This window comes from Malania oleifera, chromosome 12 (genome assembly GCF_029873635.1).
Source record: "Malania oleifera isolate guangnan ecotype guangnan chromosome 12, ASM2987363v1, whole genome shotgun sequence".
In the NCBI taxonomy this organism is placed as follows: Eukaryota; Viridiplantae; Streptophyta; class Magnoliopsida; order Santalales; family Ximeniaceae; genus Malania; species Malania oleifera.
This window is the reverse complement of record NC_080428.1, coordinates 15,573,449-15,645,537: the sequence shown is the minus strand read 5'-3', so window position 1 is coordinate 15,645,537 and position 72,089 is coordinate 15,573,449. Positions and strand designations below refer to the sequence as shown.

Below are 72,089 nucleotides of genomic sequence, written 5' to 3'. Positions count from 1 at the left end.
CTATTCTTCCTAAAGAATCTACTGAATTTTTTAGTTAGCATGGCCATATCATCCTCAGAATCAGGTTCGCCGCATTCGCTAGATGTATTAGTGGAAGTTTTTAATGCAGTCACCTTTTTCGCCCTATTATGGTCATTGAGTCTCTCATTTATAGCTAATTCATATGTAATCAGTGAACCTATCAATTCGTCTAATGTCATGGCCTTAAGGTCTCTACCCTTAGAAATGGTCGTAGCCTTAACTTCCCAAACAGGAGGCAAAACTCTAAGGACTTTCCTAATTATCTCATATGTAGGATAGGTCTTATCTAACGCATGCAGTGAGTTTATAATGTATGTGAATCTAGTGTACATACTCTGAATGGACTCATCTACATTCATCCTAAAAGCCTTATATTCACTAGTCAGCATATCTATCCTACTATCTTTTACATCCCTAGTGCCTTCATATGTGACTTCTAATTTATCCCAAATTTCTTTTGCAATAGTACATGCCATTACTCCATTAAACTCATTCACATCAAGACCACAATACAAATTACTCATAGCAGTGGCATTCAAACTAACAGCTTTCATATCATCATCATTATATTCTTCCTCAGTTTTAGGAACTCTAGTCGAACCCTCTATTTTCATAGGAACATAATTTCCCTTAGAGACAACCCTCCACACCTTCCAATCTATATTTTTAAGGTAGATGTGCATCCTCTGTTTCTAGAAAGTGTAATTAACACCACTAAAAACTGGAGGTCGTATGGAAGAGGGTTCCTCAAGGAAAGGGGTCACAGTGCTATGAACCATCCTAGATCTTTTGCAAAAAAACTATTAAGTCTATGCTACGTGGCTCTGATACCAATTGTTAGCTCTACCGTAATCCCAAGAGGGAGGGGGTGAATTGGTATTTCAAATTTTTTCCTCTAGATCAATCCACTAACAGCAATATTACGTAAGCCTAAGGTCAATCTAGTGCAGATAAAGTAAATCAATATAAATATACAATAGAAATTAAACTACACAATTAATTTAACTAAGCATGCACAATAAAGCAGTAAATAGAGATGACTACCCATAAATGTTATCGAGGTTCAGCAAACTGCCTACATCCCCGCCTTGGCTAACAAATACAACGATTACCACTATAAGCTCACATAATGGGTGGAGCGGCACCTAAACAACGAGGTCAATTAACACAGGGCTGACCTCAACCTTTACACACAGTCCTTACCGGACTGAATTACCATCCCCTGAGGCCATGCTTGGAATACAATAGATTTCTCAATAAAATTTGTGTACAACCATTATGCTTCTCAACTAAGCAAATGTTGACCTTATAGGTCATACCTGATTTTGATAATGACAAATACTTTTGATATTTAATGTTTGTCAAGTTTGTGTGCAGGTTAATATTGGTGAAATCATTTGATGACACATGAAGACTTGAAGAAAACAAAGACCTAGAATAGTTATTCATTGTAATTTATATTATGCTTAATTCGGGTATGTAATAGTAATATAGGAAATGGTCTGTAATAATCTACATATCATGCACGATAGGAACTGACAAGCTCAAAACCATAGAGTGACCTTAGGGCACGCCAGAATTTTTCAGTGTCCTCAAAGACCTTAGAAGACCTTAGGTCCCTACACAAATGCACAAAATAGTCCCCATATCACATATATTATCAGGGGAAATAATTGAATTAAAATTGGACTTAATAGGAAAAACTTGGCAGCCTGAACCTCAGCGTTCAAATCATGCTCGAGCGACCGAACTTCTGAGTTCAGAAAATCAAAATTTAGATCGGGCACCCGAATCATGGACCTTTTGGAAATCGCCTCGATTTAGCCAACTGAACCTTGACTTGGGCACCTGAACCTTCAATAATAAATTTTTTGACTGAGTCTATTCGAGCGACCGAACCGTGGTTCAGCCACCCGAAACTCTCGAGTTGGGAAATTTTTAACCGGGGTAATTTGGGGTTAAATGGGGTTAATTTTCCTAAACATTTTGAAACAAATTTAAGAATACCCTATATGTCCCCCAATGGTCGTAATTGAGCCCATGTCTATATATAGAGCCTCATTTTTTAGATTAACATAAGATTAGGGAGTTTGATTAAGAAAAATTTTCTCTGAATTTTTGAAATCCCTTTCTTCATACACATCCCATATACTCATCCTTTTATCATTCCCTTGCCAAATCTTTTTGAGTGAGTATATCTTGAGAGATCCTACAAAGCTATTATTCTCATTACTTTGATTGTTTGTTGATTTTGTTTGAGAGTTTAGCCAAATGTTTTTCCCTGGACTAACTAATATTCTTTTTGTGGGAAAACCTTATAGCTAGTGGGTCTTTGCACCACCATTGCAAGATTCACTTGGCTTGTGTTTTTGATTGTGCAAATATTTTTCACAAGCATTCTTTTCAAACATCTCTTGAGCTACATTTTGAGAAAATCATTTAAGAGATTTTTGTACATCCTTGTTGCAACTCTTTGAAACACTTGCTGTGATTGATTAAATTAATTGTTAGTTTCAAAGAGGGAGGTATTTTTTGACAGATATTTTCCTGCCACCGTCAGGGAGGTTAAGATAGTAGAAATTTTGAATTTGACTCGGGAAAATTGCACTGTTCAGCAATATGCTGTGAAGTTCATAGAGCTATCACGTTTTGCTCCTTACATTGTACCAGATGAGGCTAAGAAGGTAAGAATGTTTGAAAGGGGCTTGAACCAAGAAATTCTTAACATGTGGCAGTTCTAAAGGTGCAGGAATTCTCTGAACTTGTAGACAGGGCCATAGTAGCAGAGAAGAGTACATTGAAGGATGCTGAAATGGAGAGCCAATGGAAGAGACCCATGCCTCCGGATTTTCAAGCGGATTCCATCTGGGGCTCATGCAGAGGATACTGGTACAGTGGAGGACAGAGGTAGATGACAGGACACCATGGTTTTCAGGACAAGCAGACTTATCCTATCTATTCTAGGTGTGGCCGAAAACATATGGGAGAATACCGGTTGGGAGAGAACGTTTACTATCGATGTGGGAAATGTGGTCATTTGGCTCAAGCTTGTCAAGGACCTTCAACCCACGCACCAGTTCCCAGACCATTCCGAGGAGGTTATTAGGTGCCCCGAGTAGGCCAGTAGAGGAACACAGCTCCAATGAGGGTTTATGCGCTAACACTTGGAGACGCTGAGGCTACTGAAGACGTTGCGACAGGTATTCTTACTACTTTACCATATAAAGTTGTTGTTTTGTTTGACTCAGGTTCCACCCACTCTTTTGTGTCATCAGGATATGTTAAATTATCTGAGGTTGAGGCACAACTGTTAGATGTTGAGTTGTCAGTAGCCACGCCAACTGGATCGGTAGTGAGGTGTAGGAAGGTACCTAAAAGCTATCCAGTGGGCATTCAGGAGAAAGTATTACCAGCCGATCTTGTGGTATTATACATGCAAGGGTTCGATGTGATATTAGGTATGGACTGTCTGGCAGCTAATTACGCTAGCATTGATTTCCATAAAAAAGAAGTGATCTTTGGACCCTCAGGTGAGCAGGAATTCAGATTCGTGGGATCACGTGTGCGTGGCTCGTCACAGCTAGTGTCGACTATTCAAGTGCGGAGGCTTCTTTAGGGTGGTTACCAGGGGTATGTTACTTATATTAAGGAGATGCCAAAGGAAGAATTGAAACAAGTTTATATTCCAATAGTCAAAGAATTTTCAGATGTTTTTTTAGAAAAATTACCTAGTTTATCACCAAATCGAGAGATAAAATTTGTTGTGGATTTATTACCAGGGTTAGTATCGATATCTAAAGTTCCCTACAGAATGGCTCTAACCAAACTGAGAAAATTGAAAGACTAGTTGCAGGAGTTGTTGGATAAAGGATTTATCAGACCTAGCGTGTCGCCTTGGGGAGTACTAGTCTTGTTCATGAAGAAGAAAGATAGGACTATGAGGATGTGGATTGATTATAGAGAGATAAATAAAGTGACAGTCAAGAATAAATATTCTCTTCCCAAAATTGATGATTTATTTAATCATCTCTGGCGAACCCAAATCTACTCCAAGATTGATCTTCAGTTAGGATATCACCAAGTGGAAGTTAAAGCGGAGCATGTGTCAAAGACAACTTTTTGAACCAAGTATGGGCACTATGAGTTCTTGGTCATGCCATTTGGATTGACTAATGCACCGGCAGTATTTATGGACCTAACGAATCGAGTGCTCCATCAGTACTTGGATCAGTTTGTTGTGGTATTTATTGATGATATACTGGTTTACTCGAAGAATTTTGAGGAGCACGAGGATCATCTGAGGTTGGTGTTGCAGGTATTAAGGGAAAAGAAGCTTTACTCTAAATTCAAGAATTGTGAATTCTGACTTTGGCAGATCACTTTTCTTGGGCATGTGATTTCTGGGGATGGCATATCAGTAGATCCGAGTAAGATAGAAGCAATGGTGAATTGGGTGAGACCAGGGAATGTACGAGAGATCAGGAGTTTCCTAGGTTTGACAGGGTACTACCGGCCTTTTGTGGATAAAATTTTCAAATTATCGGGGCAATTAAAATGACTCATGAGGAAAAATATGAGATTTGAATGTTTCGACGAATGTGAGTAGAGATTTCAGGAGTTGAAGTAGTGGCTGGTCACTGCACCGGTATTATCTATTCCATCGGGAGAGGATGGATTTGTTATATATAGTGACGCGTCCCACAAGGGACTTGGGTGTGTGTTGATGCAGCACAGGAGGGTTATTGCTTATGCTTCTCAGCAGCTTAAGGAGTATGAAAATAACTATCCAGTACATGACTTAGAATTAGCTGCAGTGGTATATGCTTTAAAGATCGGGTGGCATTATCTTTATGGTGGGATGTAACGACCCGAAATTTCTAATATTTTTTTTTTATAATTACTATAATAGCTCTGATATCTTGACATACTATCAAAGTCAACCTAGACCCATAGGCACCAGGGATTTACCTGTTTATGCATACATATTACCTAAGCAACAGAACCAAAATACACTTTACATATATACAATACCAGATTTTCCTTGTTTCCACATATACACATATATATACCCCAAAAACCATCATGAGTCTAACCCGACTTCTTACCCTGTAACTAGGTGATACCTACGAACTCCTTTAACACAGAGCTTGCTCCACTTGTCTTTCGGGATTTCCTAAAATATTTTTAAAGTTAGGGTGAGACACCTCTCAGCAAGGGAAATAGACTAATATCAGTGTGTGACAATGTGTATATTATCATATTATAAACATTTAGTGCAAATAATGTAACTGTAATAAATACATATCTTAAGCTGTAACTGAAATCATATAGAAATCTCGAATTTTAAACAAGTTCATACTATATCATAATGAATTTTAATATCTATAAAACATCCATTAAATCTGTATTTTACTAGAGATTATACCCTGGATGTAAATCTATGTATCATAATTCCACCCCTCATGATCTGGGTTGTGCAGCCTGTAGGCTGGACTTAACGCTAGATGGACTACCAAGTTAAGTAAAACATAGCATAACTATGCACGATTGCCCATCCAACTCGGTCTGCCCATACTACTACACCATCACACTTCTAGTAGGTCAATAACACAGTGGGTATCCTACTACACCATCACACCTGAGGGAGAATCGACCACAGACCCACACTTCCTGAATCGTGTGGTTGCACCATCGGCTATACCCAATCTGGTCCACCCAGCCTTCTACACTGACACCCTCTGGGGGTTGGTACTCAGTGGGCATCCTACTACACTGATCTGAATAGCTAGCTATGGTATTGTGCTTTAATATATGTAACCATCCGAGTTCTGTTACTAGATAATACATTTCATATAATATATTTCTATTCGTAAATAAAATTTTCATATTTCTGTAATAAAATCTGGTTTTTACATATTACTGAATAAAAACTGTCATTTCATAATATCTGAATAAATCATCATAATATTATTGTTCACGGCATCTGCGCTGGCTATTATTTCATGGCCTCTGCGCGGCTAACATATCTCGGCATCTGTGCCGGCTATCATATCATAGTATACTAAAAAATATTTTAAATTCTGTACTAATTATCATTTTTCTGAAAATTACTGGAAAATCATACATATTCTTCGAAATAATAACATTTCTAACATACTGATATTAAATTTATACTCATGCCACACGAGTGAGTTCTACTTTATATTATACTATAACATGCTATAGAATCCTTTTTCTCTGTTTAATTCCAATATTCCCAAAAATACATTAATTTATAAATAAATTTCTGAAAATACTTGGCTTAATCTATTCCCTTACCTAATTCCTATTGATCCTACTGGAACTTTAAATCTACGCCCCACGGCGTTTGAGGCCTAAAATCCTGAAATTATATTTTTCCCAAATTAATCAACTCAAACTTTAAAATTATTATCATTTAATATTCCCTAGGCCCTAAATACTTCAATTTAACAATTAAAGCTAATATTTAACACTCTTACCTCAGTTTTGGAGTGGTTCTCCGGAACCCCAAAGTGAAAATCTGCTCTGCCTGCATTGTAAAGAATCTTCCTAAGAATCCTGTGGTGGTTCCTGATCGTCAAAACGGAGCTTAATAGGGCCGGAATCAAAGGTGGAAGGGTGGAGGACCATAGGGTTAAGAGAGTAGAGAGAGAGAGAGAGAGAGAGAGAGAGTTTTGTTTTTAATTGTCTCAAATGACTCTCGGTTCTTTATATCTTCAGCATTGCCAGCCAAAACCGTCAACAATTTTGTTTGGATCTTAGAAAATTGTCACTGGTTTTCTATTAACTGGCCCAAAATTATCGTTTGCCCGTTACCGTCCTATGATAATTTCCAAAAACCATCGCCGGTTTCCTATACTTTCCAGAAATCCGTCGCCAGTGTTCTCCTCCTCCAGCCAGAAATAAAATTGTCGCTCGCCGGTTTTCTCCTTTCCTAACCAAAAATCTATTTTTTTTCAATTTCTTTTATATATTATCTTTCTTGGGTCTCTACATTCTCCCCTCCTTTTAAAAATTTCTTCCTCAAAATTGCTTACTATACATGTACACCATCATTTGAGAAAAAATTCGCTACTTATCTTATTAATGACCCTCACTTATGGCGGAGGAATAGTATGGTTACAAATACGGTTTTGAGAGATTACAAAAACTAACCAAAATTCTCCCAAAACCCACTATATCTTATAAATCAAAACAATATTTATACATATAATATCCTGCACTACATAATATAAAATCAAGATATTATTTACCTTACCTGAGCCATCCCTTTTTCTTACTCTCATTAACACTGATCCCCACTAAAAAAATGTAAGCACTTATGTCGTATCTCCTCCTCTAGCTCCCACGAGGTCTCCTCCACTGCATGATTCCTCCACAATACTTTCACTAGCGGAATTTTCTTGGTTCGCAACTCTTGTTCCTTTCTATCCAGAATTTATACTAGTATTTCTTCATATACTAAAGTATCTTGAAGCTCCAACTCCTCATAAATGATTACGTGGGAGGGATCTAGGACGTATTTCCTCAATATGGAAATATGAAATATGTTATGAATCCTAGATAGAGCTAGTGGTAAAGCTAGCCTATAGGCGGCTAGACCCACTCTCTCAAGTATTTTAAATGGGCCAATGTACCTGGAGCTTAGCTTACCCTTTTTTCGAAACCTCATAGCTCCTTTCAGCGGTGCTACCCTAAAAAAATACCTGATCCCCCATATCAAATTCCAACTTTCAGCTTTCGGCGGCGAGTATCTACGTAACTTTTTTGCCGACTCTGAGTTGCATTAATTCTATCTCGGATAAATTAGACTTTATCATATGCCTGTTGCACCAACTTTGGCCTTAAAACTCACCTTTCACCTATTTCATCCTAGTATAGTGAAGAACAACACCTCCTACCATATAATGCCTTGTAAGGTGTCATCCCAATGCTGGCCTGGTAATTGTTGTTATATGTGAACTCAAGCAACGACATATACTGGGTCCAACTACCCCCGAAGTCTAGCGTGCATGCTCATAACATATCCTTAAGTATCTGGATCGTTCTCTCTGTCTATCCATCTTTTTAAGGATGAAATGTTGTGCTGATGATAATTGAGACCCCAAAGCTTCCTATAAACTCCTCCAAACTCTTAACGTAAATTGTGGGTCTCAATCTAAAACTATAGATACCAGAACACCATGGGGTCGAACTATATCCCGAATATATAATTTCGCCAGCCTGCTTATATAATAATTGAATTTAATTAGGATAAAATGAGTAGTCTTCGTCAGCCGGTCTACAATTACCCAAATGGAATTCTACCCATGCAACGCCAACGGTAACCCTGTAACAAAATCCATGGAGATATGATCCCACTTCCACTTAGGAATGTGGAGTGGCTGCAACTGTCTTGCCAGTCTCTGGTGTTCAGCTTTTACCTGCTGGTACGTCAAACATTGCTCCACAAATTCTACTATCTCTCTCTTCATACCGCACCACCAAAATGACTATCGGAGGTCCCGGTACATCTTAGTACTTCTAGTATGCACTATGTAAAGAGATTTGTGCTCCTCCTTTAGAATAGTCCTCTTAATTCCAGCATCTGTTGGTGTGCATAGCCTAATACGGACCCTCAGAGCTCCATCATCTAGAACATTAAACCCCTCCCCCTGACCGTCCTGTACTTTATTCATCAGTTCTTTTAATTTTGGGTCATTCCTTTGAGCAGTTTTAATCCTCTCCTGTAATGTAGGTTGTAGTACCAAGTTGGCAATAAATGTCTGGTGCTCACCCTATACTAACTCTATACTGAGTCTCTCCAAATCCATCTAAATCGGATGCTAAATTTCCACTGCTGACAATGCTGCTCCCACTGATTTTCGTCTTAAAGCATCAGCCACCACATTTGCTTTCCCTGGGTGGTAACTGATGGTGCAATCGTAATCCTTAATAATTTCTAACCATCTCCTTTGCCTCATATTTAATTCTTTCTGGGTGAAGAAATACTTTAGGCTCTTATAGTTAGTAAAAATCTCACGTCTCCCACCATAAAGATAATGCCTTTAGATCTTCAGAGCATACACCACTGCAACTAATTCTAAATCATATATCGGGTAGTTCTTTTCATATTCCTTAAGCTACCAAGACGCATAAGCAATAACCCTCCCGTGCTGCATCAGCACACATCCGAGTCCCTTCAGGGATGCATTAATGTAAATGACAAATACATCCTCTCCCAATGGAATAGATAACATCGGCGCATTGACAAGTCATTGTTTCAACTCCTAGAAACTCTGTTCACACCCATCAGTCCATTCAAACTTCACTTTTTTCCTGGTGAGCCGTGTTAATGCACTGATATTTTGGAGAAATAGTCCACAAAATGCCGGTAATACCCTGTTAGACCGAAAAAACTCCTGACCTCCTAAATATTTCTTGGTCTTACCCAATTCACCACTACTTCTATTTTGCTTAGATCTACTGATATGCCACCCCCGGAAATCACATGTCTGAGGAAAGTGACCTACCTCAACCAGGAATCACATTTCTTGAGTTTAGCATAAAACTTCTTTTCCCTTAATACCTATAATACCAGCCTCAGATGATGCTCGTGCTCCTCAAAACTCTTCGAGTAAACTAGTATATCATTAAAAATACCACGATAAACTAGTCCAAATACTGATAGAACACCTGATTCATTAGGTCCATAAATACCTCTGGTGCATTATTCAGACTAAATGGCATTACCAAGAACTCGTAATGCCCATAACTGCTTTGGAAAGCTGTTTTCGAAATGTCCTCTACATTAATTTCACTTGGTGATAACCCAAATGAAGGTCAATCTTGGAGTAGACTTGGGTCCCTTGGAGCTGATCAAATAAATCATCAATTCTAGGAAGAGGATTTATTCTTTATTGTCACTTTAATTATCTCTCTATATCAATGCACATCCTCATAGTCTCATCTTTCTTCTTTATGAATAGAACTGGTGCTCCCCAAGGTAATACGCTAGGTCTAATAAACCCTTTATCTAATAGGTCCTATAACTGGTCTTTCAACTCCTTTAATTCAGCTGAGGCCATCCTATCGGGTGCCTTAGAAATCGGTGTTGTCCCTGGAAATAAATCCACAACAAATTCAATCTCTTTATCTGGTGGTAAATCAAGTAATTCCTCTAGAAAAACATCTGGAAATTCTATAACTACTGGAATATCAACTTGTTTCAATTTTTCCTCTAGTATCTCTTTTATATAAGCAACATTCCCCTAACAACCACCTTGAAGTAGCCTCCTAACCTAAATAGCTGATACAAACTGTAACACCCCAACCTGGGTCTGGTAGGGAGCACTGCGTCTCTCTTCCTCCACCTGGACCACACAATAGGGGGGTGAGCCTTATCGGACTAATGACTGGCCCCAAAAACCAACACATGTCCTTTTCAGTGTGTTTTTTTCATCACTCACACACTTCCTGAGAAAACTTCCCAAGTGGTCACCCATCCTAAGATTGTTCCAAGCCAAGCATGCTTAACTATGAAGTTCTTATGGGAAGGCTCCCGAAAAGAAAGGTGCACCTTGTTGATGAGGGTAGTAACATCTAGTCTTTTAAGCCTTTCATCCATGGGGTATCACATTATCCCCCACTTATAGAATGCAACGTCCTCGTTGCAAACCCACATTTCCAAACTCAGGTGATGTGAATCTCATCACACTTCCAGCTAGGTGTTGGCTCTGATACCATTTTGTAACACCCCAACCTGGGTCTGTCAGGGAGCATTGCATCTCTCCTTCTCCACCTGGACTAGACAATAGGGGGCGGGCCTTATCGGACTAATGACTGGCCCCACAGATCAATACATGTCCTTTTCAGTGTGTTTTGTCCTCACTCACACACTTCTTGAGAAAACTTCCCAGGAGGTCACCCATCCCAATATTACTCCAAGGCAAGCATGCTTAACCGTGGAGTTCTTATGGGAAAGCTCCCGAAAAGAAAGGTGCACCTTGTTGATATGGGTAGTAACATCTAGTCTTTTAAGCCTTTCATCCATAGGGTATCACATTCTCCCCCACTTATAGAACGCAACTTCCTCGTTGCGAACCCACATTTCCAAACCCAAGCGATGTGAATCTCATCACACTTCCGGCTGGGTGTTGGCTTTGATACCATTTGTAACGCCCCAACTTGGGTCTACCAGGGAGCACTACATCTCTCCTCCTCTACCTGGCTGAGACAACAGGGGGGCAGGCCTTATCGAACTAATGACTGGCCCCACAGATCATCACGTGTCCTTTTCAGTGTGTTTCCCTCCAAATTGTATGGGAGTAGGAGCAGTACTATACTGCATACGACAGTACCGGGCTACATGACCCAGTCTACCACATCTGTAGCAAATATTCCTCCCTGATCGGCATTCTCCCCAGTGCCTCTTTCCATATGTAGGACAAACTGGATACACCTGCTCGCCCCAGATCTCCCATTTCCCAGTTTCCTACCTCTGAGCTTTGAGTATCTTTCTCCCTTCCAAGGGCCTTGACTGGACCCTTCCTGGAAACCCAGAGGCGTGGGCCTCTTCCTCTGACTCGACATCCCTACATCTATCTGACTACTTTCCTCTACCACTGTGGCCCTGTCCACTAATTTGGAGAATTCCTACACCTTTAGGACTGCCATCTGCCCATGGATGTCATGCCTCAAACCCCTCTCAAACATTCTCACCTTTTTTACCACATCTGGAACGACGTAGGGAGCAAAGCATGACAGCTCAATAAACTTTGCTGCGTACTATTGCACTGTCAGTTGCCCCTATCTCAGATTCAGAAATTAAGCTATCTTGGCTTCTCTAACAGTCAGAGGAAAATAATGATCAAAGAACATTTCCTTAAATCGGTTCCACGTCATGACCACTGGTACAAGTCTCTGTTCCTCAAGCAATTTCATAACTATCCACCATCTCTCAGTCGCTCCTGTCAACTTATATGTAGCATATAGGACCCTTTGTACATCGGTGCAACGAAGCACTGTCAATATCTTCTCAATCTCCTGCATCCAGTTTTCAGCCACTGCAGGATCAGTTCCTCTTGAAAATTCCGGAGGGTTCATTTTAGCAAACTTCTCTATAGTGCAGCCCTAATCTGCTATTGGTCCTCCCTGCTCCCTAGAGTTATGTGCAATCTCATTCATAACCTGCTGAGCTACACTGCACAGAACTACGTCTGAATTACCACCACCCACATGAGAGGGACCTACACCATCACTGCCACAGGCATGGGCACTGCTACCCCGAAGGTCCCTCTTGAAAAGAAGATAAACATAGTCTAAGGACATTGTCTACATAACATAACCAACATATTTATCTAACTGAAATCTTATGTCCTCAATTTAAGATTCAGTCCAGCAATTGAGAAACATAACCCGACAATAGTTTACTATGACTTTCCTGAAATTGTCACCCCAGGAAAGACACAGAAACCACTACGGAAATCCTACTTCCCGATTACTAAACAAAACCCTAAATACTTATCTTAATTTCCCAATATTGACTCACCAAATTCCTGATCTATTCTTATACTCTGGTATTGTTTCCGCTGCACACTAAAGTCTACAGAACCTAGTAACCTAGGCTCTGATACAAAAAATGTAACGACCCGAAATTTCTGATTTTTTTTTTTTATATAATTACCATAATAGCTCTAATATCTTGACATACTATCAAAGTCAACCCAGACCCATAGGCACCAAAGATTTACCTGTTTATACATACATATTACCTAAGCAGCGAAACCAAAATACACTTTACAGATATACAATACTAGAGTTTCACTGTTTCTACATATACACTTATATATACCCCAAAAACCATCATGAGTCTAACCCGACTTCTTACCCTGTAATTGGGTGGAAACTACGAACTCCTCTAACGCGAAGCTCGCTCCACTCGTCTCCCGGGATTTCTTGAAATATTTGTAAAGTTAGGATGAGACACCTTTCAATAAGGGAAATAGACTAATATTAGTGTGTGGCAATGTATGTATTATCATATTATAAAAATTTACAGCAAATAATGTAATTGTGATAAATACATATCTTAAGTTGTAACTGAAATCATATAGAAATCTCGACTTTCAAACAGGTTCATACTATATCATAATGAATTTTCATATCTTTAAAACCATCGGTTAAATCTATATTTTATTGAAATTATACACTGGATGTAAATCTGTGTATCATGACTCCACCCCTCATTATTTGGGTTGTGTGGCTCATAGGCTAGACTTAACGCTAGCTGGCCTACTAGGTTAAGTCAAGCATAACATAACTATGCACGTGTTGATTCTATGAGTCTAATTCTGTTTTGATTATGAAAAAACCAATGTTTCTCACCTGTGCACTGAGCTTTCTGAATAGGTTTATTCTTAGCATGCACTGTTGGTAGGAACTTAAGCAAGCCATATGGACTATGAAGATCAAGCTCCATTTATGGCATCTAAAGAATCAAAAGAATGAAAACCTATTCTTATGTTGTATGTGCATTCACTTTTTAATTGGTCTGTAATAGTAAATATAGGAAAAGGTCTATAATAATCTCTGCATGTTATGCATGTAGGTAATTGTAAGTTCAAGACCTTAGAAAGACCTTAGGGATGACCTTTCGGTCGACCGACCTCGGATTTTTGGGACCATTTCAAAATTACCCTATAAAGACCTTAGGTCCCAACACATGCACAAAATAGTCCACATAATCACTTATAATATCAGGGGAATAAATTGAAGTGTAAATGGACTTAATAGGAAAAAAATGTGAGAGGTCAGGCGACCGAACCCTTTGTGTTCAAAACACATCGGGTGCCCGAACCGTGGACCAATCAAAATGTTGACCTGTGTTCGGCAGACCGAACCAAAATGTACACACCATCCATAGGTGACCGAACAACTGAGGTGACTCTTTTCACCAACTCGAGCAAGCGAACTTTACGTTCAAAATGGGTCTGGGCAACCGAACACTTGAGTTCGGTTAACCGAATGGTAGACCAAGCAACCGAAACGCAAGACAGAATGGAATTGCCTCAATTTAGCAAATTGAATATACACTCGGGCATTCGAACATCCAAAAGAGACTTTTTCTATTGAGTCTATTTGGGCGACCGAACCAAAGTTCAGCCACCCAAAAGCTCTTGGGTTGCTTATTTTTTACCGGGGTTAAAAATAATTACATGGGGTTAATTTTATTGATTGATTTTAAAACAATTCTAATTATAACCCCTATGTCCTAAATAGTTATATTTTGGCCAACTTCGATGTATAGGGCCTCATCTGTGTTGATTAGCTAGAGATTAGTGAAATCGTTAGCAAAAATCCTCTCAAGCCCAAAAAGCTTATTTTGCTCAATCTTCTTCAAATACTCTCATACACTCATTGTTTTGATTAATCCTAGCATTGTGAGAGTTCTTATTGAGCTTATTGCTTTGATATGGATTGCTTAACACTCTCATTAGATTGGTTGTTGATTATTTGATTTTTGAGAGTTAAGGAAAAGTGTTTCCCACATATTTAATTTGATAAATCTTGTGTTTGGGAAAACTCATTAGCTTGGGGATCTTTGCATTATTATTACAAGATTCCTATAGTTATATTTTTTGTGTGCAAAATATTTTACAAGCTATATTTTTTTAAACAACTCTTGTGCTTATCTCATTTAAGGAAAATATTTTTTGAGTTAATTTGAATATTGTTTGCAGAATCTTTGAAACCCTAATCTAACATTGAGATTCGATATATCTAGTTTCAAAGAAATAGCTTGTTAGAACACTCTTTAGCAAATTTATGATTATATCTTGTTGAGTGTTGCTTGCACAAAAATCACATCACAGAGCTTACAATTACCTATACTGTTGATGTGTGGTTGATTGATTACATTTTGTACATATCTTCTTGATTGAGAAGTATAATCATTGTACCCTGTTATATTGTGAAAAATATTATTGTATTTTAGGCGTGGCCTGAGGGGGCATTAATCCAGCTCGGAAGGATTGTTTAGGTTGAGGTCAGCCCTGCTAATTGACCTGGTGTATTAGGTGTCGTTCCACCCGTTAAGTGAGCTTATAGTGTAATTCTTATGCGGGTATGCCAAGGCGGGGACGTAGGCAGTATTGGCCGAACCTCGATAACATAGGTGTTAGTTTATTTTTGGCATTTTATTTTCTGCACCTGTATGTTTATGTTTATTCATTGAATATCTATTTGGGTTCGAAATTGCCTAGATTGACCCTAGCATTGTGTAATATTGCTACTAGTTATTTGACCTAGGGGAGAAATTTTTAGAATACCAATTCACACCCCTGTTGGGATTACACTAAATCTAACAGCACGATTGCCCACCCAACCTAGTCTGCACCTTCTACTACATTGTCACACTTCTAGTAGGTCAGTAACACAGTGGGTATCCTACTACACCGTCACACTTCTAGGCAAGTCGGCCATCGACCCACACTTATTGAATTGTGTGGTTGCACCGTTGACTATACCCAATCTGGTCCGCCCAGCCTTCTACACCGACACCCTCTAGGGGTCGACACTCAGTGGGTATCCTACTACACCGATCTGAATAGCTAGCTATGGTACAATGCTCTTAATATACATAACTATATGGGTTCTGTTACTAGATAATACATTTCACATAATATATTTTTGTTCGTAAATAACATTTTTATATTTCCCTAATAAAATCTGGCTTTTACATATTACTAAATAAAAACTATCATTTCATAATATATGAATAAATCATCATAATATTACTATTCACGACATCTATGTCGGCTATCATTTCACCACATCTGCGCTGGCTAACATATGTCGGCATCTGTGCCGACTATCATATCATAGTATACTGAAAATTATCTTAAATTCTGTCTGATTATCATTTTTTTTAAAATTACTAGAAAATTGTACATATTCTTTGAAATAATAATATTTCTAACATACTGATATTAAATTTTTACTCATGCCACACAAGCGAGTTCTACTTTATATTATACTGTAGCATGCTATAAAATCCTTTTTCTCTGTTCAATTCCAGTATTCCCAAAAATACATTAATTCATAAATAAATTTCTGAAAATACCTGACGTAATTTAGTCCTTTACCTGATTCCTATTGATCTAGCTGGAACTTTAAATCTAGCCTTGTGGCGTTCGAGGCTTAAAACCCTGAAATTATATTTTTCCCAAATTAATTAGCTCAAACTCTAAAATTATTATCATTTAATAATCCCTAGGCCCTAAATACTTCAATTTAACCATTAAAACTAATATTTAACACCCTTACCTCAGTTTTGGAGTGGTTCCCCGGAACCCCAAACTGAAAATCTACTCCACCCACGTTGTAGAAAATCTTCCTAGGAACCCTGTGGTGGTTTCTAATTGTCAAAACAGAGCTTAACGGGGCCGGAATCGAAGGTGGAAGGGTGGAGGACCATAGGGTTGATAAAGGAGAGAGAGAGAGAGTTTTGTTTCTAATTTTCTCAAATGACTCTCGGTTCTATATATCTTCAGTACTGCCAGCCAAGACCATCAACAGTTTTGTCTAGCTCTCAGAAAACCATCACTGATTTTTTATTAACGACCCAAAATTACCTTTTACCTGTTACCATCCTGCTATAATTTCCAAAAATCATCACCGGTTTCCTATACTTTCTAGAATTCCGTCACCGGTTTTCTTGACCTCGGGCCAAAAATAAAATTGTTGCTGGTTTTCTCTCCTCTCTAGAAAATCGTCGCCAATTTTTACCTTTCCCAACTAAAAATCCATTTTTTTCTAATTTCTTTTATTTATTATATTTCTAGGGTCTCTACATGGGAGATGTGAGATATTCACTAACCATAAAAGTTTGAAGTATTTCTTCACCTAGAAAGAATTGAATATGAGGCAGAGAAGATATTTGGAGCTCACTAAAGATTATGATTGCACTATCAGTTACCACCCAAGGAAAGCAAATGTGGTGGCTGATGCTCTAAGCCGGAAATTAGTGGGAGTAGCAGTGTCAGTAGTGGATATTCAGCATCCGATTCAAATGAATTTGGAGAGGCTCGGTGTAGAGCTAGTATAGGAGGATCACCAAGCATTTATTGCCAACTTAGTGTTACAGCGTACCTTGCAGGAGAGGATTAAAGTTGTTCATAGGAATGATGCAGAATTGGTAGAGCTGATAGATAAAGTGCAAGATGGGCATAGGAAGGAACTCAATATTTCAGATGATGGAGCTCTGAGGTTTCGTACCAAGCAGTGTGTACTTGCAGATGTTGAGATTAGGAGGGCTATCCTAAAGGAGGCACACAGATCCCTTTACACAGTGCATCTTGGAGGCACTAAAATGTATCAGGACCTTCAGGAGTCATTCTAGTGGATCGGCATGAAAAGGGAGATAGGTGAGTTTGTAAAGCAGTGTTTGACGTGTCAACAGGTAAAGGCTAAGCACCAGAGTTTCTGCGGGATAGTTGTAGCCACTCCACATCCCTGAGTGGAAGTGATATCATATATCCATGGATTTCATTACAGAGCTACCACCGGCATTGCATGGACAGAATGCTATTTGGGTGGTCGTTGATCAATTGACAAAGACCGCTTATTTTCTCCCTATTAAAGTCAACTACTCTATAAACAGACTAGTAGAATTATACATTCAAGAGATAGTTCGACCTCATGGTGTCCCAGTATTCATAGTTTTATACCAAGATCCATGATTTACATCGCGATTTTGGAAGAGTTTGTAGGAAGCTTTGGGGTCTCAATTATTATTCAGTACATCCTTCCATCCTCAAATTGATGGGCAGATGGAGAGGACGATTTAAATACTTGAGGATATGCTACGAGCATGTGTGTTGGATTTCGGGGGTAGTTGGACCCAATATATACCGCTGGTAAAGTTTGCGTATAATGACAGCTACTAATCCAGCATTGGGATGGTACCTTAGGAGGCATTATATGGTAGGAGGTGTCGTTTTCCACTATATTGGGATGAAATGGGTGAGAGGCGAGTTTTAGGACCAGAGTTAGTGCAGCAGGCGTACGATAAAGTCTGACTTATTAAAGACAGAATTAGCGCAACTCAAAGTCGACAGAAAAGCTACGCAGATACTCACTGCTGGAAGTTGGATTTTGATGTGGGAGATTAGGTATTTTTGAGAGTAGCACCTCTCAAAGGAGCTATGAGGTTTGGGAAGAAGGGCAAGATAAACTCTAGGTTTATTGGCCCATTCAAGATACTTGAGAGGGTGGGTCCAGTCGTCTATAGGTTAGCTTTACCACCAGCCTTATTTAGGATTCATGACGTATTTCATGTTTCCATGCTGAGGAAATACATCCCAGATCCCTCCCATGTGATTAGCTACGAGGAGATAGAGCTTAGAGATACTTTAGCATATGAGGAAATACCAGTACAGATTCTAGATAGAAAAAATCAGGACTTGCACACCAAGAAAATTCCACTACTAAAAGTCCTATGGAGGAATTATGCAGTGAAGGAGGCCTCGTGGGAGTTAAAGAGGAGATACGACATAAACACCTACATATGTTTAGTGGGGACCAACATTAGACAAAGCGCTTTATATAATTATCTAAGTGGCTCAATCCATCACAAAATCATGTGAATGTACCTTCAATTTGACTTTCCATAATTTAATATGTTTTATTCCTTACTCTCTAATTTAATGTGATATATTCATTAATGATATATTAATTAATGAGATATATGAATTTGATTAATATATCTACATTCTTCCAATGTATTTTAGGAGACTATTCATTCATCTTAAAGATAAATTGTTTTAGTCATGAGATATATGAATTTTATCAATGTTTCTCCATTCTTCCAATATATCTTAGGAGATTTGTCCTTAATCTTAAAAATAAATGACTTTAGTTATTGTATCTCATACATCCAATAAATATAGTGCTGACTTTTTAAGTTCAATTACTGTTTTGATGCTGACAAAGTTCAAGTGTCTTATTTGTGCGTTGAGTGCTTGTACATGTTTTTAATTTGGCACATACATAAGACGAAGGAAAATAGAAGCCAGAAGCACTTAAAGAGCATAAACTACTTGTAGAGACCCAGAAAATATAATTATAAAAGAAATTGGAAAAAATGGATTTTTGACTGGGGAAGGAGAAAACCGGCGACGGTTTTCTAGAAAGGAAGAAAATCGGTGACGATTTTGGGGTTTTACCGCGAGTCAGTAACAGGTAAATGGTAAATTTTAGGCTGGTTAAATAGAAAACCGGCGATGGTTTTTTAAGAGTCGGCGACAGTTTTCTCTGGCAGTGCTAAAAGTATAAAATCCTACAAGCTCATTTGGTTTATAAATTTCTCTCTCTCTCTCTCTCTCTCTCTCTCTCTCTCTCTCTCTCTCTCTCTAAACCCACAAAAGCCCTCACACTTCTCTCTAAAATTCTACTTTGATTTAAGCCCAAATCGACGATCAGAAACCACCAAGACGATCAGGGGTCGATTCTTTACAAAGTTACCGGAATAGAATTTTGATTTAAGGAGTTCAGACACCATCCCAAAACTGAGGTAACAATGTTGTTTGGGTGTTTATGGTTGGTTTATTTAATTTATAGAAGGTATAGGTTTAGGATGGGGGATGTGAATGCAATATTGGGGCCTACGCAATATTTTAGGGATTTGAGCTTTGAACGCCGCAGAGGCATAGATTTTGAGCTTTAGCAAGTTTCATAGGAATCAAGTAAGGGAAACATGTTATGCTAGTTAAAATTTATAAATTTTATCAATAAAATATAGAATTTGATTATAGGGTCCAGAGTATGATTTTAAATAAATTAGAGCATAAAATTTTACAGTTTTACATATTGCAGTACATGGGTTTTATTTGTTTAATTGTGTGGCATGAGTAAATAACAGTTTAGTACATAATTTACACAGTTTTCAAAGAATCGTGATTTACAGTATATATATACAGAAAGATGTTTTATAAAAATTACAGAATTATGATTTATGGTATATACACAGAAGGATATTTTACAGCATTAATAGAATACCATGATATACAGATTACAGAACCATAACATATTACAATTTATTCAGATATTACAATTTATTCATATCAACTTTTACAGTATTATGGTTATTATAGTTAAAACAAAATCATGGTAAAATAATAAGATATATTAAATAGTATTATAAATTATCACACCCTGATGAGACAAATCAAATTATAGAGCATGGTACTGTAGCTAATTCAGTATAGAGTGCAACCACATATCTCAAATAGTGTGTGGATTTTATAAGTAGTCGATCGTGCCTTGGGAGAGCTTGCAGACTCCCCGGTAGTCCGGGTTGAGGCGGCTGATCTGACGATAGAGGTTTTAGTTGACTTGTCCTAGTAGACCAACCAGTGTTAAGTCCCACCTACGGGCCGCACAACCCTGTCATGAGAGGTTAAATTATGACATACAGTCATCTAGGGAAGTTTTCACAGTTATGTATATATGTATACAGTTTTATAGAAAACAGTTTTAATACTTTTAGATACTAAAAGTATGCTTAAATAGAAAGTTCAATAACAAATGTATTTTAAGCCACATAGGTGTGAGTTATGATGTATTTTATTTTACCTGTTATCTCTGTTTTAGTTGATTAAAGTATAGTATTCATGTAAACTCAATTGCCACACACTAGTAATAGCATATTTCATCTTACTGAAAGTTGTCTCATCTCAGTAATTTAAACATTTCAAGCGAACCAATTAGACGAACAGATCAGGCTCGAAATAGAAGAGATCTTGTACTGCCCTGTCTGTAGGGTAAGTGTATATTGGGAGATGTATTTTTGTGTAGATCCTAAATGATCTAGTAAAAAATACTAGAGAGTTATGTATATATATGTTTTGGGAAAATACGAAATTCTTGTATTGTAATTATAGTTTTATGATTTTATGTTTTCCGTTGCATAGGTGTGTTGTCTTAGGAACAAGAATTCTTGGTGCCCACTTTGGGACCGAGATGTTATAGCAGATTTTATCAGAGGTATTAGAGTAATATAATACAATCTATATATATATAATGGCATGAATTTTTGGGTCGTTACACTATTGATGCATTCCATGAAGACAAAATAGCAAAGAGAAAAAGAAGACATATATATATATATATATATATATATATATTAATTTGTAATTGCATTTTTTTTTTCATTTGGTCTGTAATAATGCATTGCATGCATAATGTGGATGGAAGCTCAAATGACCCTAAGGACCAACACTATTCACAAAAAAATCTTTTCTTAATAACTAATTAGTTATGGTAAAAAATTAAGGCTAAAATGAAGTTTACAAAGACTTCGGTTGACTTTCAGTTGACCGACGTTGGGTTTTTAGGCTTAATTAAAAGCCTTTACTTACGATCAACTGAACCTACGAAGGTTCTAAAATCGCCCTAACTCAGCCAACCAGCCTTATCTTCAATCAACCGAACCCACAAAAATTTTCAAATTTACTGAGTCTGTTCAGCTGACCGACCCTTTAAGACAGTTGACCGAACCTCTTGGGTTCAATTTAACATTAATCCGACCTTAATTTTTCATTAAACAATTTTAAAAATACCTAACGCATCCCCAACGGTCATTTTTTTACCAGAGTCTATATATATGCCCTCATAACTCCTAATTAGTAACTTGATTAGCCCAAAAATTCTCTCAAATTTTATACTTAATTTTTTACCCTCTTTTATTATTCTTTTGATAAATCTTACAAGAGAGCATCGTTTTTTAGTATTCATTGGGCATTTATTTTTAAAAATCATATATATTTTACTCTCATATCTTATTCATTTTTCAAATCATATTTTGAGAGTAAATCCAAAGGTTCTCCTATAATTTTTATTGAAAATATTTTTGGAGAAATTTATTTGGGTTCAAATCTTTGAAGTGCATTATCATATACATCATTTTCAAAGGTTATAAAATCATTTTGAGAAATACCACGAATACTCACATTGAGCTTTTATTTCATATCATATGTTAGTGTATTTGAGCTTTATTGTGTACACATCTTCTTGTTGAGAAGCATTTCTTTGTACAAAATTTCATATTGGTTGTATTCCCAACATGTTGGTTGGAAGAGGGAGACTCGCCCTATGAAGAGTCCCGGATTGCTTAGTCCCGATTAAGAAAGCACCGAACTGGTTCAAGCCCGATTAAGAGAACTAGGTGTACCATCCTACAAGGTATTGTAAAGGTTGGGGTCAGCCTTATTAATCTGACTTGGGGTATTCCCTCGCCCAATAAGGAGAGGTGATTGTAATCAATGCCGCTCTACCTATAAGTGGGCATTAGTGGTGAATCCTCTTACTTGTTAGCTTAAGGCGGGGACGTAGGCAACATTGACTGAACTCTGATAACATATCGTGTGTCGTTCTCTCTTTCCTTGCACTATTTTATTTTTCGCACTTAAATTCCTGCACATATATGCTTTTGTTTAAATTTATTATTAATGTGTGCATGTGTTAAATATTTTGACTGATTGGGAAACATTGAGCCTGCTATATCTGATTTCAATATCAACTCAGCTATATTGTATTGGGTTTAGGAATTGCATAGAAAGACCTTAAATTGTGCAATACTGATTGCTGATTTGAATTGAACCTAGGCAGAGAATTTTAAATACCCAATACATCCCCCCCTCTCTTAGGAATACACAAATTCCAACATATAGTACTCGACTTTATTCAATGCAATTATTCTAAATTCATAAACCAGGCAACGTAATTCTTAATTAATTAAACCATATACATACACACACCCATTCATGTGTTCATGAAAATCACACACACACACACACATATCCAACACAAATTTTCAGAAAGTGAAAGAAAAATGGTTAGAATAAGACTTGCCCATTAAATTGAGGGAGAAAAGGTCAATGATTTTTTTTTTTTTTTGGTGGGGTTCGATGGGAAAAAAGTTATAGAAGAAAAGAAAATGGATAAAAGCATGAATTAACTTTTCCCCTATAATCCATTCCCTTGTAAATAGGAGGAAAATGGTTGGAAGAAAACTCATTAATTAATTTTAGTGTTAATAATTTGTTTTTCTTCTATTTTATTTTATTTAATAAAAAAAAAAGAGGAGAAAAATAACTCATTTCCTACTTGTTTCTTTTGCTTGACCATTTTCTTTTCCTTCCTACAAATTTAATTAGCATTAATACTTTTTTTTTGCTAATAATCCTCATTAGTCAAATGTAACTTTTTGTAAGGAGAGTGCATGCCAAGATGCATGAATGGCATTCACTACATGTACATACAAATGGAATTAAACAAATATATCACTTGAATTTGTGATAATCACCATCCAAATTTTTATTCAATTTTTTCCAACCCCATTCTATTCCACAAACAAAAACATGACACTAGGATATATAGAATGCAGTTAACCTTCCAATAACTGTAAATTCTTCCCTCACAATTCAGAAATAACTCTAATCTAGTTGCTTTATGAAGTTAATAACAATTCATGGGACGATTTGACTAAGATTATTTGACTAAAAAAATTACTAATTGAAGGTGAAAATTTATATATATAAAACTAACACCAGAAAGCTTAGCAGGCTTCCAAATGCACCATAGACAAACTCCTAGAGTAGGGGCTTCATGCATTGGTAAGGTGAGGCTACATATATTGAATTTTTTAGTGAATTAACATTCTATTACTAAATGAAATTACTTTCGAAAATCCATCTATTTCAGTAAGAAACATTTACCCTGCATTTGCAAATATTTGAACATTTAATTTAAATTTAAATAAAATAATAACAATAACAATAATAACAAAATCAAGTTTAAAGTCTCACTAGGTAGGGTCGATTACATGAATCCTTCTCCGTCAATTTAAGCAATTATGGACAATTTCTTTCGAAAAGTTAGGATTATTAAATCCTTACTCACTATCTCATTTCAAGTTATTTTAGGTCTACCATCTGCCCCTATCATTTCTATTGTCCCTCATAGTAATTAACTTACTATTCTTCACTGGTGCACTATGTGGCCTATGTTGCAAGTGCCTAAACCATTTGAGTCGTCCTTCTCTTATCTTATCTTCTATGGGAGTTATGCCTAACTTATCACGAATATATTTATTTCTTAATTTATCTTTCAATATTATACTAATTCATCTAAGCATTCTCATCTCAACAACTTTTAATTTTTGGATATGTTATCTCTTAGTCGCTCAACATTCTTATTCATATAGCATAACTAGTTGATGTAGGACGGGATTGGTCAACTATTTCCTCCTGTTCAACTTGCACACAAGCACATACACTCAAAACACTTTAACTTAAGAATTAAATCAACCAAACATAAACATCATAAATCATGCTTTAATTCACATGTTCAATGATTTTGAAAAGGTATATGACTTGTCTAACAATTAAGTCTCAATTGGTTCTTTCACAAAGGAATCAAGTTATATGCTGAAGAGTTGTTATTTCAAAGATTCAAGAATATAAGTTCTATGTTAGCAAACTAATATTCATTCAAGTAATTTAAACTAGCAAGTACCAATGTTACAATCTATGGATTCAAAAAGGGTTATTCAAAGATGTGATTTAATTTACTAGCAAGGGTTCACAAAGTATAACAAGGATTCAAACACAAGTGCTCAAATTACCAAGAGAATTGTCTGGATGACTTCACGTTGTTCTACACGTAGTTAGGTCACACCTTAAATCCTTCGTACAAGTTTTGAAACTTCAAAACAAACGTGTTGAGGAAGTAACCGTGTAGGCATATGTTGGTGGTGACCGTGAGAGTCTTAGATAGAGGAGTGGTTGATGGAGTCGCTAGATAGATTAGTGATCTCTCACCACTTGATCTTCGAAGAGAACATCGTAGCCTCACACTACTCACTCACACGGAGAGGAACAAGCTTAACAAGCTCAAGCAAAAAAAATACTTCTTCCATATTCAACTTCAACTTCATGTCTTTGTTTTTACATTAATGATAAGACTATTTATAGGCATAGCCTGGGAGACAAAGCATTAAATACTCTCAATAATTCTCAACCTAACACAATTAATACTTACTAAAAAACAAGGAACTCCAACTCATAGGCACACAACTCAAGTTTAGTTGTCTTGCATTATTACAATTCAAATTTGAAATTCAAACATATTCCAAAAAGAATGCCAAAAACCGTGTGGGGCCCAGTAGAGCCACTTGGGGTCTACATGATCGTGTGGGGCCCACATGGATCTCAAACTCGAACTTGTTTCGGCATATCAACTAGGGTCTTCATGCACTGAAGGTCTTCAAGTAATCCATGTGTACCTACAAAAATAGTTATGAACAAAAATAAACATCTGAAGGTCGTCCACGTGTCACCATATCACTAAAAGGGATACACAAGGCATGTTGATCCCCATCACTAGTTTTATAAGCAGTAGGTTTGGTAAAATGAAGAAGTACTTCAACATTCTTATCCATATAACATAACTAGTCTTATAGCAGTCTTATAAAATTTTCCTTTAAATTTTAAAGGTATTCTATTATCACAAAGCACATTTAAAGTACTTCTCCATTTTACCCAACCTACTTTAACTCTATGCATTACATCATTTTCAATTTCTCCTTCAACTTGCATAATAGATTCAAGATATCGAAATCTACTAGTGTTATTTATTTCTTCATCATCAAGTTTAACTTTGTCTCCATTATTCCTCCGACTATTACTAAAATTACATTTCATACATTTGCCTTATTTCTACTAATCCTAAAGCCTCTAAATTCTAAAACTTCTCTCTATAATTCTAACTTAACCTCTGCTCCACCCATAGTTCCATCAATTAATACAATATCATCTGCAAAATAACATACACCATAGAACCTCATTTTGGATACCGCTAGTCAGTTGATCTATCATTAAAGCAAAAAGATAAGGGCTCAAAGCAGATCCTTAAGGTACACCTATTGTGATTTGAAATTCTATAGTTTTCCACTTACAATTCTTACACTAGTCATTACTTCATAGTAGACATCCTCAATGAAATTAGTATACCTACTACATACACTTTTTTTTTCTTTTTTTTCTTTTTTTCTAAAACCACTATAGAACTTCTCTAGGTACCCTATCATATGTTTTCTCTAAGTCAATAAATACCATATACAAATCCTTATTCTTCTCCCTAAACATTTCCATTACTCTTCTTAAAACATATATATCTTCTGTAGTAGATCTCCCACACATAAAACCAAATTGATTTTTTGAGACGTTTGTTTCTGGCCTTAATTTTTATTCAACTACCATTTCCTATAGTTTCATCATATGACTCATTAGTTTAATTCCACGATAATTATTACAATTTTGAATATCTCCTTTATTTTTGTATATATGTATTAAAGTGTTTTTCCTCCATTCATCTAACATTTTATTAGTTTTTATCATTACATTAAATAAATTAGTTAAGCATATAATTATATTATCACCTAAGCATTTCCAAAATTCAATTGGGATGTTATCTAATATTATACATTTTCCATTTTCATCATTTTAGTGCAAGCTTAACTTCTTTAACTCTAATCTTGCGAATAAATCTCATGTTTTTAGTCTTTTTCTCATTTGTTAATTCTAAGTTTAATCCTTCTGTTTGGTTTTCATTAGATAGCTTACTAAAATAACTTCCTCATCTTTCTTTTATATCTTCTTCCTTAACCAATACAATATCATCCTCACTTTTTATACATTTTACACACATCCTTACTTTTTCTTTCTATACCTCTAGCAAGTTTAAATATTTTTCCCCTTTTCTTTTGTATCTAATCTATCATACAAATTATTAAACGATATATGTTTAAATTCATTGATGGCTTTTCTTTTTTTTTTTTGTATCTTTTCTCATCTCTTAATACTTTTCAAAGTTATTCATGTTTCAACATTATTGTCATGTTTTATACCAAATTCTTTTTATCTTTACGATTTTTTGGACATCGAAATCTCACCACCAACTTTCCTTGTCAAGTGTTTTCCTCTTGATTTACTAAATCCCTTTTGTTTTTTTTTTTTTTTTTTTTGAATACGCACCGGGTATCCACGCGTCCGTTTTATGGTCCATGTGACTAATCCTGCGCCCCTTGAAGTTGACCCCACAATTCCAAAGGGAGGGTAAATTCAGGAGTCCAGGGGCGGAAACAAACCCGGGAGGGTAATCTCTTTTGTTTTCTTTTTAATACGGTTAGATGTCCTACTCCAAATAGTGTTTATGTCTACACCATCTATAGTCCAATTACCATCTTTAAATTTTATTATTTTTTCTCCCTTTAGGTTCGACCTAGTTCTTTTACACTGATTTATTTTATCATTTCTATTCTATTTTTTAATACATATATCTAACACAAACTCTATGTCGTGTGATTAAATTTTCACCTCGCATAGTTTTACAATCCTTACATGATAAACAATCTACCCTCTAGTTAAGAAAAAAACATCTACTTTTTATTCTATCCACTCCTAAAGGTTATTAACTATTCTTCTCTCTTTTTAGAGCAAGTATTCATTGAAATAAAATTATATAACATAGCAAAGTCTAAAATCATCTCCCCAAACTCATCTTTGTTTACATATTCATATCCTCCATGTATCCTCTCATAACATTTATTATCACTTCAAACATGTCCACTCAGATATGCTCACATAAATATTTTCTCAGACCCTTATATGTCATACTATCCATATCTTTCCAAAATTGTCTCTTAAAATTTTCTACTAAACCTACTTAAGCAACACAAACACTAATGACATTTATCATCTCTTGGCCTAAGGTCATCTTGATTTTTATAATCCAATATCCTACTCTATTTACATCTACAATGCTATTTTTAAATTTGTCTACAACAATTCCAACCTCATTCTTATGTTTACAATTTCCAGTGTACCAAAGTTTAAATCTTGACTTATGAATTTCTCTAACTTTCTCCCCCATGCACTTAGTTTCTTTAAGGCAAATTATATATTAATTTACCTTCTAATCATTGTGTCTACAATATTCATGTTTTTACTTGCAAGTAACTCTATATTCCACGTTACTAATCTAATCCTAGTCTTCTGAACTAACTTCTTTACTTGCCCACATTCAGGATGATGCAGGAACCTCCCTACATATTTGACATTGTACCTAGGCGCCGACACAACGAGTCACTTCAGGGTGACGACCAAACCCACCCTTGCCCACTTTTCGCTACTCTCACATGGTATAAATGCAGTGAGTAGCTCGTAAGGGACACCTTGCTAAATATACGATAAGGATTCATATTATAGTGATCTAACAAATTTTAATACCTTGAACAAAATACAAGTTTGGTCAAACACCCTTATCCTATATTTGGGTCAATCAAGAATTTGAAGTTGTACTGAATTTGAATAAACTATAATATAAGATTGTATTAAAATATTTCCAAATCTACCCAAATTCAAATTCAAGATCCAAAATTCATGCTTCCAAACTCCCAATAACATGTTTTAGCAAAAGCCTACCAAGCTACGACAACAAGCATTCAAATGAACATAACATACATGGCAATCCACAATATAGTTTGGTTCACGAAAAATCTTAATATGGATATATGCTTAGAAGAGAAGGAAATATGGTCTTTGCCCAATTACAATGGTTGTCATACCTCCACACATTAGTCTATTACAACACAATTAGCATTGTTTCTAAAATGCACCAAGTAGATGTAGCTACTAACAGAACACACTTCAATTATTCTAATATAAGTAATGATTCAGGTGGAAGAGGAGGCTTATAACCATGTTGCGGGGTCTTTGTCCACCCCATGCAAAATCAACCATAGCTCCATTTTAGCCCGGAGGCCAGTTCATCTGTCGTCCTCCAAAGAGGTGCACGTGGAGGTGATAAACAGATTGACCTGAAAACACACACACCTCATAATATCAGGGCAAACCAACAAACATAATTTTTTGGAAATTAGAAGTGCAAATAAAGTTCTGCTTGATTTCAAGAAGACTACGGACAGCCATTTGGACCATCATTGATCACAACCCTGAAGCCGTCTTCAAGGCCTTCCTGTTTAGCAACGAGCTTGGCAGTGTAAATAAGGTGGCCAAGAATCTCACAGTGTCTCTCTTCGGCCTAGAAAACATAGATTGTATACAATTACAAAGTGGTTAGAATGATGAGAAACTATGCTGGCCTCTTTTTTTCTTGCCAGTAACATACTATTCATTAGATATTGCATTGAAATGAAGAAAGGCAATTATATTGCTTTCTTCTACAACGAGTACAATAAAACTATAAAGCACGCGACCAAATGAACAAATTGACTAGCAAACTTTCTACTAGTCAAACAGAAAAAATTTACAAGAGGTAATGACAAAGATGAACAACAAAATGTAAATAGAGGAAGTAGTTCATGCTTGTTGATTTCCAATTAACAAACCTCTTAATTTGGCCTTTAGTGGCACACTTCAAGGCTAGATTTGGTTTGTGGAATGAAAATAGGATTGAGAATGAATAGGAATACAATAATTTGAAAATAAGAAGATGATAGGATGTTATTCTAGACAAATGACAAGAGGAAGTTGTTATTCCAGCTAAATATAGAATAACAAGGGAATAAATGTTCCCACGGTAGAATTAGGGAATGATCATGCCTCGTATATTCCATATTCATTGGATTAATACCAACTTTTCTATAATAATTTGCCACAGAACGAAAACCCTCACATAATTGCTATTCCATTTCCCAAACTAAAGTTCATCTTTGGGAAGAAATAGACAAGACATTTAAGAAGTTTTCCTTGAGTCCTATTTATAAGCTTCATCAAAACTTTAATCGCCTATGTTCTTTCATTTTCATCACACAAATGCATGTTTCCACAAGCACAAACTAATCATCATCACAAAATGCAAAAATAGAACCTTGGAGAAATTTTCTCCTGTATTATTCCTTCTTCCAAATACCAGTTCTACACTGCTTCAAAGAGGCCTTGTGAGGCTCAAGACTCTTCATGAGTACATTATATTTTTCTTCCTTTCCTTCATTTTTTTTAAGTTATGTTTTGCTTTGTTTCTTATAGTTGTTTGCTTTCTTTCTTTTATTTCTTTTCTTTCTTTCTTTCTTTCTTTCTTTCTTTTTTTTTTTTTATTTTTGGTGGGGGATGAGGGGAGAAGGAAGCTTAGGCACTAAGCATCAAGAAAGTCATATATTTAATGTACAGAATAAATAAATAAAAAGTAACATTTAAGATTTGAAAATTTTTCCCTATTCTTCAATTAAAAAAAATTTTGCCCTACTAGAAATTAAAACGAAAAAAAACCAAAAATTTAGTGTTCCTTGAAGAAATTAAAAAATTTTGCCCTACTAGAGAGACAAAACGAAAAAAAAAAAAGGCACCCATTGAAAGTTTGAAAGTCCCCAAAAACACTCTTCTAACAAAACCAGAAGAATAAAACCATACCAATGCACGAAAGCCCACTCTCTCCCAATACAACTGCTGAGACAAAATAACCACTGGAAACTAGAAGGGCAAAATAGAGAAAGCAAGAGAAAAGAAAGGAAAGAATGCCACCATCCAACCCCATTGAAAGTCCACAAAAACACTCTTTTAACAACCAAATGAATAAACCCATACTAATGCAAGAAAGCCTCGTCCCCCAAAGAAAATGTAGAGACACAAAACAATCATTGAGAATAGAAGAATTCATCTCTAACCAAATGCAAAGCACTGGGAAGATTGCACATTTCCACAACATGCTAGCATCCTAAACTCTCTTAAAACTTCTAAAGAAGTAAGCATGAAGACAGCCTCCAAAGAACCCAAACACACAATGTCTCCAAATCAAACCACCTATTCTAAACCACAAGGAATACAAAAGGGAGAAAAAGGGCATGAATGTGATCCACCACTATCAAAGCACATCATCAAAACATCATGAGATAAAGCCTACTAAAGTCTCCTAATTTGCAATAGATTGTGGCTGCAAGTCTACTAAGGACTGCCAACCAAATATAAGCCTTCGCAAGAAATCTTAGCACTTCATATTCATTCTTCAAGGGAAAAATCATTAGGAAGATGAATAAACAAATACTCCAAAACCATCCAGAGTCCTGACAGAATATCTTCAAGAAGAAAACTAAAAAGAATCCTATAAACAAAGCGATGAAGAATGCTCATCACCCTCTTAATAATTAAGATCCACAAAGAAAGAATTCCAGGAAACGGAACTGTTCAGCAACAAAAAAGTGAGTGCATTACGTAAAATAGAGAGACAATAATGACCATGAAAAGCAATCAAAGAAAGAGTATTCCCCATCCATAACTCCCCAAAACAGAACTTGAGAACCATTACACACTTAATATAAACTAAACGAAAACAAAGAATCTGCAAAATAAAATTTTCAAAGACTCGTGGTAACCCTAGTACCAATATCAGCATTCCAACCATAAAAGCACATTCTTAGACACCAAATCACCATGACCCAAACCCTATTAGCTTTGGAATTATGGACATCCTCCCAACTCACTAAATGATCTTTTTTCTCACTATTCCACACCAAAGGAAGTTCCTTCTCACCATGGTTGTCAAAGCTGTTTTTCTAACTAGGATGATTGGTTGGTAAGATTGAATCATAAAATCCTTAAGATTTTATAAACTGAAAAATATGCATAAAAATGTAAATAAACTAACAAAGGTCCTAAAGAAGTTTTGGACATCAATTCCATGCTCCCACCCCACATCAAACCTATTTCAAAGCATTCCTCAATTTGCTAGAACCAACAATGCCTAATCTATAAAGGAAGAAGAATAAATAAAAGAATTTTGAACTGATAAGGGAAATAAAAACAAAATAAAATAGAGAGCTCAAAGCCACCTCCGCATCTCCAAAACAAAGAACAATTTTCTCTTGTGTGTGTGTTTTGGGGGGGGGGGGTTGGAAGCTAATAGAAAATCTCCACAATTCCACACCAATTGTCCATTCAATTGATTTTTCCTACAATTCAACAATCACAGGCAGTGTAGGATCATAAAATTGAGTAATCTAAAATCAGACATTATCTTAACAATCGTGCTCATTTCTCTAATTCTCCACCAATCAGAATTATTTTTTATGAAAGAAAAAAAAAAGAAATTTCATAAAGGAGAGAGAAAGGAAGAACAAAAAGGAGGATGAAAAGTCTTCAGAATTTTTTTTTTTTTTTAAATCCAACACCAAATAATGTATCCTATCCCAGAGTAAGGATCACATCATCTTCTTCCCCTTACCAACCACATAAGCGTTCCTTTCCAAACAAATACCCCACAACACTGCAAGAAAAAAATCACATCTCCATAATGCTGATCCATATCCAGTTATTCCAATACTAGGTAAAGGAAATAGGGAGCAAATCCTGCACCAATTCTGGATACACTCACTCCTTACCAAATGCACCAAACAACATGTTCTACACCCTCCAAGAGAGAGCAATGCATAAACAGAAGTGAAAACTGATGCTGAACTATCAAAATATAAGGGACACAATATGGATATAACACCTTCAAAGGCCTCCTACTTGCAGCAGATAGTTGGTGTCAACTATATTTAGAACCACCACCAAATAAAAGCCTCAATATTAGAGGGAAAGTGGAAACGACGTATTAACACAAATTAAATGCTCAAAAAGGGTTTTGCAAGACTAAAACCCCAAAGAATCTAAATCTCAGGACCAGTAATCCCCACTGTTGGAAGGGTCATAGCCATCCAACAACAAAGAAGAACACTCCTCCACCTCCCTACCAAGAGAAACTTACCCCACATGAGGTTAAGAACAAAAAAAATGACTGCATCATGCACCAAAGAAAGACAATGCAGTTGAGGAAAAAAAACAATGAAAAGCACAGCTTTTCCACCCACTTATAACTCACAAAAATGGATATAACCCATTTCCTACAACAAAATTGGAAAAGAAAGAGCTAGATTTGTGATATATACCTCCAAGGACTCTCAAAAGAAACCCAAACTAAGGAAAATAGAACTCCCTTCCACATGTGCAGATTCTTAGACACCTTTGCCACCAATAAAAAGGACTGTATGATCACAAAAGAAAAAGATAATATCATCAAAGATGCAGATTTCACCTCCTCATTCCCCACCCCAATGCGTCTCACAAAACCACTGCACGCTACCCTACCTACCAACCTACTCAAGACATAAACAACAAGAAAGTTAAAAAGGAGAAAGAGGGTCTCCTCTCCTTGCCTTTGGGGGGGGTGGGGGGAATAAAATGCTATAAACCACTCCTTAGGTTCTCCATTAATGATAATAAAAAAAGGAGCATTAGACAAGCCTTTGTCCCCTCTCCCCAACCCCCTGCCAAAATATCCAACCCCCCCACCTCTTGCCAAAATTTTTTTTTATATGCAAAGTAATCATTAAAGAGCATCAAGGGGATGCACCCAAATACAAACAAGAAGATAATCACCTACACTGCATGGTGTCAAAAAAATTAAGAATTACAAGTCAAGCAAAAAAAATACCACTATGTCATCTAGTAAGAGTAGTAATCTAATAGTCTTTTAATAACTTGTAAGGTGCGGCCAATCCTTTGAGAGCTCCCTTATTTTTCTTTCCCTCCAAAGGATGGGAAGGGGGATGAGGGATAGAGCTTTCTTACTCTCCTTGCTTGAGTGGATACCTTTCCAAGCCCATAATTGTCCTTCCATTATTTTGGCAGTAACCCACGTTCTACTTGATCAAAGAAATGGTTAGGTCCCAAAGGGTTCTGGTTCGGGAACAGTTAGAGGATGACAGGATGGGATCTACAGTATGAGCACTTCCCAAACACAAGAAGCATTGGCTAGCAAGAGGCAGCCCCCTTTTCTGCACGTTATCAATAATTAAAATTTTTTCAAGATATGCTTACAATACAAAGAAAGCAATTTGGGGCTATTGTTTCCCATATAAGCTTTTAGGGAATTTTTTTTTTTTTTTTTAAATTAGTGAAGGAACTATATTGAAGAGGCATCAAGGGGATGTCAGTCCATGATATAGTAAATCATGCACCTGAAGGGTGTCACACAAATCAAAGATTACATACAATAACAACAAGCCTTAAGTCCTATTAAGTGAAGTCAACTACTTGAATTCTTTTTCGCCAATTCACCTGATTGAGAGTGTTTTCCTCTATTAGATTAAAAGCTATTAAATCCTTCCTCACTACCTCATTCCAAGTTATTTTAGGCCTACCCTTACCCTTTTTTCATACTAGAAACAATAACTAACTCACTTCTCCTCAAAGGTGCTCTACTAAGTCTATGTGTCAAATGCCCAAACCATCTAAGCTGCCTCTCCCTTAGCTTGTCTTCAATCGGTGCTATGTCTAAATTATTGTGTATATGCTCGTTTATTATTCTATCTTTTAATGTTATTCCACTCATCCACCTTAACATTTGCATTTCAGCAACTTTTACTTTTTATAATCTTGTTTCTTAATTGCCCAACATTCTGAACCATAGTTGTCTTATAAAACTTTCCTTCTAATTTTAAGGGTATTCTACGATCACACAACACACCTAACGCACTCCTCCATTCTACCAAACCCGTTTTAATTCTATGTACTACATCCTATTCAATTTTCCCTTCCGTTTTCATAATAGATCCAAGATATCTAAATCTATTAGTGTTATTAATTTATTGATTATCAAGTTTAATCTTCTCTCCACTACTACTCCTTACATTACCGAAATTACATTTCAAATATTTTTTCTTATTCCTACTTATCCTAAAACCTTCTGACTCTAATGCGGTTCTCCAAAGTTCTACTACTATCATCAATCAACACAATATCATCTGCAAACAACATACACAAAGGGACCACATTTTGGATATTCCTAGTAAGTTCATCAATCACTAAAATAAAAAGATAAAACTTAAAGTAGAACCTTGATCTTCACCTATTGTGATTGGAAAATCTCTAGATTCCCCTCCTATAGTCCTCCATTAGTCACTACTCTATCATACATATCATTACTGACCTCACTATATCTACTACATACCCTTTTTTTCTAAGACCCACCAACGAACTTCTCTAGGTACTCTATCATATGTATTCTATAGGTCAATAAAAATCGTATGCAATTTTATTTTCCCTAAAATTTTCCATTAAACTTCTCAAAATATAAATAGCTTCTATTGTTCACTTCCCAGGCATAAAGCCAAACTGATTTTTTGAAATCCTCGTTTCTAATCTTACCTTATGTTCAATTACCCTTTCCCATAATTTCATTGGATGACTCATAATCTTAATTCCACAATAGTTATTACCAATGTTTTAAAAGGCAAATGCATAAGGCAAGGCGGTTTACCCCTGACGTTGAGGCGTTGTGGCGTAAGCCTTTTGGGGAACTAATTTTTTATTTAAAAAATTATATAAATAAATTATACATACTAAAAATAATATGAATTTTAGTTCTAAAAATAACTTGGAGAGTCTAAATTCAAAAAGTTGTGAAGTTATTTGGCTCAATCCAAAGCTTAAATATCTCCCATATGGAATAATTGTGAGAGAAGTTGAGATCGCCCAAGCAGAGAAAGCACAGATCCGAAGAATATTTGAGGTTGGTTGACGATCAAAGCAGGTCACGAGAGAAAGAGAGCGACGACAGCCCAATCGTCATGTTGGAGGAATCTTGTCGAAGAGACGACATCTCAATCGTTGTGTTGGCGGAATCTCGTTAGAGAGACGACAACCCATGGTCGTGATGCTTGATCAACTGAAGAAAGTCGACAACCCAATCTTCATGTTGAAAGAGTCTCACCAGAGAAGATTGATCAAGGGAAGGAGAGTTTTCTTCTAGGGAAGCTGCCTTCAGTTAACTTGCTCGAATGGATTCCAAAATGTGTATGCCTTTTCCGTAGAGGCGTGAAATGTGAATTCTTTTTGCCGATATGTATGCCCAACTCCAAAATGCATACGCCTTTTGGGACTTTTGCCTTGTACACTACACCTTAGGGCATTCAAGGCACAAAATGCCTAAAGGCGCGCCTCCTTAGAAGCACCTTCTAAATCACTGATAATTACAGTTTTGAATATCACCTTTGTTTTTGTATAAAGGTATTAACGTTGTTTTGCACCATTCCTCTGGCATTTTCTTGCTTTTAATAACAATGTTGAACGGATTAGTTGAGCAAATATTTCCTTTATCGCCTTTTCCAAACTTCAATTGGTATTTTATTTGGCCCTATAGATTTCCCACTTTTCATTTTGTTAACGTCATCTTAACTTCAAAGACTCTAATTTTGTGAATAAATCTACCATTTTTATTCTTATCCTCATTTGTCACTTCCAAGTTCATTTTTTCATTTTGATTATCATTAAACAACTTATCAAAGTATCTTTGTCACCTCTCTTTTTATGTCCTTTTCTCTAGTTAAGACATTATCATTCTCGCCCTTTATAAATTTTACATCACCTAAACCTCAGCATTTTCTTTCTCTAGGTCTAGCAAGTTTATAAATGACTTTTCTCCTTATTTTGTATCTAGTCTAGTATATAAAGTATCATAAGCTCTATGTTTAACTTCACTAGTAGTCTTTTTTGCATTTTTTCTTGTCTCTTTATATTTTTCAAGATTGTCTGTATTTCTAAAATTTTGCCATATTTTATCCCAGTTTCTTTTTGTCTTAACAACTTTTTGGACTTCTTGATCTCACCTCCAACTTTCTTTACTACCTGAGTATCTACCTTTAGATTCACCTAAAATCTCTTGTTATCCTTATGATAGAGTCAGCCATTTTATTCCAAACAATATTTATATCTACCTTACCCCCCCCCCCCCCCCAATACAATCACACTCTTTGATCATTTTATCTTTGAAATTACTATATTATCTCCCTTCAAACTCCACCACCTAGTCCTCTTACGTTGATTTATATTACTCTTGCGGTCAATAGCTAGCATAGTACGACTGTTATTAATGATTAAGATGTTGTAATCTTTGATTATTATCATGTAATCAAATATTACATCTCAATCATTTAATAACAATCCTACTATGCTAGCTATTGACTGCAATAAACTAGTGTTCTTTGTTGTTTTGGATCGTTGAAATTGAATTTTTTAATACTCATCTATTCTTCTCTTTCCAAACACACCAGAAAATTGCAAGGGGAACAAGGGACATAGCCTTTCTCTTCTCCCTTGTTGCCAAATCCCTTTCCAGGCCCATATTTCCCCTCTCACAGAGTTAGTATCACCCACCTTTGTCCGACAAGAATCAACGACATAGTCCAGAGATTCCTTGTCCAAGTGCAGTGAAGGAGGATGTGTTGAACAGATTCTGTGTTAGTCATGCAAAGGAGATATCTGTTGGCTACTGACAAGGCCCCTTTGCAAATTATCCATATTCAAAAAATCTTACCATGTGTAGCTTCCCATGCAAGGAAGGCAACTTTTGTGAGGGCTGCTGTCTTCCAAATCTAAGTCTAAAGGAAATTAAAGTTGTTTGACTTCCAGGGAATGTTGTTGCTAGTTCCTAACAAAAGTGAGTTTCCTATACGAGGATGTGATCATAAACCTGCCATCTTTATCCAAACCCACTTGGGATCATTAGTACTTTAATAATGGATTTTATCAAAGCAATCATAAAATTCAATAAGATGGTCAATTTCTCAATGCACGGAATTTCTAAGCAAGGGAATGTTCTGAAAAATACCTTGGTCAGAAATTTGACAATATTTTTTTGCAAGGGCATCCTTGTCACGAGTTAAACTTAAGATGGAAGGGAGTGTTATGCTAAGGAGCGATGAATTGCAGCAAATATAATGCCAAGAAAATATTATCCCTATTCCCCACTTGGGAGCTAATACGGAAGAAAAATCATCCCAACCTTTCCTAATGAATTTCCAAACTCTAACACCACATGCTCCTCTCCTAGCTTCAGCAGTCCAACCATTATATAGGAGACGGGTCCCCTGTTGTCTACTCTTTTTTCTTTCGAAATGACTGAAATAAATGAATTTTTTTACCAAATTTTGAAGTACTGACTACCCTTCAAATATTATCCTTCTCCTTCATGAAATTCGAAAGCCATTTTGCAAGGAGGTCATTCTTGAACGTACAAAAGGATTTGAGCCTTAAACCACCATATCTTAAGAGGTTGTTTTATAAACCCTAAATACCTAAATACCTCCCCCAAACCCCAAAGGAATCTCCTTTGAATTCTCTCTGAACTTTTGGCGACCAAGCACAGGATAGTGTCATAATTTGAACACTTCACACCGTGTGAAAGGCCGTGCAACACTAGTTGTAGAACACAAGCTTCACTAGCCAGCTAAAAAAAAACCATGGATTCTGCAAATGTACAATTTAACTAGCATCAAATACAAATTTACACAAAAACAATATGCAAGCATGAGAGTAAACACAAGTCAAAAGGTAAACCATAAAGCAATGCAATTCATATTATTACAACTCTGTAGGCAATATGTGTTTAGCCATGGAAGCAAGTAGGCCAAACACGTTTAAAATAACTAGTGAGTTTTACAATGAGTGATGCACATTCACCCTCCCATAAAGAGCTTTCTATGCAATTCCTTCAATAGCATGAGGAAACATCAACATGATCAAAGAGTCTACTCCTCTTCTTCCCTAGGGCTTTACTCTACTCAAAAAATAAAATTTACACTTGTGGTTACCCACACAATGTGTACAAGACAAGGGGTCAAAAACTAGCATTTACATGGTGGTTACCCACCCATCGTGCACAAGACAGCCGGTCATAAACAAGCATAATACCCTAAACAAGCTTTGCTTATGACATTCTCCCCCACTTATTTAGTTGACGTACTCATAGACTTCAATGCTAAATAGTCTTCTACTTTGTTTACAAATGGTTGCATGTCTTTTGTTAACATCCAATTGATTCCTTCAACTCTGAGGCCCCTCCACTTCATCAGAACTCATATTGTTGTCACCTTGATTTGAACTCTCTATTTGTAAGGATCTCTTCAACTTCTCATCTAGGTTGCAAAGTCTACTAGTTCTATGATTTGACTAACTTGGTGTCAATGATGAATGACTTGAGGCAGCTAATGTGAAACACATGATGCACATTCATCCATGCCAGATCAACCATGAAAAAGACACTGGCAACTTTGACCAAGATGGGGATTTATCCTTTATATTTGCCCAAGAACGTAATGCTGCCACACTTGAAGACATTGAGTAACTACCAGCATCTCCTTCTCTTGAGTTTATATGTTTCTGCTCAACTTCACTAAGCTTACAACTCTCACGTGCTAAAGGATACCCCTCTAATAGCAAGACTCCACCAAGAGTGTACTCTAATGCATTTCTTGAACCTCAAAGGGTTTAGTAAGTAGCGAATACCTCATCATAACTTCCTTCAAGCTCTCAAAAAGGCTCCCTAGCACTCTTACATCCAGTTCCACCCATAACCCTTTCTCAACAAATTGATTAAAATGGCCCCCTTTCTCAACAAATTGATTAAAATGGGCTTCCTTCGCAAGTATTCCTCAACAAACTTGCAATAGTAGTTGGCAAGTCCAAGAAAGCATGCAACCCCTTAATTGTCATTGTGATCTTCCAATCTTGAATAGAACTCACCTTCTCCATATCCATACAAATACAACCTTGTTCAATCATATAGCTAATATTTTTTTTTTTTTTTTTTTTTTTTTTTTTTGGTAGGAAAAGAATTTACAAGAGAAAGAATGAGACATCTCCTAAAAGAGATTTGGAACAAATCAGAAATAAACAACTAGGAAAAAACAAAGAGAGAAAAGATCCTAAAGCCAACATGTTCCTCCAATCTCTTTGTAACTCCTAAAAACTAACCCCTTTGAAAAAAATCCAAAACCAGCATACCACGGTAAGGCCAAATATTGAATTTTATCCTAAAACCAGCACCTAATTTAATTTTTTTCTTTAAGAAAAAATCATGCATTATGTTCCAGCCATATTCCCCATAAAAACTTCCATAATACTGCCCTATCCTTCCTTCTCCCAAAGCCTACAAAAGAAATGACTAACGAGTCGTCCATCGAATAAGGACATACCCAGCTCTCTCCAATAACAAACAAAAAGCTTATTCCAAATCCTCCAAGAAAATTTGTAATGCAAAAAAAGATGTGAAGTAATCTTGGAGTTCTTGTAACAAATCTCACATACATCAGGAGGGAGAGCCTTCGAAGGTCTCCTAATTTGCAGCAAGTTGTTAGTATTTTATTAAGCACAACCAACCAAGTGAACGCCTTAATTTTTGGGGGAGCCTTGGCCTTCCAAATAATTGGATAAAGTGGAAATGAAGAATTGGACCAGATCATGAAATCAAAAAATGTTTTGCAAGAATATACTCCCAACTGATCCAAAGACCAAGAAGGTATATTCCTCCTCAAAGAAAGGCTACTCTCATTCAATAAAGGATAACAAAGATGAAAGTTTCATCATCTCCCTATAATTGAGAGGTCTCCTAAAATGGAGATTCCAAGAAACTAAAGACTACTCAAATCACCCACAAAGAAAGAAATGACTCTATTTCGCTCAGAGTACAAATGAGAGAGATGAGGGAAAGAAATGGAAAAAGAAGCATTTCCTAGCCATGGGTCTTTCCATAAATGGATGCGTGAATCCTTCCCTGCCTCAAGTTTAGTGCAGGGGGTGAATGAAGGATAAATCTGAGAAATGGACCTCCCAACTCCACAAAGAACATCTTAAATTGACATTCATATCCCACCCATTCTCATCCAACACAAACTTACTTCTTATGCCAAAGGGAAGATTCTTTTAGAGAGAAGCACCATAACCATTTAGCTAAAAAAGCAATGGTTTTAGACACCAACTAACCTAGAACCAACCCCCCTCCTTAGACCTAAAAACCTCTTCCTAGCTAGCTAAGTGGTCCCTATGATCCCCACACTTGACCATAGAAAGTCTCTCATAATTCTCTTAAGCTTGCTAGCAGCAATCCCATCCGAATCTTAAAAACAGACAAGAAGTAAAGTGGAGTGCTAGAAAGAGAAACTTGTTCTTCACCTACAACAAACTTGTCAAAGTAGTCATGAGCGTGCAGAAGGTTGCTAGCATATTAGTTTAACTTGAAGGCCATCGCCAAGAACTCATAAGCCCTTGTAGCACATCACGCAGGTACTCTTTGGTTTATCACCTTCTACTATCCTTATTCCTCGCTTAATAGTAGTCTGACCGCCAATCAAATTTAGATAAGTACTTAGCATGACTTAAAAGGGGAGCTTACGTGCAATGGTAAGGTTGTCGATATGTGACCTGGAGGTCACGAGTTCGAGGCGTGGAAACAGCCTCTTGCAAAAATGCAAGGTAAGGCTGCGTACTATAGACCTATTGTGGTCCGCCCCTTCCCCGAACCCCGCATACGCAAGAGCTTTGCGCACCGGGCTGCCCCTTTTTTTTTTCTATTTTTTTTTTTTACTTAGCATGACTTAGATGATCAACATGGGTACTTGTTGTGCACAACCAGTTTATTAAGCACGCGGCAATCCACACACACTTGTACGCTCCCATCATGTTCTCTAAAACAAATGATGCTTTGGAAGATCATATGTAACCTACTTCCAATAACTCATCGAGTTGCTTCCATAATTTAGCTAACTTTGGACACAATGGCCCTTTAGCAAGGGCTTCACCCCTAGTAACAATTCACACTCATGTTCCACTCCTCATTGTGGAGGCAAGTTGTGCGATAGTTTATCTGGCATCACCGATTCGCCCCTTCTCAAAGCCTTCTTGAGTTGCAAGGCGAAAAGGAACTTCTCGTCATCTTACTTCTTTGCCACAACTCAAACCATGCAATAATGGTCACCTGTGAGACAAAAGGAACCACCAATCGACATCAAAACTCCAATCTCCAAAAATGCTAGGCTACACCCAATGTCAATTTGGCAGCGAAGTTAAGGCTTCCATGTGCCTCGAGCCCTTAGCTTCAAGTTGAGTCTTTACGCTTCACCTTAAAAGACAAAGTTGTGGGTAGCCGCATTGATCTATAAACGCATAAACATTAACCCTTTAACTTGGACAACCGTGGATTCTCTCATCTGCCTCTCCAATGCATTGGGTAACCACATTGCATCTATTATTGGGATTTCCTCCTCATCCTTATCTTATCCTTATGACCCCTTGCAATCTTACCCCTACCACCATAGTGCTAGAGGCCCGAGACAAGGATATGTTTACTTTGAAGATGATGCCTTGGTGTTGGCTCCCCAACTTTTGAATTTGCACTTCTTAAAAGATTTTCTGTTGTCTCCATTGCACAAGCCACTTTCCTTAGGCAAAGGGGAATTTTCCTCCATAATTAAGCATTCTGCAGCAAAATGGGCAAGCTTAAACCCTTTGTCAATGAAGTCAACCGTTGCACACGATTTCAAACCTTTGAGAAAATAGAATAACATGTCTTTCTCCAGCACGTCCAAAATATCAAACATCAAAATAAAGAATCGTTTAACATATTTTTCGTACTGTCTCAACGTGCTAAAGATCTCGCAATTTGCACCGAGCATTGTACTCAACATTCTTAGGAAATAATTGAGTCATAAGCTCTTTCTTCAAGCTTATCAAAGTATCAATGGTACACCACAACAGGTTGGCATCCCCATTCAAGTAAATAGTGGTGGTGTATACTTTCACTACCTCCAACTCAGCCCTAATTGCACAAAAGTAATGTTACCTGTCAAATAAGTTCTCCAACTCCTTAACATTACAAGCACCACCAATGCTTTCGGTTTTGATACTCTTGCTCTCCTATACTATGCCCTTATAGAATTGGCATTCCTAAGAGCACAAACCATTAGGTTCAAGTTAGCAATGAACCCACTCATCCACATTATTTTTAAGATCTCTCCAACACATCAAAAAGGTCCATAAGTTGGGCACCTCAATGCCACATGGTTGACGATCTCAATGTGTGCCCTAGCACATCAAGTTTCTCTGTATTAGCATGCCCCATGGTTCTCTACCTAATGCTTCACACAATTCCACAATCCTAAGAAAACTAAATTACAAATCAATTAATCAAGCTTTGATATCAACCACCATCCGCCAAACCCTTCACACTTCACAACATATGAAGGATCATGTTGTAGCATGCAAGCTTAACTAGTCAATTGAAATTAAAATGCAAGCTCAGCACACAAACAAGTTCATAGTCATCAAATACAAAGACGAAATAAGCAAGCCTGAAATAATGACGAGTCAAGTGGTAAACCATAAAACTCATGCTTAGCAAGGGAGGCAAGTAGGCAAAACACGTACAATAGCTATTAAATTTTACAATGATTAATGAACACTCACCCTCCTCTAAAGAGCGTTTTTTATGCACTGTCTACTCTAGCACAAGTAAACATCAATATAACCGAAAAGTCATACCTTTTTTCCCCAAGGCATTATTCTACTCAAAGAATAAAAAATGTATTAGTATTTAAATCACTGCCCACCTAATGTGTACAAAACCAAAAGTCACAAACAAAAACAAGGCTCTAAACAAGCTTGGTTTGTGACAGATGCAGTTGAGGAACATATAATATTTATGAAGATAAGTCTCCCATCCTTAGACAAATAGTTTCCTTTTACAACCAACCAGCTATCTCTCAAAGCTTTTAGTTATGGTGCCCTAAACAATTTTTCTTTTTAATTTTGTACTGAGGGAGAGGCCAAGGTAGGTAATTCATAAAGCACCCCACTTGCAACTAAGAAAACCTGCAAAGAGAGGGCTCTTATTGTTGTTCCTATGTGGAATAAATTCACTTTTTCCCAAGTTCACCTTCGACCCAAAGACTACTTCAAACCCAAGAATAATGGATCCTCTTTAAGAATAATGGTATTATTCATGAAAAGCACATAGGAGACTCCCATTTCCCTCCCGTTCACTCTAATGCTACTACCTTTAAGGAGGTGCCTTTAGAAGCTTTTCTCAACAAAATACTCTAAACACTTCCATTACCAAGATAAATAATAAGAGGGAGAGGAGATCACCTTGCCTCATACCTCTAGAAGAGAGAAAAATATCTTATGGGCAACTAATGACTAGCACTGAAAAAAAAATGGGATTGTAATGCACTATTGAATCCACTTACACAACAACTCCCTAATAGTCATTCTTCTGAGAATGTGAAGGAAGAAATTCCAATTCGCATGATCAAAAGCCCTCTCCATGTCAAGTTTGAACACCATACAACTCTTCGTATCCTTACTATAGCGATCCACAACTTCCTTAGCTATAATCAAAGTTGCATCCATGATTTGCTGACCAACTACAAAAGCATGTTGGTGTTGGCCAATAACCTTCCAAATTGCATTTTTAACCCTAATAGATACCACACTCACTGGCTAGGTGATACTCATGTTTCATTGGGTTGTTAAGATCTAAAAGTTAGTTTTTTTTGTAGTTTTCAACTATTATCATTTTTTTAGGCCTTTTTTAAATCCAAGAAAGAATATGCATGAAAAATATATATTTTTAAAATTGTCGATAAACACCAAAAGTTCAATATTTTATTATTATTTTCTTGATTCCTTCCCTGTTTCATAAATTTCATTATTTTATTAATATTTCCTACCTCATTTTCTTACTTTTTATTTGTTTAGGGAAAGCATACACATGAAATATGATTTTTTTTCTGGTTAAAATTTAAATGTATTTTATTATTTTTCTTGTCATTTGTACATCATTATTTGCATGTCATTTTGAATTGATTTTAAAAATTTGTACTAAATCTTATGATTTGATTCGATTCTCAATTCCCAAAATTGAAACTTCGATTCACAAATCAAATCTCGATTTGACAACTACGCCCCCAACTCTTACTATCCTTACTTGCTCTAGTTCTCTCACCAATTAGCTCCTCCACTATACTTAGAACACCTTTGGCATCTCTCTTGGTAATTTTTTGTGTTTTCTCAGCAAACAACTCTCACTTATCTTTAGCAAGCTTCCTCCCTTCAAAACCCATTTGCATTTCCTTACAATGAGGGTAAACCTTTCAACTCCTCAAACTATCCAAACAAGCTCCCTTACCAACTGGATTTCCAATTGAGCCAAAAATAAAGTCCTAGGTTTCAACCTCACAAGAATTAAGATCCTTAGAAGCAGAACCCCCACTTTCATTTCTAGAACCCTACCTATTATCGTTCTTCTCCCAAAAAGGAGAAGCATCATCCTCTAGAATATTAGTAGATTATTTTAGAAATTCTTACATCTCCTACTTATTGACATCAAGGCATCTCCCCTCCTGACAGCCATGGGAATCGTTCGAAAAGGAGCACAACTCTAACCGATCAGAAACCTATGTATCTTGTTCGAAGATGAACACAATTCATCTTGCTTCTGCTCTGAAAGATGCTGACCTCTCCTAGCCTCACAAGTGTTAAGAAAAAGTGCTTCATTAAGATTGATGATTTATAAAGGCTTCTGTGCCTGACCATTCATTTGGTCCATCTGTATATAACCCTGCTTATTTTCTTTCTAACTAACGAAGCCCAATATAGAATCATAAGACTGCTCTTGGGCCTCGTCAGCCAACAAGCCCAACAAAAATGTTAATAAGCTTTTTATTATTTTCAAACAATCAGCCCAAGTCAATATTGATCAACAAAGACCCAGATCCAATCTACTCGATCTTCGTCATCCCACCGTCCATTCAGGAACCTTAGTAACCTCTAATCTCAACTCAACTGCTTAGCTAGAAATCGACAGTTGTGCGTGCGTAGCGGACCAAAGGAAATCCTCTCGCATGTTACCCCCACATCGAATGTAGACCACCTCCTATCCTGCACACCCTTTTAAATTGATCGACCTCCAACACCACCTACGCTTCTTGAAACTACCTAATTCTAGCATCGATTCTCATAGATCTTCTCACTGTCTACTCTGGTAGACCCTGACCCAAAAAAACTCACCAGAGCAATGAATTCATCCCCAAATCGAGACTGGCTATCGCCTTTTGGTTCTTTAGGAACAAATATGGAATACCTTTTACCCCTCCATTTATGCCCTAATTCCAAGAATTTCCTTGCCCTAGTCGCATGAATCCCCATCCAATAATCAACATAACCCACCCGAAGCTTCGAAAACCCTTGCTAACCTACTAGAAAGTGACAAGAACCCTTCTGAAAACCATGTTGCTGCAGCTGAAGAAAGATGTACCCACCGATCACATTTATGATTCTTCTGAAGAACAAAGCTCCAACCTTCTCTACTCTTGCTCTTGAACCAACTACAATAAATACACTTAACCACCCGCCCCCCAACAAACAAAAGGCCCACTTCAAGTTTCAATGAGAAAAATTATCAATCAAGTTGTTAATAGACACCAAAAGAAAAAGGCTTGGTGGTGATGTGCTCAGTTTTCTATTCTTTAGGTGTTGTGGACCATAAGGAATGAAAATATTTTCAAGATCGGTTTACTCCTTTGGCTTTGATTTAGGATGTAATTGTTTTTATGCTTTCCTTTCCACTTTTTCTTCAAGTGTTTTTGGGACTATTTCTTTGAGTGATGTGCAGTGTGATTAGAGGACTAGTATAATGAAACTTCTGTTTTTGTTTTGTTTCTTTCTTTTAAATTTTAATTTTGATTTACTTATTTATTTGTTTTTTTTAGGAACCTCACCCTCCCCAGACTCTCAATATGCATGGCATGAGTCTGGCATACATGGTGTTGCATGCCTTATATCATACCCAATGTTATTGCCTTTATAGCATATAGAGTCTCCCTCCCTATCTCTACAAATTTGAAAGTAAGATTCTCTCACTCTCTCTAACTTGTGTTTAGCATATAGAGTCACTCCCCCTCCCCCCCCCCCCCCCCTCTTTTTGCCTTGTGCACTGGTGTTACCAATGTGTTTGTGTTTATAGCATACAAATCTAATCTCTACTGCTATAACTAAAGTTCACCTTATATCATGCACATCAATCAAATTTAGATCCTATGCAACCACTATATATTGTAGGACCCTAGTTCCCCTTACATCATGCACATCAACCAAATTTGCATCTAGGGCTGCAAACAAACCAAGTTGCTCATGAGTGGCTCAGGAGCTCAACTTGGCAAAAGCTCATGCAGGCTTATTTATTATATAAATAAGTGATTATCGAGCCTAGCTTTGAGGCTTGACTAATAAGCGAACAAACTTGAACATGAACAAGCTTAGCTCATCTTGGCTCATGAGCGGATCGATTACAGGCTTGGTTGGGCTCATTTAATATGCTTGGATTGTGCTCATTAATGGACTTGTTTAATAAGGTAAAACTAGGCTTCATTTCTAGTAGGCTTAAAAGTAGGGACTGTCTAGGCTTGGGCTTGTTTAACTCAAACTTCATAACGTGAATTTTACCAATGCCCAGGGCCAGTAAGATAGCTTTGTGGGAACATATACCTCTACAGCAGTATTACTAAGAGCCCCTTTTCACCTCTTTTTCCTAACAAAACTCTAACCCCCATTTGGTTTGTGGAATGAAATTAACGTCTGAATGGAATTGACGTTAGAATGGAATCAAGACTAGAATAGAATCAACATCGGAATACCATTACTACATTTGGATACACACATGGAATTACTGTGGGAATGGAATGAAAGATATGATGTTCTCCAAAAAAATCCTTTTAAAATCAAATTTTGTTTTTGATTATTGGAATAAAACCACAGAGAGAGAGAGAAAGAAGGAAATCTAGCTAAGAGAGAGGTGAGAGAGAGACGGAGTGCAGGAGGAAAGGGAGTGCTTTGGTGGAGAGAGGTGGCAAATGATGGAGAGATGGCAATTTGCGATTGACAACGAGAGAGAGAGAGAGAGAGATCTAACACCAATGTTGCCGCAATGGGAGCTGTAGAGCTAGCGGTGGAGCACTCTGACGAAGAGAGGTCCCAATAAAGGAGAGATGGTGATGGCATTTTGGTTGACCGCCTTCGGGGGGGGGGGGGGGGGGGCTCTTGCTACGTTTGATTGAAAAGCGGGTTAGCAAGCTTAGTTGTGAGAGGATATTATGGGAAATAAGTTGATTCCATGGAATGAAAAATGATTCCATTCCATATGGGCAAGAATCACAATTCCCCCAAGTGATGGAATTAGTAGTTTAGGCGAAATCATATTCTGGTTGTGATTTTAAAAACCAAACAAGGGAGTGTGATTGCATACCTAGAATTTGATTCCATTCATGGTTTGATTTCGCAAATCAAATAGGGGATAAGAGCCTCTTGCCTCTCACAGCAATAGGTTTCAAAAGAACCAAACTGTTCTCGATCATCTCAGTAGCTAGGCTTGAAAAGAGCTCATCAGCCTTTTCATTTGTATAATGAACAAGCTTGAGCAACTATATTAAAATTCAATTTGAGCTCAGCTTGAGCTTGAGTTCGATTAGAAATTTAATAAACAAGCTTGAGCATGGCAAAGCTCGGGTCAAGTCAGATTGGCTCATTCACAACCCTATTTGGATCCTATATGGCCATTATGTGCCACAATCCATGAGTCAAAAAAGAATATTTTTCAGATCTTTATGTCATTTATATAATTTTATCTTTGACCGGCTCAACTAGACCCCAATGGTTCCAGTGGAAACAAATTTGGTTAATAGACAGTCCATGTATGATCTTTCAAACCAACAGTGCAGATCCCTTATTGTGGTCCCATCTAAGCCCCATGAAAAGTGATCTATCACACGTACTTACTTGACCTCCTTAGTACATTTCCTATTCTACCCCTCTTGGCCATTTCCACTTCTTCCTATTACTTGTATGCAGCACTACCTGCCTAATACTTCAAAGCACCCTATACCATATTAGGTACTCATCCTTCCCCAAAACCCCAAAAGAACATCTAAATCTAATACATCCTCTAACATGTCTTTTCAATTGACTCTCCTTAAGAGTGAATTTATTGTCCATTTCATTATCATCTTCATAGACATGAAAATTTCATGCTCCATACTTCCTTCCCTAACCACTCTTGCATCCAAATGAACTAATTTCAACCATGGAAATATTACTTCTTGAGTAAGCATATAACTATCTCATATATTTTCCTTTAATAAGGTACACATTCATCTACCATCGAAACTCCTAAACCACTCTTAGATCTCATCCACCACACAAACTTATCTCTTCAATCCTACTTTCCTCAAGGGGGTGGTTTATTTTTATCCCTTCCATTAGTGTTATCATAGGCATGGCTAGGCAAGACCAATTCTATAACATCACGTTATCCACCAAACTAAAAATTCAATTTAAAAAAAAAAAAACTGTCATCAAATTCCTCTTTTTAAAGATAAGTCACGCTTTAACGTCCAACTAAGGTTTTAATTTCTTATTCACATATTTACTTTACAAATTAAGAAGTTTCAACATCCAAATGACATCCTAATTAAAAGATTAACTCCTCAATCAAGAGGTTTAGTTCCAAATTATATGGTTCAATGTATCTTCAAAACAGCTATTATACCTCTAACCAAGTGATAGGGTTGCCTAAACAAAGAATATTTTATTTTTGTGGAACTTTGATATGCCAACTCAGTCAGGATATATCAAGAGGCTTCTTCATTGCTATAGAGATATATTACGGGATCATTTGCTGACTTAGATTTTTTTTCTCTACCCCACAAATTTCCCTTTGTTTTCTTCCTCTTCTCAAGTTATAAAATTAAAAAGGTGTCCCCAGGCCATAAGATTCCCCACTTTGCGATGGTAGAGGGAGGGTCGTTACAATGTATGTAGCCTTACCCCTACTTTTTACGCAGAGAAGTTGTTTCCTTTGAAAAAAAAAGGCCTCTTATGACCAAGAGAGAAATTTTTGTTTGCAATAGTGAGAATGTTCCTTTTTTAATAAGATTAAACATGTCTTGACTTCAGAATATCTGACACAGTCAAATTCTAAAACCACACCCTCGCCAACATGGCCCTAATTGATATTAAGCATCATCTTTTGTATCTGAATGAAAAGGATCCCAAAGCTTTTGGACAAGAGCATCTTTGTCGATGTTCATTTAACATTCCACCATGTTAGGGCTATTATGTGCCAAAAGCATCAAAATCAGTATAAAGAGATAAAATAAAACAAAGAGATAAAATAAAACATACTATTGGACAATACCTTGGAGAGTCCAGTTAAACCATCCTTAACCTTTGGAATAAGTAGAATGTGTGTAGGAGCTTGGGGAGCAATGTCCCTAAAAGCAAGCACCTATCAAAAGAAAGAAGGATGAAAAAAACACTTGAAAATAAGTGGCAAATCCAAAATGCTAATTCAAGTAGAATATTATTACTAATAACATGACAAAGTACACTAACAATTAACTACTTCAAGAAAGAAGATAAAACACAAACTATCAAATTGCTCAAAACCAAAAAAAAAAATCAAAAAGATAGATTTTTTTTAGATTACAAAACAAATCTATTAAAGATTCAATTTTGGGAGGACATTTGGGTTGGTGAGTCTTCGATGGAGCTGCTGGTGCCGCATCTGCTTAGACTTTCCACTGTCCACAATGCAACAATTTCAGCTTTCTATTCTTTTGAGGGGGCTCTCTTTCTTGGGATTTTCATTTCTTCAGAAGCCTCAATGAAAGAGAGATTGGTTAGTTAATCTAAATGAAAGAGAGGTTGGTGAGTTAACTCTTTTATTGGGTGTGTTGGATTCTATCATGGCAAATTCGCAGGGGAATACGAGGCTTTGGACTGGGGATGCTTCAGGGTCATTCTCTTCAAAGTCTTATTTTCCAATCTTATAAAGTCCACAAATCCTGGCCCTTTCCTCTTACATAAAGCTGTTTGGAAAGCAAAGATTCCTTTTAAAATCCAGGCCTTCATTTGGACCTTAACTGTTTTACAAGATCAACACAAATGATATGCTACAAAAAAGGAGGCCTTACAAAGCCCTTAGTCCAAACATTTGCATGTTGTGCAATGAGTCTAATGAGACTATTAGTCATTTGTTCATTCAGTGTAACGAAGCACAATGCACGTGGAATAATTTGTTCTCATACTCTGGTGAGTATCGAATGGCTCCAGCTACAATTTAGGATTTTTTTTGAAAGTGAAGTAGTGGGGTTTCGTGAAGGAGGAGAGAGAGGATATTTTGGGACTGGTTTTTTTTTACAATCTTGTGGTCGCTTTGGCTGGACAGAAATGCTAGTTTTAAAAGATCAAAAGACTTCTCCAAGATTGCTTTGGGAGACAATTACTTGTGGGGTTTCGGGAAGGAGAGAGAGAGGATATTTTGAGACTGGCTTTTTTTACAATCATGTGGTCGCTTTGGCTGGAAAGGAATGCTACAGGTTTTTCAAGATCAAAAGACTTCTCCAAAATTGCAGACAATTATTTTTCTTGCTTCTTTTTGGGCTCATTCTTTTGGGATTTTTGGGGGTTTTTTTGTTGTCTGACATTCAAGGGAATTGGATAGCAGCTTTGATGTAATTTGTTAGTTTTTAGTCTATTTTTTATTTTGCACTTTTTTTAGGGGATTTCTTATCTACATTTCATTGTAATTATGTTTTTTTTTCAAAAAGACAGATTATAATTTATAAGCACTTATAAATACTCACTTTTTTTATCTTGATAATGAACATCCAAAATAAATAAATAATTGTCAAAATACACCACCAGATTTTAAGTGCACCAAAATGCCACCAACCAAATAAAGTACAAAAAAATGCCTTTTTCAAAAACAGAAAGGATTTCTCTTTTTCTAAGAAAATATTAATGTTTTAATTGTCAAGTCATGTGACCTAACATTCATAAATTTCCATTCAATTAGCAACAACTAACTGAAAATAACACTTGGTTGTAGAGAAGCAGAGAGATGGGGAAGAAACTTATTGAAGAGAAGAGAAGAGCATAGATGAAAATAGAATAGTAGATATACTAATTCCTCACCACTCTATTTGCTTCAATAAGAGAGAGAGTACAGGCTGCGTCCCAAAAATCCTTATCCTTTCTTCAATATTTCCAAGCTTTTACTTACTTCACAACATCCTCAGAAACAACCCCACAAATCCCAACATTGCATAAATCAAGCATGAGAATTCTCACCCATTTGCAGTGAATTGATTGTCTACAAGGGTTTTAATATTGTCTAACGGTGTTTCAATCTTTCTGAGTAGTTTCTCTCCAATTTGGAGAGGAAAAATAAAAAATTATTTTAAAAAAAAAAAAAGTGGCCTTTTTCCTTCATTTTTATCCCCAGTTCTCTTCTCCTATCCACCCATGTCAACCATGGTTTAAAATTTCCACAAAATTGTAGAAATTTTCATTGAAATTTCCACTTTTCATCACCTTTGAAATCTGGCAATAAATTCCATCTTACAATTTTCCATCAAAATTTCGACAAATCATACATAATTTATTGAAATATTAAAATTGTTGAAATTTGTAAAAGTTTATGGAACAAAATTTCATAGAAATCAAAATTTGAGATTCATAATCTTCCAAACTGACATTTTCATCTTAATAAATCATTTTCTTTTTAGTTGAAAATAAAATAGGAATAATAGGAACGATATCAATGATAAGAATGACACTTAAAACTTTTAATTACACTAAGGACAGGAATAATAGCTTCAAGAATTTATGCAGAAGTGAATTTAAATATTAACTATAACATTTTATTTAACTTTTTATGTCAAAAAATTAGCTGTGTTTGCATTAGAATTAGTATTTAACCAGTTTATGAATTTCATTTATATTAATTGAATATGTTATTATGGTGGTTTTTTTATAGATACAGTGTTTTATAGTTATATCACCTAATAACATACTTGCCATTGATAAATTTTATTTACAATATTCTAATTTAAAATTTGAACTTTTGATATCAACCAAAAGAGAAAAAGTGAAGAGGAATCCATTCTTTCCTTTCAACCAAAAGAGAAAAAGTGAAGAGAAATCCATTCTTTCCTCTTCTTTTCTCTCAACTTTTCCCCAACCAAAAGGGTTGTAAAGGTCTAAAGAATACAAAGGAAAAAACTAAAAAGGGGAGAGAGAGAGAGAGAGAGAGAGAGAGAGTTCATTTTCTTAGCTGCCCAAAAGACAGGTAGGCACATAAGAGCATTAACAGCTTTTAAAAGGGATGTGAATCGCATTATATTTGTAAAACAAAAAAGATTCATGCTATCCAAAGTATGATCATTAACAGCACAAAAACTTGTGCAAGATTTTATAAAATAAGGTCACCAAAAGAAAACAGATTCAACACATCAAAGAAATATCATAGATGGAGTTAAGTATACATGTTTAGAGGGCAGAAAAATGAAGTTAACAAAATAAGGGTCAAAAGCAATTTATTCAATCAGAACTGTGCCATCAATAAAGCAAAGCCCAACAATGAAATTGCTATAATAATTTTGAAGTCCATTTGCAATGGATGATGGACTAAATTAAATTCTCAATTAAAAAACTGTCTCGACCATAACATAAAGAGTAGAGCAGTACCTTATCATCCTCATAAACCACTTTAGATGGGATTTCCTTATTAATGATTTTGTCGAATCTGCACATTAAATAATATATCCAATCAGCATGTTAAGAAAAAAAATTTCAAACTAAAAAATTCAACACTAACATCCTTGACAGCAATTAAAAAAAAAATGCAGAAGCCTACACATGAACTTCTGTAAAGTTTAACCAAAACTTTAGTTTCATAAAATATGTAAAACTACACTCGAACCTTTGCTCTGGGCATCAATAAGATTCCCTCATCAAATTTTATTTAATGATAACAATCAACTAAGATTTGTCAATAAGTTCATGTTTGAAATGAAATACATAAACACCTATAACGGAAGAGAACTCTCACGCTTCCACTGATTGATGCTTAAAAGATAGTTTAATGCAAAGTTTCATCAAGTTGGCTCATTGCAGATGCTGAAACTAAATGGGGCATAACCAAAGGAATTTATCGGTCTTTAAAAAGAATCTGAGTTGTAGTGTTTTTTAAATTTTTCTTCAGCATGATCTTTATAAATAAAGTCATATCACAATTAAAAAGGTACTAGAGTGTCTAAGAAGTGCCTCAAAAGTTTTTAAGAAGTGTCTGACTCGAAAAATACATTTCTAAAATTATGGACGTGTTTATGAAATGTTGGATGCATGCTAGACAAACATCCAAAGAGTTTCGGTGTTATAAATATGATATGATTATGGTAGTACTATTGAAGTGACAAAGCTACAGAGTTTTTCAGCAACCAAAATATATTGTACTCGCAACATATAAGACTAAAATTATACTTTTTAAATCAAAATATAAGAACAATGTGTTACCTAAATTTAAAGAAAAAGTTAAATCTAATCATAGTTTATATATTTTTAACCAATTGATAATATTGTGTTGTAATTATACTTATCTTGATTTCATACTTATAGTATATCTACCTATAGATTCCTTTCTACTTAAATTTTATATTTAAAAGGAAAAAGTGATATATTATATAGATGAAAAGATCATATGACACAATCTTATGGCACTGAAAAAAGTCCAATAACGTTAGTATTAGGCCATTATGATGTTGAGTGCATGTGTACTAGGTACGTTAATAGAATAGGTATGCAAACACTACTCTTAACACCTAGTGCACACTGCACAAGTCTCGTACACCTTAAGGGATCTATGGAAAGCATGACGTACACAATTTTACCTTCATACTTAGGTAGACTATTTCCCTGCATGAATCTCTAACCTTCAGGTCTGGATCAATCCTTACCATTGAGTCAAGGCTCTCCCTCAGTAGATATGTAAATATAATCTTTTAAAATATATATGTAAACATAACAGGTTGTTATGTAATAGGCATGCCTAAGGTATTTTTTTTTTTTATAAAAAAAAAAACATTAACGTTATTATTGTTTTAAAGTTCTTTTCTTCTTTTTTTTTTTTAATGAAGCATTTAATGTATTTGTCTTTTTACGAAAATTTTTAGTCATTTAATTTTATAAAATACAGGCATACTGCATGTGAAGTTTTGAAAATGAGTACTAATTTTTAACTTTTGAGATAGATAAAATGAAACTAAAATTTTTGCATAAATTTCAACTTTTTACAGGAACAATATTAACTTTTTTGTTGCCTGTTTGTGAGTCAATTCTTTTGCTCTACAAATATGGAAATAATGTCTAATTTGCATATTACAAGCAATTCCACTCTGTATTAGTAATTAAATGTTTAAATATTTATATAATAAATTGTGATTTAATAACTAAAATCTTTTTAAGTATTACTCTCTATCTACTTAATTTCAATTAACAGTCTCTGGGATGGTTTTAAGATAATGAAAAAACTTAAACACATGAAGTGGAAGTTGAAAATTGGAATAAAGTGATCTTAGGAAACATCAAAGAGGCAAAACAATATCTTTTTTGAAATTGCTAGCTTGGATACGCTAGAGGATAGGGCTATGAGGTCTTCTCTTTGTAACATGTCGGAAAATCTCATCTTCAAGGAGGACATGAGTGTGTTAGAAAATGAGGCTAAAGTGGATCAAGAAAGGGGATTGCAACTTCAAATACTTCCATATGGTGGCTTGTGGGAGAAGGAAGAAAGGCTAAATCAAGGTGTTGGAAGTAGACCCAAGGAATGTGGTGTGGGGGCAATCTCATATCTAGAATAAGGTTACTAATTTTCATAAACAATTGTTTATTAAGGAGTCCATGAACAGATTCATGGTGAAGGGTCTTGATTGGAACCACATTAAGGTAAATTCTGCTTCAGTGACTCAAGAGACCATTGAAGGCGAAAGAAATTTAAAAAAGATTAATGGCATTTGAATTTGGCAAAGATAAGGCTCCCGTCCTGGACAGTTTTACTAAAGATTTCTTTCAATAGAACTTGGAGGTCTTGAAAGATGACTTCCTAAAGTTTTCCAAGAATTTCATCACAATGGGGTGGTGAACATCCACATGAAGTCAACATTTATTACCTTTATCCCCAACAATCCTTGAGATTGAGGGACTTTAGGCCTTATAGTCTAGTCACTAGTCTTTACAAAATCCTCTCCAAGGTCTTTAAAAGATTTCTAGCAGTTTTGGGGTATACAAGTTACCATGACACAATCTCCATTTATCTGAGTCAAACAAATTTTAGACACAATGATTGTGGCTAATGAAGTGGGGGAGCATATAAGGAGGAGGGGAAGGAGGGTACTTCTATTTAAATTGGTTGAGAAAGCCTGTCATGGTGTCCTAGGGCTTCTTAGATACAATTATAAGTAGCAAAGGTTTTGGTGAGGTGTGGAAGAATTTGATCAGAGTACCTAATCTTGACCTTCTTTTCACTTATTGACAATGGTAATAACTAATACGAGAAAGTGGTTCAACGCATCTCGAGGGCTAAGGCAAGGGGAACATTGTCTCCTTTCCTATTTACCTTGGTGGTGGATACCTTGAGTAGGTTGCTTTTTCATGCACATGATTGCGATCAATGGCCTTTCACATGGGAAGCAAGGAAGTGGACCTATATGAATCTCATTTTCAATATGCCAATGATACAATGCTAACTTTTTAGAACAATCTTGTGAGATTCCATAAGGTTATTATCTTGCTTAAAATCTTTGAGAAGATATTGGGCTTAAAGAAAAACTTGTCCAAGATTGGGGTGGCTAACGTGAATTTTGGTGTTAGGGACTTAAAGAAGTTTAGAACTTAGGTGGCTGTATTTCCCTTGAGTGCCCACTATCTTACCTTGGTCTCATGCTCGACAAAAATCCAAATTCTGTAACCTTTGGGACCTTATTATTTAGAAGATGGATAGGATACTGGCAGCCTAGAAGAGGGCGTACTTGCCTCTTATAGGTTGTGTCACACTTATTAGTGCCTCTCTGTCAACCATACCTATTCATTTCCTCTCCTCCCCTCCCCCCCTAGTGTGCCCATGAAAGTAGCTAGGACTTAGAGAGGTTCATGCAAGATTTCCTTTAGTCAAGATCTGGGGAGGGTAAGAGAGAGTATTTAGTTAGTTGGGAGGTTGTAAACAACAATAACAACAACAAGCCTTAAGTCCCACTAGGTGGCGTCGGCTACATAAATCCTTCTCAACCAATTCACCCGATCAAGAGTGTTTTCTTCTATTAGATTAAGGGCTATTAAATCCTTCCTCACAACCTCATTCCAAGTTATTTTAGGTCTACCCCTACCCTTTTTCATGCTAGAAACAATAACTAACTCATTCCTCCTCACAGGTGCTCTACTAGGTCTGTGTTTCAAATGACCAAACCATCTAAGTCGTCCCTCCCTTATCTTGTTTTCAACTGATGCTATGCCTAAATTATAGCATATATGCTCATTTCTTATTTTATCTTTTAATGCCAAACCACTCATCCACCTTAACATTCGCATCTCAGCAACTTCTATTTTTTGTACATGTTGCTTCTTAATTGCCCAACATTCTAAATCATAAAGCATAACTAGCCTTATAGCCGTCTTATAAAACTTTCCTTTTGATTTTAAGGATATTCTACGATCACACAACACACCTAACGCACTCCTCCAATTTACCGAACCTGCTTTAATTCTCTGCACTACATCTCCTTCAATTTCCCCTTCAGCTTGCATGATAGATCCAAGATATCTAAATTTATTAGTGCTATTAATCTCTTGATTATTAAGTTTAATCTTCTCACTGTAGCTACTCCTTACATTCCTAAAATTACATTTCATATATTACTGAAATTAGTTGGGAGGTTGTAAGTAGACCCAAATTTGAAGGGGCCTAGGACTTAGCAATGTGGTATTCAAAAGCATCTCAACGATTCATAAATGGTTGTGGAGGTTTCCACTGGATGTCAACTCCATATGGCAGGTGATTAAAAGTAAATTTGAGCTTCACTATAAAGGGTGGAAGACAAGGGGAAGTGGCATTATTTCTCATGCATGCCCCCAGAAATTTGCATGGTGGCCAAGTCTATTGTTCCCTCTCATCTGCTTCAAAGTGGGAAATGGCAATAAGGTTTCGCTTCTAAGAGGATGTTTGGGCAAATGAGACCTCTTTGGAGTTGAAGGTGGCTTGTTTGTTTAAGCATTCTTCTTTCCACAATGCACCTATCAACTCGTTCATTTCTTTTGAGAAGACATTTTTTTCATGGATTTCCATTTTTTCAAGAATATCAATGAAAAAGAGATCGATCAGCTTGCCACCTTACTTTCTATATTGGACTACTTTGTTTCTTCCAATAAAGAGGACGAGAGAATGTGGGAGGGTGATTCTTCAGGGCTATTCCCTTCAAAATCTTCTTTATAACATCTTTCAAAAATCCCATTCTCCTAACCTTTTGTCCCTTGGAGCCACATCAATTGGAAGGCTAAGGGCCTTTGGAAGATTCAAACCTTTGTCTAGCGACTCTAGCCTATGATTTTGAATAAGACTAACACATAAGACTTGCTTCAAGTGACCAGGTGCTACAAATCTCAGTCCTAACATCTGTGTTGAGTCCCACAAGTTCAACAAAATTAAAGTTCACATGTTTGTGCATTGTAAGGTGGCAAGATAGGTGTCAGGGTTGTATCTCAAGAGGAGATGGCAGTGTTAAATAAAGTGGTGTTGTATTCGCTATCTCATGGACTCTTTGGATCGAGAGAAATGCAAGAATATTTAAGAGCTGCACAAATTGTCCCTGTTTCTTATGGGATAACAGTAGTGTTCTTGGCTTCTTTTTAGGTCCACTCTTTCGATTTGGGGCTTATCGCTATTCAAAAGGATTGCCAGACAGCTCTATTGTAATCTTTCAGTTTGTAGTTCTACCAGTTTTTGAGGACATCATGCCGTCTTCTCTTGTACATCAAATTTCAAATTAATTTGATTTTTGTCATTTGGAGTGTTCTTTTGGGTTTATAATTTTATTTCTAATATATCCTTGACAAGTTAGATTATTATTTATATTAATGATATTAGAAACTTCACAATAATTTTAGAATTTGTCAGAGTATTACTATTCTATATTTTTTTAAAGATAAGCTTTCTTTACTATGCATTTTAAATGTTTTAACTTTTATTTTATTCTTTAGCCAAATGCTTAGTGTGCTAATCGGCAACTACTTTTTATTTACTCAGTAGTCCTGAGTTTATTCCAATTTCAAAAGAATTTGACCTTTGTTATCTAAAGATTATTTCTAGGTCTATCACTTTATTCTTAAGATTTGTCTTTTATAAGTCAGGTTATAGCTCGTTGTAATGCTATTACACTTTAAATTTGTTAAAAGATGCTAAAAGGGTTTTCCTGTTGTACACTTTTTTTCCAGAATAAATCTTCTTTATTTAGCATTTTTCTTTGTTTTTTTTATCAAATGAATTTAATTTTATATACAAATCTTATCTCTCTACAACAAACATTCAAAATACAATTTTTTTTCAAATTTTTAGTTGAATTTAATTTATTTTAAGAATACTTTGTCTCACTTTTAAAAGATATAAGGATATTGTTGTCCCCAAAATGATTTACACAATTCGTAACTTGTAAATATGTCACACGTGTTGCACATGATTGTAAGTGAATAATTTTGAGCAATATATTTAGATAATAAATATTACACTTTTAGATATTTTTAAAATAAATTAATAATATACACTGTCATAATTAAGTTTATAAATAAAATAAAAAGACTCAAAATTACTTATAGAAACTTATATTTTTGATAACTATGAAATATGAATATGGACAAAAGACATTGCTATGACAGATACAAAGACATAAAAATTCTTAAATATAACATACAAACAAGATAAGGAGACACTAATTAAAATTATGTAATATTATATTTAAATCTAACAATATATTATGTATAACAAATACTAAGTTTTAATATTTTTATAACACTAAAAAATATAGTAAATACATCTTCTACTTTCTTTTTTATTAAGTAAAACTTTTATATATAATTATACTTTTTCCATTGAAAAAGCTAATAAGTTTGAAATTCCAGATCAGTCGTCAGTTTTTTTTTTTTTTTTTTTTTTTGAAATTATCATGTTTTAAAAATAAAATAAATTAAAATCATATTACAGTGCAAAATTGCGCCTAAAACATGTTAAAAACAAGTATTGGTAGAATGTTGAGGAATGCCCTGAAATGTGTCTAAGGAGTATTAAACTTTAAAAATAATTTTTAAAAATTGTAAACGATTCAATAAAATGTACGAGACATGTCAAAGAAGCATTCAAAGTGTCGGTGTTACAAATATGTTAAAAACAACAATGCAAGTATAAAAATGTTGATGCTACGAAATTTTGCAACAATTGAATAAGATCCTTGTAACATGTAATATCAAAGTTACGCCTTTAAAATTAAAATATTTAAAAATCAAACACATGTTTACCTAAAAAAAATCTATATTCTTACTTTTTCTATAAACTTATGATGTAATCATCTAATGTTAATTTATATACATTTTAAATAATTAAATAATATTTAATTATAATTATACTTATTTTGATTTAATGTTTATAATATCTTTATTAAAAAGTTACATTATTAATAAAAGTTAAAACTAAAATTCAAAAGAAAAAAAAAAGTCACATAGAAGATATAAATATATCTTACGAGATAAATCTTATAAACATTAAAAAAAAAATTGCAAACCTAATTTCAAAAACAAAAAAGAAAAAAAGAAAAGAAGCCTAGAATAGATTACAATAAGGAAATATGAAAAAAATGTCCTGTGAAACCTCTCCCTATTTCCTCCCTGCATTCATCAAAGCCTCAGCCTCCCGCTATGGCGATCAAAGGCCATTAAGGGGGTTTGTAAAACATCAACCAATCCAGATCAAAGCGAAAACCTTCAATTCAAGACTGGATAGAGTGTGAAAGGGTGAGTTTTTGTTGGAAATCTTTTTGTGCTCGAGCGAAACTCAAATTGAAATTGATGGGTGAGGTTGTCTTCGTCGTTAGTGAAATGACTCCAAGAGGGGTCTCCGTCGGCATTGAAAGATTGGGAAGGGGTTATCCAAGCACGAGGATTGGAAGAGTCAAGTATTGGCTGGCAATTCGCCCAACTAAGATGGGAATTTTTTGGAGGCACAAGTTGGGACGGAAAGGAAAAAGATTTTCAGTTTTTGTTCCCCATGGGTCTAAAAGCGAGTTTGTGCAGGATTTCAGTGTGTTGGCTTAGGAATTTCATTAGATGGCAATCAATTCTGACAAAGGCAAGGTCGCAGAGGGAGTTCAAGACAATGGTTGATCATGGAGCAAGGTTGTGACGGCAAGGAAGAATCAGATCTGTGATAGTTGTGGGGGTGCAATGCTGATCGGGATGCCTGGCTATGCATCATCTACCATTAAATCTTTAGTGTTTGGAACTTTGGGGGGGGCGGCTATCACAACAGAGGCAGCTAAGGTTTCTGAGCATGTCCACAAGATGATGGAGAGGAAGAGACTGGGCCTTGCAAAAAGTTGGCCTGGTGAGTTAAATGGAAATGGTGTGGACTTCAAATGGGCTGAGTATTTTAAATACTACTTTTCATTTGGACCATATTTTGGGTACTCAAAATGGCTATATTATGAACAATGGGCATTCTTCAACTAGCCCAGAGCATACAGGCCCAAACCATATAAGCCCCAATAAATCCCACAATAATCAGGCCAAGAATATGAGCAAGACGTTGAATAAAATCTGCAGATGAGTAGTAGATGCAGTCTCTCTCAAGCTTCACAGACAAAGGGAATTTCTAATTTTTCTAAAATAGTTTCTCTGCAATCATAGAAGAAGGTGGCTACATCTTCACAAGCTAAAGCTAATAACTCTGCGGGTCTTGCTAGAGATGTCTCAATAAAAGTCAGGAATGGCCGAGGTAGATCTGGGAATCCAGATGATGTTCCTGCTTCTTTAGTGGGTGAGAAAAGTGAGCATGGTGAGTGATTGGCTGAGAATTCTTTGCCTACTATAGACAGGGTTAAGGATACGAAGGCTCAGGCAGGTTATGAGGATGATGTTCCAATTAAACTTGATGCTGTAGGGGAACAAAGTAGAGATGGGCGAATTATCAAGGACAGGGGTGGCGGTAGTAAGATTTATCTTCATCAGGCAGCAGAGGGAGTGAATGTTAAAGGTCAAAAAAATCATTCAAAAGAAAAGGATATTAAAGGTAAAAAGAAAAAGCAATGGGGAGATATGCTAGCAAGTTTGCATGTGATGACATTCTATGATTGGATGAATACAGGAATAACAGAGGTATATGCTTGAGTCATCTGATTTACTGGAAGATATATCATATGCGTCACCATCCCCGGCGGAGGGATTGCAGGGAATTCCTATTTTTGAGGAAAATATTCTGGCAAAAGATCAGTGCGTACGAATGGGATTTTGCCTGTTCCTATGGAGGAAATTATTCGGAAGGGTGTATCAAGTTTTGGACAAGGGGGGATTATGGTTGTTTGGTCCTGGAGGAAATGAAGTTTCTCTGGATGATGGTGCTAGCAAGGCAAAGGCGGCCAGGAATAAGCAAAATTACAGTCTCTGTTAATTATGATCGCAAGGGATTAAAGAGGGGTTTTCTTAATTGGGTTCTGTCAGTTCTTTTACTCTTTTCCTTTGCTTTATTTTTTCTATATTTGGATTTTTTTTTTCTTGAGGATTTCTCGTCCTCCCTTAGATTGTAATTTCTCTTTTCTACTTTCTTAATATACTTATTTTTCTAACAAAATAAATAAATAAACATGTAAAAAAGTTACTTTTGAGCGAGTCATTGTATAATAATATCTGCACAAGTGAACTATTAGAATAGATCCATAGATACAATGCTCTAAAAGACATGTTTAGATACAATGGGTTCTTATGTGATGTGCATGTGTAAGGTCTCTTTAAAAAGTCAATGATTTTATTGTGTAAAGTGATGTTTTATGACAAAGCACGCAACATTTTTGTATTTTAATGGAGATTTTGCAATATTTACATTGTATGTGCAACTTTCGATATATAATTAAATTTCCCTTTTTATATCAATAAGATGAAATTTAATATTTGTGTGAAATTTATTTTTTAGTCTGGGAAAGATATTGACTATTTGTGTTGTATGTTTGTGAATATGCTTTTGATTTATAGAATATTGGAATAATGCTTAGTTTATATAATTAACCACAGTAAAGTACTAGTATAATAAATTTTTTCCCTTTTTATAGTTATGTGTGTATGTGTGTGTGTGATTTGTTAACTGAAAATCTTTAGAAATAGTACATTTTTAATAAAAAAAAATACTAGCTTTTTGTTTTGCTTGTTTGTGGGTATGTTTTTGTTTTTTATCTAAAGAAAATTGAAAAAATACTTAATTTCTATTCCTAAGTGTTATAAATGAGAAGTATGAATAGGATCAAATAGTTTTGATAGACACATTTATTAGTTATGCAAACTGTAATTTGTTAACTGAAATCTTTATAACTTTTTTTTTTTTGACGTAATAGTCAATAGTGAGTTCCTATAAAAAATCATCATTTATAATATTATGCTAGAATTTTATCTAGTTTTTTAGTTGAATTTAATTCATTTTAGGAATGCTTTGTCTTACGTTTAAAAGATAAGAATATTTCAGTCCATCAATCAAATGATTCACCATATTCATCTTCTATATACAGTGTGTCTATATATAAATATATATTTGAGAGTGAGTATATGTGTGTGTGTGTGTGTGTGTGTGTATATATAATGTGTATATACATACAAACAACAACAACAACAAAAAAACCAAGCCTTAAGTCCCACTAGGTGGGGTCGGCTATATGAATCATTTTCCGTCAATTTATGCGATCATGGACTATTTCTTTTGACAGATTCAGGGATATTAAATCCTTACTCACTATCTCCTCCCAAGTTATTTTAGGTCTATCCCTACCCCTTCCCCCCCCCCCCCCAGTAACTAACTCACTCTTCCTCACTAGTACACTATGCGACCTACGTTGCAAGTGTCCATACCATCTAAGTCGTCCCTCCCTTATCTTATCTTCTATAAGAGCTACACCAAACTTACCGCGAATATGTTCATTCCTTAATTTATCTTTCAATGTTATACCACTCATCCATCTAAGCATTCTCATCTCAGAAACTTTTACTTTTTGGATATTATGTTTCTTCATCACCCAACATTCTAATCCGTATAGACCAAAAAAATACGCAGAGAGAGAAAAAATAAAGGGAAAAAATTAACACAAACAAATCAAAAAGACCCAGCTCCTTTCCTTCATAATTTATAGAGCACTTTAATTTGGCTAGTGCACATTGACCATTTCTCATCTTGCACTAGCCAAATTCCAGCCTAACTTCGTGTCACCACAAATCAAACAACCACAAACTCAAACCAATCTCATCCATAAATATTTGGGCCCATTAACCTCCTTTCCAGAAAAAAGGAGCTAGAGTGGGCAAAATACCATCCTTCTGAAATCAGTTTCATGATCATCTTTATACAATCCAAGATTGTCAAAAATAGGAGGAACTTCCTAATGCATGGGAATCGCAATCCATGAAATTTGAGGAAGCTGATATAGCTCATGAAATCAAAGAACTGGCATCCAACACAAGCAAACTCACAATCAAATTCACTCTCCTCATCAAACTGATTGCCCCATTTCTCATCTATCCATGACAAACCACCCTTGTTAGACTTCACCTTTGATCCAACCCTAAAATCAATCAAGCTCTCCACAAAGAAAAACTACCATCGGTATTTCTCTTTAAGGATTTGGTAGCATGTACCTTAGAGTTAAGCCATTTTCCTTCTAGAATTTTGCACATCTCAACATTACCCTTTGATACACCAGACTAGCTCGAGACAAACAACCCTATAGGAACTTCCCAACTCCACTATTAGCTTGTGTGTCTTCTTGAGGGACATCTACCAACAACTAAGATTGACTATTTACACTTGTTGTTGCTCCATCATCATCATGCTAACTCCACTTCCTTACCCACAAGGCCTAGCATTGGAATCCATCTACCAAAGCCTTTGCCTCAAACTCCCCTAACCCTTAGATGATATAACAATGTTAGGAAAAACTTCTAACAAAACAACCCATTGTAGGAGGAGAACGTTGCCTTGGTTGCAGACAGCCAACCCAAAAATTTTCTTCTACCCCAATGGCATTGCAACCCTGAAATAAAAAGACCTTACTTTTTGGGCCTAGAATTTTATTTTTTCCTCCCTGATTAATCTATGAACTTGTTGCGGTTGGGCCTCTCCACTATGGGCCCTAATCAAGAACTTTTTTCTAATGCAAGTGCTATTGGGCTATATTACAATCTTCTGATGGGTTGTGTCACCCATTGCACTTGATGGGCCTCAGTTGACATGGCTCAATAGCTAAATCAAATTAAATGAGAAGGACATAATACCTAGCCAAGTCTAGTAGACGTAGCTTCAAGACCAGGGCCACATGAATTGTCTTCTCCCAACAATGCCATGTCTGAAACCCTAGATCATCTTTCACTTTGAGCACGTGATTCTCACCCTAGAGCAACAACAAACCACCACAATGGAAACATTAGCTATCATTTTTGCACTCTTGCTAGAGGACATAGAGACACATAGCAAGGTCTCTCTACCAATCTTAGTCACGTGTCCTACAAAGTCTTGGTTTGGTGAGCATGAATCAGGGTTTGTTAAAGGGAGGCGTCCATCATGTGTTGTTTGTAATATGTATTCCTTTTTTCTTCTTACTCGACCTAACTATATGTCACAACTCCTTGGGGCAATAATTTATTACTTTCTCACTAGTTGAGATCTAACTTGGCATTGATATGGCCAATCATATTCAAAGGAGGCCTTCAATCTCTCTCACACACACACAACTCTTGGTCCCACTAGCTTAGGGAGTTCCCAAATCATTCTTCAATGGAGACCTTCAATTCTCAATTTTTGGATTCTCACTAGCTTAAGGAATCTCTCCAACAATCAAAACCCCTTCACTAGCCACCATTCACACCCAAGTCTCTCAGCGACTGTCCCGTTCTCCTCTTTGACCCTTCTCTAAAACATCCATTAACTTATACAGTACACACTCTCCTTCCTTTCAAGAACCCCTTTTACAATAACAAAAGATATTCTTGGAGCCACACCTAACAATTTAGGTTTCTAGGTTGAGTGTAATATGCTTGCAGAGTGGAGTATGGATTCAGCAAATAAACTTCTATGGCATATCTGCACGTCAAAGAAATTCTTGTGGGTGATTTGGTTTCATACTTATAATCTTAAAAGTAAAAGCATATGGGCAGTGAAAGCTACTTCAGGGAGTTTCTGGACATGGAAAAGAATACTCAAGGCAATATACTTTGCTTATTCAAGTACAAAATGCACAATTGGCGATGGAAAATCTTCTCATCACTACTATGACTACTAGCATCAGAACAGTCCTCTAATTGATCATTATGGTTTACATTTTCCGTTGGAATCAGAGTTCCAATCGATGCAGAGACTGCTTCTATAATCGGTGATGAATCATGGACTTGGCCAAGGAAAGAAATAACTAAAGTAGCTGATTTCAAATCAACTACAAACTTCTTTTCAAATATTGGAGGTGAGAATAAAGTTTACAAGAACTTGCCACCTTCAAGAGCTTTTTCATTCCATTCAGCTTAGGAGAGTATAAGAGTAAAGAAAACCCTCTAGACAAGACACTGCATCCCAAAACACTGTTTTGTTGCTTGGCTAGCTATTCAGAACAAGCTAAATACCCTGGACAGAATAGCAACATTGGGCAGATGCACAGATTTTACCTGCAAAATATGTCGTTCTTGCTCTGAAACAAGGGGCCACTTATTTTGAATACTCAACCCTATCGTCGGCCTATAACAAGCCAGATTCAAAGTTGAATATACAGGGTGCTTTGATAAAATGGCAAGATAATTTGAAGAGGATTTCTGCCACGGGGAATTTAAAACATGAGAAAGTATGCAAGCTAATTTGGGCTGCTACTTCATATGATTCCTGGAAAGCTAGAAATGCTCTATTATTTGAAGGAAAAACTGTAAACTCTGATTAGATAGCAGGGAAGGCTGTAGGAGGGGTATCAAAGCTAGCTGTTAGGGACTCCTTGGATTTGAGTTACTAGTTGGGGAAGCTGCACTCCTAAAAAAAAATAGACAGAGATAGAATGGAGTGAATCTTCATCGATTTAGGCTGCTATTTCATTTACTAGCAACTGCAGTTTTTCTGTTGCAACCAAAATGATTAGTTGTAAGGCTTAATTGCCACTTTCCAGCTTGGGTAATATATGGAGCTTATTTCTTAACCCCCCCCCCCCCCACCCCCCCCAAAAAAAAAAAAAACAGGTACTAGGGCCTTTGAGGTCCAAAGTAAAAAACCTATTTGCTCTCATTCTTATAAGTAAATTGTGGCACGAAGTGAAATGACAGGCTAGTTCTCAGTCTGCATTTTCAGGCCCTGTCTAATGGCTAAAGTTATAGGTTTCAATAAAACTGCACTTACAATGTATGCTACATATAACATCTTCCAAAAAAAACATAAAGTTCTAGGTCTCAACACTAGCAAAGCCATTGAATTAAGCCTTCCAATAGTTATAAACAAGTATCTATTTATGGGAAGTGACAACTTCGAGATGCAGGTAAGAATTATATAGTTAACTTGCAAACATGTATATAGTGGATAAGCAAGACATGTTTTTTCAGTAGTAATAACCTGTGCTGAAATAACCTGATGCAGACCCAGCCTCCAACATGTGTCGGAACGCACACAAATAGGACCATGACCAAGTATAAACACATGAAGTGCACATTCTTTCAAACTTCAATCACTTATCATATAAATAAAACCACTTGATATCGCATTACCACTCTTCAAATTCAAGCGACTGAAAATTTGTTTCCCCTACATCTAGACAACAACGACACAGCAGCACAGCTCAAAACCCACACTTTCTATCCAAAACAGCACGAATTAATCACCGCACCAGATAGGCTTCACGTTATAAAATGAAAACAGAATAGAATTAAACAAGTGTCAAAAAACCCAAATTAACCCTTCCACCGTTTCAATTATTCCGTCACTGTTCACCAAGATCTGAATTTCTACAAAGCATTAAACTTCCATATCAAGCCATCAAACACTCTGATCAATCGATTTTTGAAGTGTCAAATGTATAGTCAACTCAGATTGTTCTTTAATCTATTCAGAAAAATAAACTGAAACCCGGGAGTGAGGGATGGAATAGCTTACATTGTCGGAGAATCGGAGGGAACAGCTGCAAGAGCCGCCTCTTTCTCGGAAGCCATGGAAGTATGATACGGCGAGAAGTGGGAGGTTAGCACGCCCAGCCGCCTAACGGGCTGTATTATACTGCTATTATGGTCGCTGCTCTTGCTTTCAGCACGCATGCCGTCGCCCCACCACCTGTTTTTTCGTCCTTGTCCTCTTTTTTCTCTTTTTTTTTTTTAAAAAAAAAAAAACGAGAAAATCCGTTTTTGTTTCACCAATTGAACATTGACACGTCGTTGTTGGGTATTTTGGTCATTGCAGGGTAATTCAGTTAACCTCCTGTGCTGCTTTCCCAAGCTAGCATTATTCCCTCGTTTGCGGATTGGAAAATTTGACCAGAAAGGTTGTATTTAAATGTTGTTAACATAATTTAATAATTGTATTTATCTTTACAAGATTAGAGACAATCATGATCCAATTATGTTATTATACTTTAATTCTTATAAATTTAATCATTAAGTTATTGAATTGATTCAATGTCATCTAAAAAATAATAGTGGTTAGGGAGACGAGATGGAATGCCTCACTAATGTCTCAATTAACATCCACCATTGTCCAGATAGCATCCACTGACACTTGACTTAATCTCTCCTTTAGAAATGAGAGTAACCAAAACGAGGACTTAATGAGAAAGTTCATTAACTTAAACAAACCCTAGATGCGTGAAACCCTCTCGCACCCTAGATGACTTCCTTGACCTTCTTAGCCTCTTATTTTCCTACAATTTTTCTTCATCAGAAAAATGAAACCCTAGGTCGATAGAGGAAGGATACAACAGTCGCAACAATATGCACAGTTCAAACACCAAGAGCTACTCATTGCATATTGTCATTCCGATATGCTACTACGGTAATAAAGCTTTTGTAAAAATATCAAGGGCTAATACTATCATGGGAAGAGATTTACTAGATGTAGAAACTATGGGATAATATGAATCTCATTATGCAATTTCAATGTTCTTATTGCCTTTTGTTTCTCCATTTGATAAATTTTGTTTTGATATGTGTTGTGCAGGTAGTATAATAGGATGTCTTTAGGTGAAACAATTTGGCTCTAGAAGGAAAAGCAGAAGAAGTCACTCTTGCCTTGCTCCAAAAAGTGAAGAGACATAAGACGAAATTGGCAATGGAGAAGTTTAGAGTAGAGATCTTGTGTGTGATGATGGTGGTTTTTGTGTTCATATCATGTGTAATGGTTTGGTGGATGAGGATGGTATCTAAAAGGAATTTGAGGATGGTATCTCTGGCATAGCCAATGTAATAGGATATAAAGGTTATGAAAGGGCATTTGGAATTTGGTTGTTGTAGAACTATAATGTAATCTAATGTAATGTTGGTGGTTTTTGTTATAATGGTGGTGGCTTTTCTTTTCTTTTCTTTTCTTTTGTAATGTCATATAGTTATATGACCATAGGAATTTATTGTAATTGTGGTGTTTTCTGTTTGTTGTAATAGCATATTTTGGAAGCAATGATATGGCCATTTTTGTTATGCAAAAAATAAAAATAAAAATAAAAATAAAAATAAAAACAAAATACAAAATAACAAAGTTAACTTGGCAAGGAAGTCATATTTTGTGCAAGGTGGCAATGATGTAGCCATATTTGTTTGTGTAAGTTGGAAAATGCAGTAGGAATGAATTTTGTGGAAGTTGGCGATAATGTAAGCCATGCTTGACTATCTAAGTTAGCAATATGTTTTTCAAGTTGACAACTATATGGCCATGTTTGTTTGAATATGAATGCAAATTCAAGAATTATAACACATATTAAAGATGTACAAATATAACATGGATGAATATATAGGTAGGAGATTGCATTACAAACATTTTAATTGTATAAATAGAAGATAAAAAGTTGATCAAAGCTACTCTCCATAACTAAACACCAAACACCTTGTGCAAAGCTATTTTCCATAACCAAACACTAAAGTTGTTCTCCAAAGTGGAATCATAAAAAAATAAATAAATAACTTCTCCACCATGTTGCTTCCTAGACCTCATCGATGAGCCCATGAAGGGATTTCGTCGACGAACACTTATTCCTCGTCGATGAGTTTTAAGCCCTGAAATCAGTCCTCTCGGTAATGTCTCGTCGACGAGACACGCATCCTCGTCGACGAGTCCAAGAGGCCTGCTCGTCGATGAGCACTTTGCACTCGTCGATGAGACTCTACTGAAACCCCTTTTAAAATTCATTTTCTCTCCTCCTTTTATTATTTAATTATTATAATTCTTCAGGTCTCTACATTCTCCCCTCCTTATAAAATTTCATCCTCGAAATTTACTATCTATATTGAACACCATCCTTCGAGGAAAATGGGATCTTATTTTATTACTTACCCTCACTTGTGGCAGAGAAATAGCGTGGTTACATCAGGGTTTTGGGAGATCACATATACATAAAAGAAAATTTTCTCCCAAAACCAAAACACTACCTATTCTATGACCTACAATAACACTTATACATATATTATCCTGCTTAGCATAAAATAAATTAAACTTTATCTGCTTAACATAAAATTCTCCCTCTGTCTACTACTGGTCTCCACTGAACAAATGTGGGTACTTCTGATGTATTTCTTCCTCAAGCTCCCATGAAACTTCTTCCACTGCAAAGTTAGGTGCACCATCCTGGTAAGGTGCGGTTGTAGGTTGAGGTCAACCCCGTGAATTGACCTAAATGTATACAATGTCACTCCACCTTTGAAGTGAGCCTTTAGTGGAATCCTTGTGCTTGTGAGCGAAGGCGGGGACGTAGGCAATATTGGCCGAACCCCGATAACATATCGTGTGTGTACTTTATATTTCCAGCACTTTATATTCCTACACGTCTATGTTATATTCGATTTCGTATATTATCTGCGCATTTGAGTTTATGTGTATATAAAAAGACCCTAAGTTGTAAAATATTGTTGTTGAATTAGCAAAACTTAGGAATAAATTTTAAATACCCAACTCACCCCCTCCCCCTTCTTGGGAATACACCAAAGTCAACACTTAGGTATGGGACTTCACCTCCCACAAGCATCAACATGGCATTTTTCTTGCTTGATATCTTTGGCATTGTTCCTGGCAATGTGCTTCATAGATGGAGAAGTGGTAAAAGTAGAAAAGCATACCCCCAAAGTTGGTTGTTTTATAGGAGAACAAAGAAGGGAAGTGTTATGTTGATTCGACCATGATCATCTTATACAAGATGGTCGAGTTAATGGCTCAACATTTGAAGCCATTGTATATTGTCACCCATTTTGAATGATGACCTATCTAAGGTACTAGTAGATAATGGTGATGCTATGAATATTATGCCATTTTGGATAAAGAAGGAAAGAAGTTTTAAGAATTAATGAGCCAATAAATATTGTTCATAACTTATTTGATGTGTGGGGAGACTAAGACTTGGTTCTTTCCCCATTGAATCTAATAGTAGGATCTGGAACTAGGAAAAAAGAATTCTTTAGGATCAATGTAAAATCCAACTACTTTGTTTACCTAGATCTTTGTATTCCATCATCACATCATCAATTCATGACTCTATAAAGGCTAGATGGTATTGTAGAAATAGTGATAATGAATGATAGATTTTTTATGATAAAATCTTACACATTAGAAGCTAGGTAGTATAACAAGGCTAATGGTGTTAGAGATGAAGCTAGAGACAGCTGGAGATGATGCGTTGCTGAGTCAAGAAAACGTGTGGAATTATCTCTTCATTATCATCCCCATTGTAACTCTCATTTGTGATTAATTTTTTATATTAAATGTAATTTATTCCAAGCCACTATAAAAGGAGGGCTGTGGAAGATATTGTATGGAAGCACAATAGCTCAGAATAGCACAGCAGTGCAGAG

The 72,089-nt window shown here is 36.0% G+C and overlaps 1 protein-coding gene across 1 annotated transcript; it reads right to left on the bottom strand.

The window, feature by feature from the left end:
* Window positions 1-28,623: 28,623 nt before the first annotated feature.
* LOC131145205 (14 kDa zinc-binding protein) lies at window positions 28,624-68,529 on the bottom strand. Its single transcript, XM_058094350.1, has 5 exons — window positions 68,203-68,529; window positions 53,496-53,553; window positions 50,161-50,250; window positions 29,067-29,184; window positions 28,624-28,960 (listed from the first exon to the last, which is right to left on the bottom strand). Exons 1-5 carry the CDS (start codon window positions 68,358-68,360, stop codon window positions 28,893-28,895), a joined length of 492 nt encoding a protein of 163 aa, XP_057950333.1. The 5' UTR covers window positions 68,361-68,529; the 3' UTR covers window positions 28,624-28,892.
* Window positions 68,530-72,089: the final 3,560 nt, after the last annotated feature.

Bases quoted from the DNA above. Each gene is read 5' to 3' on its own strand.
- LOC131145205 (XM_058094350.1), bottom strand. From the start codon at position 68,360: ATGCGTGCTGAAAGCAAGAGCAGCGACCATAATAGCAGTATAATACAG. The intron at 53,554-68,202 runs GTAAGCTATTCC...TTTAATGTGCAG, and splicing joins CCCTCCGATTCTCCGACAAT to ATTCGACAAAATCATTAATA. The intron at 50,251-53,495 runs GTACTGCTCTAC...TTCTTTTGATAG, and splicing joins TGGTTTATGAGGATGATAAG to GTGCTTGCTTTTAGGGACAT.